The sequence below is a fragment of the Dermacentor silvarum genome, chromosome 9 (assembly GCF_013339745.2).
Source record: "Dermacentor silvarum isolate Dsil-2018 chromosome 9, BIME_Dsil_1.4, whole genome shotgun sequence".
In the NCBI taxonomy this organism is placed as follows: domain Eukaryota; kingdom Metazoa; phylum Arthropoda; class Arachnida; order Ixodida; family Ixodidae; genus Dermacentor; species Dermacentor silvarum.
This window is the reverse complement of record NC_051162.1, coordinates 119,858,739-119,930,827: the sequence shown is the minus strand read 5'-3', so window position 1 is coordinate 119,930,827 and position 72,089 is coordinate 119,858,739. Positions and strand designations below refer to the sequence as shown.

General features: G+C 45.9%; 2 protein-coding genes across 4 annotated transcripts in view; one reads left to right on the top strand and one right to left on the bottom strand.

Annotated features, from left to right (window-relative positions):
- Window positions 1-3,690, bottom strand: part of LOC125939969 (uncharacterized) — a 4,761-nt gene extending 1,071 nt beyond the window's left edge. Inside the window, exon 1 of the mRNA XM_049655563.1 lies at window positions 1-3,690. This exon is cut by the window's left edge and continues 1,071 nt beyond it. Within this exon, the coding sequence (XP_049511520.1) occupies window positions 2,213-3,445 (1,233 nt within the window). The 5' untranslated portion in view covers window positions 3,446-3,690 and the 3' untranslated portion in view covers window positions 1-2,212.
- A 12,978-nt stretch (window positions 3,691-16,668) lies between these two features.
- On the top strand, window positions 16,669-60,136 carry LOC119464170 (alpha-(1,6)-fucosyltransferase). Of its 3 annotated transcripts, none has more exons than XM_037725024.2 (10): window positions 16,669-17,378; window positions 32,856-33,054; window positions 34,878-34,963; window positions 35,985-36,138; window positions 40,946-41,060; window positions 43,458-43,722; window positions 44,513-44,702; window positions 49,496-49,669; window positions 50,781-50,934; window positions 53,026-60,136. In XM_037725024.2, exons 2-10 carry the CDS (start codon window positions 32,864-32,866, stop codon window positions 53,392-53,394), a joined length of 1,698 nt encoding a protein of 565 aa, XP_037580952.1. In that variant the 5' UTR covers window positions 16,669-17,378; window positions 32,856-32,863; the 3' UTR covers window positions 53,395-60,136. The 3 variants fall into 3 exon arrangements, with proteins under 3 accessions (XP_037580952.1, XP_049512495.1, XP_049512496.1); XM_049656538.1 differs by lacking the exon at window positions 16,669-17,378 and adding an exon at window positions 29,211-31,248; XM_049656539.1 differs by lacking the exon at window positions 16,669-17,378 and adding an exon at window positions 31,871-32,535.
- The last annotated feature ends 11,953 nt before the right edge of the window (window positions 60,137-72,089 follow it).

Genomic DNA, 72,089 nt, shown 5'->3' with positions numbered 1-72,089 from the left:
GGTATATTGTTCTCCTTAAAAATTAGTGTTCACAAACCATTTTGTCAAATATAGTTAATTTCTGACTTGGGACACTAAAAAATTACATTAAATCAACCTAAACAGTTATCATTGTAGAAACCTTTAATTTTTTGTTTGGTGCTAGGATACGAGTTAGCTCTGAGGAAGTCATGACTGAAGCAGCCACACTTGCAACCGACACACTGTACAAACATTGAGACAACTGCCTAAATTCTTTGTCACATCCTCAAATATAACCCTATACATGTAAATGAATGCTAGTGCTTTACTTAAACTTATGGAGCCCTTGTGCTTAAACTTACTGATCCCAAATCATTCTGTATCCAGCAAGATAACTGCATATAGTTAGAATGCAGAAGGAAATGTGCATAATCTATGGCTACATCTTTTTTTTATCTTTCTGGCAGTGTTTCCTTTTGCACTTCCACTATAAATGAATACCATTTGCCCAGCATTCCACCATGCTGAAATATGTGTCAGTGGTCCAAGACAAGGAAAATGTAGCAAGCTCGTCTGAAAAAGCTCACCTCTTTCATTATGTGATTTTATATGAACCGTCATGGTACAGCTCCAAAAGACATTCTCCTCTCAAAAGAATGCCCATTTAAAAAAGACAAGGAATGTCATAGACTGGTCTTAAAACGACTTTTTGCTACAACTCAGTAATTTGGATTCAGCTATCGCAGTGTTGCTGTGAAGAATGGCATTCTCAACTCCATGGAATGTCCATTTATGGCCCGAGCCACAGCAATGTTGCCGTTAGACTGAAAGAAAAGTATTGAGATGGTTCTGCTGCGCAAAAAGAAAGAATCCTTTGAACAACAACATACCACTTACACGTCAAGTAAAAAAAACTTTTCATGCTGCTTTGAGCTCTTTTCTTTAGTTTCGTGATTTTACTTCAACAGTCTTGGAAACTTCTTGAAATATCTCAGTAAAATGTCCCTGCATGGTATGAAAGCACTCTCATTGCCTCCACTCTACAATTTCAGTTCAGCATTCATCATACTGCTCTATGAAATAGCCTCCATGTAACAAATTGTTCACTTATGGCCTAAGTCATAACTCGTGCATGCTGGACCGGCATAATTTTCGTTGCTTTTTAAAGTGACACAGCCGCACTCCACAAAACTGATTTCTCATTAGAATGGAATGTTTGTTAATATCGATGGTTTGTGAAGTGTCAGTTGTGAGCTAGATGGGATGAACTAGCTTTTGCTTTGTAATTTCAGTTGCACTTACATAGCCTTGGTGCAAAAAACAGCATTCTCCGTGCAATGGAGTGTCTGTTATTGGTTTAAATCATGGTGGAAATGCCACATGCTGGATTAAAAGAAACTACCACTGAATTGCCATTGCATGTCGGCATTCTCGACTGTTGGTAGCAAGTAGAAAATCAATAGAAACATTGTTGTTCCTACAGGATTACATCCACAAACGTCTTTTTACAGTGTAGCCTTTCTCAGGTGGGCAAGTTATACTAGTTAGGAAGTGAACTTTGCTAGCTGTGGTAGTTTGGCATTCAAGATGCACAAATGGTAAGACAGGATCTTCATCGTTTTCATTTAAATAAATTATCCAAACAATTTACTTATGAAAGCACAGACAGCTACAATAAAGGAACTATTTTTCCTTGAATGGCAATCAAACTCTGTAACTTCATTTTTATGCTCATCACAGTTGTTCAATGTAGTGAATGGTGACTTTATAAGGAGTTAATGCTGGTCACCGCTCATTGTGGTAACAGTGACCATAACAGAAGATCAATTTAATCAAATTGTGCTGTAGAAAGGGCTTTGCTTGGGGCAGCCTGACAGCCTTTGGGTTAAAGAAAGACTGTAGCAACTTGTAACAACAAAGAAGTTTCCAAAGTGACATCACATTCATGGATCCGGATATCATAAGAACAGAACTTCATAGCGATGACCCATGTTGGTAGACTCAGGACTAGCAAGACTTGTACCAGGGCGAGTTGATTCATTACAGCAAAAAAAAAAAAAAAAAAGAAGTCACGGGAAATAAACACATTTTGCAAGACATGCATCTGTGCAGTCATGTCATTATCTTTCACTGTCATCACTTGCTCTGTTTTACACTGCTAAATGTGAGATCCAGTGTTTAAGAGAAATACAAACGAAAGAGCAGGTCTCTCATACTTGGTCAACCAAGCACATTGCAGCTGGAACCTGTCTCAGTCATTGCTTTCTTCATGTTGGCCACCAGATGAAAGAGACATACTTAGCCGCAGTTGCAGGGTACCGTAGCTCCAGTACTGGCATCCCGCTAGTGCACTAACATGAAGTGGACCACCAACAGTAAAAGGAGGGTTCTCCGTGCGACCAGGCATCTGGAAAGAAGGCTCGCTTGCCATCATGGATGTGTTGAGGAAGAAGCGGACCTCCTTGGTCGAATCTTGCGGATGAATAACCGAGAGCGTCAGAGACTTGCGAAAGGGCCATTGCAGCGCCGAGTTGTTGGCAGCTGGACAGAGCTGGACCTTGAACCTCAGCACGAGGTCCTCCTTGTCTTTGTCGCTGGAGGATGTTGTCGGAGACACCAGCTTGCGCTCGCAGCGGACCCCGAGCCTCAAGGAGTAGCCGCAGACGTTCGACAGCGCGCTGTACACCTCCTCCGCGTACTCCGGAACCTGTCTGGCGAAGTAGCGAACCCTGCTGACCACGACGGCTAGCCCCTGTGGTCTCCACGTTGCCGAGAGGGATAGCAGACCGACGGAACGCAGGAGGCTGACTGCTGCGGTAATTAACTCAGACTTGGAGACGCCGGTGGCTTCCCTGCCGTGAATATGCTCGACGAGCGAGTTCAGTTTGGTCTCGAGGCTATACTGGAAGTCGGCGACCTCGGTGAGAGAGAGTCCGGGAAGCTTTTCGGAGTCGCCGGCCGGCTTCAAGACGCCAGACGCCTCAGCCGCCGTCACTCCGCCGCCTTCTTGAGATTGCAGGCCGTCGTCACGGTTAGCGCAAACATTTCGGTGATCGCGCATGCTGGACCTCGGTACTTCGGAGAGACAGCGATCGCAGGAGACGGTGTGGAATCGACACTTGTGGTAGTAGTGAGCCGGGAGATCACTTAGCGTCACCACGAAAGGACAGCCGTGCTTTGCGTTCCAGCACTTGACCCGCATGCTTTCCAGTTCCTGCGGCTGTGTGGAGAGCCACTTGACCTCACCTTCGGCATAGGCTGCGTCGTCGATCGGGCAGCGCTGGCCGCTTTCGAGCGACGCCATGTAGCACTGCTCGCAAAGCACATGCGAGCAGCCCAACTGCGCCGTTCCCCTCGGCAACACCAGACACGACGCGCAGATTTTGTCGACGTCGACGGACTCTTCGAACTCAGTTGGCCTCCAGTCGTACTCGCACGAAAAGCCACTTAAAGTGTAGCGCGCTGGGCGCTGACCCGTAGCCATTATGACTCACGAAGCCCGAGTTTCGATCCAAATTGGTAGTGTTGACAGCGGCGAACGAAACGAACGGTTGGCCTAGATGCGCAGGAATGGGCGTGGATGGGCTCCCTTCACGAGAGCGAGTGCCGATTGACGCCGGTTCAGGTCGATGACACGAATGACACGATGTAAACACTGTCTAGAGTGACACAGATGCTTACGCGACGGGACGAGACGGCAGCTTTCGACGTGTTCTAGAAAAAAACTGGATTCGGATCCAGTCGGCTTGCCATCGTCTTCTCTCACTGTCGCGCTTGTATTTCTCTTCAATTGAATCCTCATTAATGGCTTTGCAACCTACACAAGTTATTACACAAAATACGTTTTAAATATTAAAATAACTCAATATTATAAAGAGCGATCAATGTTAACTGGCCAAAGGCTAATGCTAGATGCGCGTCTGCTGAGAAATTGGGTTACGACGAACCGCATTAAATTCACAAACATTGCTGCCTGTTCAGCAGCTTTCGCGTGAAAGCGGTGTAGTACGTTGCTCAGTTGAATATTTCAGTCTACTGGACGAGGTGTCCCAGTATCTCTTACAGATAAAAACATTTTCGTGTCGTATACTTTCATCATAGCAGTGATAAAAAAATTTGTTTCAATTAGCTCGGTTATTCATTAAGAATATGACTGTTTCAAACAAACAAAAAAAAAGGAAATATTCCGTACGCAAAACGCTGTGCAAAATGATGGTCTTAAGACGCATATCTACTTGAATAAAGGAAATCGCACTAGACGATCGGTGCGAGTTGATAGCAGAGATTGGATGTCGCTATGAAGGTATGTGCATAAGTAGAGCTTGGTTATTCCTTTCCTGTGCGAGCAGATATATAACGTGCACGCTCATGATCTTGTTTAACAAGCCTTGTAGAGCTGGGAACAGATAGTTAACAAAGTACTCAGTTTTCTCGCCTCTTCGAGTACTACGTGAACTGGCGTCTGGTCGGCGTCTTACGCTGCCTAGCAGGCTTTTACGGAACCCTGACATTACCGGTTACGGTTGCATACACTAGGTGTCGCTATGGTCCTACGCGCTTCAAAGAAGCGTTGGTTTCGTCTCTTTTTTTCTTTACTATTTCTTTATTCTTTTCGCGTAGTACAGTTTGTTTTGCGAGGAAGCCGTGTGCCCTGTGTACGTACTGGTACCTACTCGGATTTGATTAATCAAATACCTGTGCAATGTCCTTACAGTTCCTAATGTTCTTCCGTGCCACGAAACAGAAGCAGGGAAAAAAAGATGCAGGTTCTCCCGTAATATAGAGTAGATCTAAGCATGAAATGACTACCATATGGCGTCTTTTGGTGCCTGTGGTGTCGCCGCGTTCAACCGCTTTCCTCCTTCCAACAGTGCAGCGCGCTCAGCGTCTGTCGCTACTATTTCTTCGTGTCGCGGGCCGATCACGGCTCACGGACCGCTGGCGTTCAAGAGAGCACATACAACCTCTATATCTGCCTTTTGAACGTCGCTATTGGAAATGACAAATAAAACTTGAGCGTACTAGAGGTTGCAGCTTGAGTGATATTGTGAACAAACATTAGGAAGAAATCGCAAGCAATATTTTTGTAAGTTGTTTGAGAAGTATCTAGTGTATGTAATGCGGTCCTGTACAGAGAGTTGGGGGCCAGAGACCGCATTTTCCTAACTTTTGACTGGTTGCCCGGATGATCTCGTTTTGTTCTCGCACCGATGCACGGATGTTCTCGTTTGAGTGCCCGGATAAAGGCTCTGGCTTTTGGCTCAAGGTCACTTGAAGGTCGCCGACAACGGGAGCTAAAAGCATTTCATTCTTAAAAGTGCTACTTTCCTTCGACTCGTTACTCACTGTCAACGTCTAACATGTGATGCCTCGCCAGCTGCACGCTCATTTCTGTCAAATACTTCTTTTAGGCATTTTAGACATAATATTACCGGCAGTCCTACTGCCGGTAATATATATATATATATATATATATATATATATATATATATATATATATATAAGAGAAGCACAACTTCGCGGTTATCTTAGGTTCATTTACCCAACAGTTTCGGTCGGTGGACCGACCTTTTTCGCTTGGCCAATTGACAAATCCAGTTACTACTATATATATATATATATATATATATATATATATATATATATATATATATGTTTCCATGTAGCCTTATGTTTACAACATCATCTCGCAGCTTCTCAAATATTGTTCTCGAACTCTTTGGCCCCACTGATAGTCCTTGGACCATTAAAAACCATGCATCATCATCGGAATACCTGTCAATTAAACGCTTAATCTGTGAAACGAATGGGAAAGATGGTCCATATGAGGTTCGCAGGAACGAAGTTAAATGTCTGATTGCGGAATCATGGCGTTGCCTGCGTATTTGACTTGACGTTGCATGCGTATTTATAATTGCCGTAAATTTTTGTAAATATAATAAGCGCTTAAAGCAGTTGAGAAAGGTCTAAGCATTGCTTATCCGAAAGTTACGGGTTGCAAGCAGCCGGCAGTAAAAGGAACGCCAAATTGTATACAGAATAGGGAGCTTTTCATTTTCCGCACCCACAGTTACGGGATGGAAGCTGCCGTGCTTACAAAGGAACGCAAATGAAGAGAGTACAAGAGAACGCATAGGTCTTACAGCGGAGTATGGATTTTTGCATGCGCGAAGCAGCTCGGATAAAAAAAAATGCACTTGCAAAAAAAAATTAAAAAAAAAAACGCGAGCAGGGTCATGCAGCGCGGTTTACGCTATACGACACTTAGTTGCGCTATGTCTGATTTACGCTATACGACACTTAGTTGCGCTATGTCTAAAACTCCCTAATCTCCTTTCATCAGTCACAAGAATATTACTGTTTCTCCATTTGCGAAATCTCGCGCTTGTTCTACTACAATGTATATTTTTTAGGCTACTACTACAAAACTCGCCGTAACCGTAAACACGTGCAAACGGAGAACAAGTAGCTCCCGTTGCTGGAGAAACTCGATCGTCGTTCCTCATGTAACTTCAATGGCGAGTGATCTTAATTTCGTCAATGTGATACGTACACTGTGACAAACAAAGTAGATGCACTCGATTTCCTTGTCATTAGCTTGCTTCTTTTTTTCGTAAGTGATGGCCCAAGCCTTTTAAATCATGAAAAAATACCGTAAAGCATCGCAGCGCCCTAAATAATTTACTACAGTGCTCGTTTTTACGAACCAGGTGCGGTTTCGGTATGTATCTACTGGGTGGATGTGTTAAGCAATGCCTCTGAGATCGGTAGCGCATGCACTCGTCAATCACGGAGGCCATGTATCAAGAAACATTAGCTCGCATTGTTTCTGCAAAGGCTGTGGTTGCCACACGTGAACAAAGCCAGAAAGCACGCGCGCACTACGTTTGTCTATATTTTATGAGCAACATCATCCTACATTGCTTTGATGAAATAAAAATTTTATTTCACATGACACCGATGCCTCCTCATAAAGACTTCACTGCGAGTCTGCGCACCTTAATAAAATGTGCTACAATTCTTTGGCCAATTTTGCTTCTTTTGTGTTACATACGTTGAAAAGCAGTAATTAAAGCAATAACTTGGTGAAAGACCAGCTCGGAAGATTACACTTATGGCAGTGTGACAACACCAGAGAACCAACGTGGTTTGAAAAACAAGCTACTAATCAGTAAATCATGCATACAAAGTTGAGTCATGAACAAAATTTACGCTAGAAATGCGCAAACTATACTCCGTTTAAGACATATATAGCATTTAATGCCGTGGAGTGATGAGTACAAACTTTACTGAAAATAAATAATTAAAAGAAGGCACGGCTAGCAAGACTTCTTGCAGTAGCTGCGTTCACACCAAGAAATAGTTCAGCACTTCTTACCAGCAATTATGGGGAATTGTTTTTTATTAAGGATCAAAAATGAAAGAAAGCATGTGTTCAACCTTAATAATGAACAAACTGCGTAAATGACTGTTAATACGTTGTTTTATATTATTTTGGTTTTAACAGCAGAGCCGATTGAGGGCGAGGTTGAACCGTGCCGAGCGTTGATCAGTAGTGAGAGCAGAGCGAGGAGGTGCAGAGAGAGAGAGAGAGAGAGAGAGAAAGACAGACAGAGAGCGAGAGAAATAAAGAAATTAATAAAACAAAATGAACTTTCTTGGCGAGGCGGGATGCGAACCCGCGGACCCATGGTCCGAAGGCGATGGTCATAACCACTGCGCTATTTTTTTCTTTATTTCCAGACATTCGGCAAACACATTAATACAAACTACTGCATCAGCTGACAATATTCACTTTCCCACCCCTCATCTTTTAGCTTGCGGTTGAGATTACAAAACTTTCATTTTGACAAGAGCATCCATCAAGATCAGTCGTCCATCGCCACAACCTAATTTCAGAAACACTTCCCGAAGTTTACTCAGATTTTCAGTAAAGTAAGAGTTTACTGTTCCCGTATTAATACCACAATTCCTTACAGCCATGCGGTTTCTCCAGATGCTGTGAAGGCCGAGGAGAAAGAACATGTCATAAGGTATACTGTCTTGCCCTGTAGTTAAGTAACTAATACCATGTGGCGTTAACGGTAATTCCTTTTTAATAGTTCTTTGCATAATATCCCAAAAGAAGACCGCACTCCAAGAATCTAGAAACACGTGTTCTATGGATTCTGGTTTCTTGCAAAGTAAACGTTTGCAGAACATGCATTTATGGGAACCATATGGTTGCATCTTACCATAGCAACACATCTTGCTATGGGCGAGAGAAAGAGAAAATGAGAGAGAGCGAGAGACAGAGAGAGAAAGAAAGAGAGACATGGAGAGAATGAAATTAAAAAATATATAAACTTTCTTGGTCAGGCGGGATTTCAACCCCGGTACTCACGGTTCGAAAGAGAGCGTCATACCCACTACGCTATACACACACGGTTGCAAAGCTCCGCTGTTTCATCAGATTTCACAAGCGGGGAACTGGCGTAATTTTTTTTTCTTTTCCTTTCCGTTCTTTTTATTTGTAGTGCCTCGTGCAACCTCAGGAGCAAGCTCGCGCTGGGCTCTCGTGAGCATGTGCGACTTGGAAACCCGACCACCAAACGCGCAGAGTTGTACACATTCATTGCAGAACTTCTTGCGTACCTTCCTCACTGTTGCATGGTAAGTATAAACAGAGTATAGATATGTCGCGTGATAATAAGAGCAGATTTACATATATTTGCGGTGGACAATTTTTATTTTTATTTCTAAATGAACTATCTAACAAATTAAACTATTAAACATGTAACGGTTGTGCTTCATGATTGCTGCAGGACGTCGGCAAATTTCGCTCAGTGTCATGCCTTGACGCTAAGGCCGATGACCCCAGTTCCGGCCTTTCAAGACCAGCTTTAGTGTCACATTAAAATATCTCTTGTTTTTCTATCTTGTACTTACAAAGTGTCAGCCGTCTACGTGTGAGAAGCACGTGGTAGAGGCTCTACAACTTTGGAAGTACATTTCAGTACTCCTTTAGTTATGACCTGAGCAGGTACTCACACGTGAAGGTGTATTACCGCTATGCAGGCACACCTACTAATTGGCGCGTGCACTACAATAAAAACGACTCATTTGACCAGCGGAGTTTATTCTATGCAGAACCTGCAGGTGGATCTAGTCGTCCCAGCGAATGTGAGTACTGTGTTTGCAAGCAGTACATAACTGAAAAAGGTTTAAAGTTCGAAACGCCCGAATGCCTACTAGATGTGATGGCTTGTACGTTAGCCTGATTTCGAGATTGCCCGTATGAAAATAAGATTACGTCTGCGACAGTTCTTATTATTTTATTTGTTTTATGTGGTATAAGCGTTGACGTCTATCATCGTCACACACTTCTCGAAGGAATGTGACCCTGAAAGCGTTAAGGAATATGTAGTGCTCCGCTGTGGACCGAAAATAGCCCAATATTACGCTTTATAATAGATGTCCTGAAAATGAAGAGCTAGGAAGAGCTAGGATTAGGAAGACCGGATTTGCTACCTCCCGACAGAGTATTCTTCCGGATAAATCATACTTATGCCTTAATACCCTATTCATCCAGAGTTGCTGTCTTTAAACATTCTTTCTTAGTAAAAACAACTGCTGATTGGAATAAACTGAACTCAGAGGCGTTTCCAACTGCTAATTCTGTTGATTCGCTTGAAAGAAATTCGCAAGTGTTGTTTCACTGAGGTATGAATGTAAATGCATATTGTACTTTCTTAACTGTTTGTAACTACGAATAATTATTTGTGTGCTTGCCATTTTTTTAGTTTTATCTCCGCTCTGTAACAGCCTGGAAAAGGCTCATGGTATGGACAAAAAAAAAGATATTCGGAAACTAAAAACGTGCCCAGTTTCACCATCGCATTTATTCCTGGGGTAGCATGAAGAAACTGTTAGGGAAAATATGAATCTAAGTCATCTATACTTTATGCATGCTTGGGAGTCATCCGCGCGACACAGAATTGTCGACCATTATCGTTTCCTTATTCAACGTCGCACTCGTACGTGTACGTATATATCTGTCGCTCAATAATGGTGGTATCTTATAATGGGACATTACTGCCACTAGCCATGTTACGCAGTATATCTGGAGCAAATAGGGCTTTTCAAAAACTCTCAAACATTAAGTTACAGCAGCCACACGACCTGGGATTTTAAGCGTAATGTTTGCCCAAACAGATACGTATTGTAACGCGTGATACATAACGCATGCATGTTGTAACGTATGAAATTTCAGGTACTAGATTAAGACGGCGCAATTTTGACAGATCATATGTATTATGCAAGGTAGAACGTGACCGTTATTCCTGGAATACCTGTTGTAGGACTGTAAATTTGAGTATGTGCCTAAAAACTTGAGTTATCGCCTTTGGGCATCAACGTTCGAATAGTCGAATTGTGCAGTCAATCGTTGATACCATGCGGCGATGCCTTAAGCCTTGATTGATCTCATTTCTTCGTTCATATCGTGTTGTCTAGTTTGATCCATTTTGCCGATAACTCTGTATGAGCTTCTGCGCACCGTAAATCGTGGTGCTATGGCGTTGGTTCAATTGATCCGGCAACACCCGACTGCATTACACTGCTCAAGTGCTCACACATAAAATGCTTAATAATAGGTGCAAGCTTGACTGCCACGGCCTCCAACTTTGTAACGAACAGGCACAAAGAAACATTGCTTGAATACGATAGCTAAAATTGTGCAAGAAACTTAAATCAAATTCTGAAGTTTTACGTACACAAACCAAAATTTGCAAGCTCGTCATGATGTGTTGAGTCATCTTGACGATGACTCAATATTGGCCACCAAGAGTGAGCAAGAAGACACAGGAATGACCTAATTGTGCACTCTAGCTGTAAAGCTAAAATTTGAAAAGTTCTAGCAAAAATTTTGACTGCACAATCTGAGCTTTGCCCAACTACCTTTAACAGGAAACACATTTGCTGCAGAAAAATTTGTTATAACTTATTTATAATTCTCCTTAATAACATCGATGCAACTACTGCGACATCTTGTGAAATGAAAAACTGTCATGCATCCTAGTTCATGCACGAAGAAGTCTACAAAAGGTGACCCCTAGCAATTTCTCATAAAGGAAGCTTCAAATATGAAGAAAAATATTGCCCTGGTCCTTGGTGATCGAACGGAAGATCAACGGAAGACTTCCCCCCTTTTGCGGACTTCCACGGAACTCATTTTACAGCAATAACTTTTAAACATTCAATATGTGTCTGCACCCGTAAAAGCTATAGCTTCCACTTCTTTTGCCCGTTTTGTACTAACCGTTTGCTGTAGTGAAAAAAAGGATGAAGCTACGCTATTCGAATTTCAACAAAGCGTTTTGAAAGCGAGTATATCAATTTCGTAGTAATGTACTTAACGATTCTCCTCTAAGAGTATATCTGACTTGTAACGTGAAAGTAACTTATAACAAGTAACCTTTTTGTGTTATTGTTATTCTACTTAAAATGCAAAAATTATTACTCTGCTCAGTTGTATTCCTGCGGGGATCTAATAACTTACTTCTTGCAGTGCTTTTCATATTCCTGGCCGTTTGGTATGCACGCGCGCTTCCCGAAATGTTTGCAGGAATTGCTTACAGAGGGGAAACAAAGAAAACACGATGTGAAAGTGCGCCCCACTGATCGAGGATGTGAATGAATGAATAAACCTTATTGTATGAAGAGACTCCGTGTGGTTAATCTCCTGTAGAGCCCCACTGGCCGCGGCGGCTCGCCAGGCCTGGTCCAGGGTCACCAGTTGGCTTCCCAGTGCCAGCTCGGAAAGCCATGCCTCCCAAGACTACGTTGTGAGTGTGATGAGCGCTCACCAGCCTGGATAGTGCCTGGGCTGGGCGCTCTGTACACTGGTAAGTAATCTATATCAGTGTGGCTGGTGTGGTTGTTGCACCAGGGGAATACCCTGGTTGTGTATACCTCTGGAAAGATCGCGTGCAGTGTCGATATGTGCGGGTATGTGTTGGTTTGAAGGCGGTGCCACTCCCTGGCTTGTTGGCTGCTTAGCTCGGGATGTGGAGGAGCGCACTTCCGTCTGGTCAGGCGTTGGTCCTCCAAAACCTGCCTGCTCGTGATGAGTTCTTCGTGAGGGGCCTCAAAGAGGGTTCTGCGGCTCGGCCAGCAAGTCCGCGTCCTCGTTGCCTTCCAGGCCCGTGTGCCCTGGGCACCAGACGACCCCATGGTCCCCAGTCAGTGTGGGTGATGCAATACAGCCTCATTTGTGTGTGCTAAAAGAAGTCACAGTGATAGCGACTTCCTTAATATGTGGAAAAACTTCAGCAAAATATGTAATAAAACTGCACTTAGTAGCTGCGCAACACAGACTCCATTTTGTTCTATATCACACTTCTTCTTTATTCTCTTCAAGTTGTATGGTTTTTTTCTCACAACTGTTTTGTCGAACAGATAAAATGGAATTTCGAACTTGGTTGTCGCCGGTGGATATCCTCCCAAGCAGACCACTTCGGGGTAGAGTTGAGGTATTACACTGTCTTTCTTCAGCATCCGTAGGTGTCTTCTTTTTGTTCAGACTCTGTTTGGTCAGCCTCTTGATCAACAGACACCGTATCGTCCCAATAAATATTCAGTCTCAACAACTTCATGTCCGGACGATATAGGAGGAAGTCGTACTCCACAGAATCTAAAACTAATGCGACCACCATTAAAGTGCCAGCAAGTGCAAACCTGAATAATTAAAAGGATGATAGTGAATAAATCCTTTGAAAAGGGCTCCGTTGCCGGCCTCGCCACGTTGTTATTCTGTAAAATGCTCCCGAGGATCGTTGTTGGGTTCTTCTGCCAGCGTCTGACACTTCTGCTTCGTCGCCGTTTCACGGTGAAGCCACAGGAAGTTCGTTTGCACGTTGTTAAAGACTTATTGTTAAAGACTGCAGGACGAAGGCCTCTCCCTGCGATCTCCAATTACCCCTGTCTTGCGCTAGCTGATTCCAACTTGCGCCTGAAAATTTCTCAACTTCGTCACCCCACCTAGTTTCCTGCCGTCCTCGACTGCGCTTCCACTCTCCTGGTAGCCATTCTGTAACTCTAATGGTCCACCGGTTATCCTTCCGATGCATTGCATGGCCTGCCAACTCAATTTTTTTATCTCCACACGGCTCTGACCTTTATGCGCCGTCCATTCGCCGCTCAGTTTCCGTCGACGCGATAGACCGCACGTACCTTCGCCCGCTGCTTGCTGCCAGCGTTTTGACAGTCGTTGTCTGCAGTCATTCAGTGTGATCTATTCATGTTTGTTTGTGCGCGCTCACACCACGCTTGTTCAATCAGTTAGTAATAGTCGGGCCACATTTTCCAACGCACGCTACACATGCAATGCTGCCCGGGTCGGCTGTGCAGCGCTACAGGTGTGTCCCTTCGCACGCGCTGCCCACGGGAAGCGCTTCTCATCAACACCACCGTTTCACACGCGCCTTCTCGTGGTCATCGAGTCTCTCTTCATATCGGTCTACTTGCGCCGCAGCACACCTGCTTACTTAATCAGCTCATGTTTACTACAATTCATATTGCTACCAAAGCCACTCACCTTACTTCGTATGACATTGCTGTGTTGCTATCGCTTCGCCCTTAGGGCGAAACTGTGACATTTTCCCCTCTTAATGTCAACTAGCCCACATGCCCACATCATGCATATTCAAGGGCAAATTTCTGAGTATTAGAAGACGATTGCAAGGCTTCGAAGACAGCAGGTGAAGACCCCAACACAGTCGAAGCGCTTAATTGGCTGAGATGCCAAAATCCTAATGAGGGACTCACTGAATTACACATCAGAGATGATGTTGGTGCGTGCCCAATTGATGATGTAGCCATTTTATTTTGGCACGCTACCATTCACGTAATTTTGCTACCTTAATTCACCCTCCTTCGTAGAAGTACAAGAAAGAGCATCATTTATTTCTTGTATAACAATCCCATTCCGAGTAAATTAATTACTGGCTTGTCTGCGTAGTTTTTTTTTTCATTATATGAATATTTGTAACACGTCTTATGTGTGTTGTTATGCTTGTGTGAAGTTTATTGCCATCACGCCATCAATTTCCGACTATTGTCCATTAAATGTATTCCGCAGTTTCTTCCCGTTTTCATGTGTCTGCCATTTTTCTCACAATCTTGCTGCAAAAAAATTTTGTCTACTATTATCGTGTTCTTGGCTGTCCAGCAAGCTGATTGATAATGAAGGACCATGACACATTTATCTACGATACTGCTTTTGGTGTGAGTTATTAGAAGTACGATATCACGAACAATAAAGTTATACTTCACCATTAACAGTTGGCATGATTGTTTTGCTAAGTTACAACTTGAAACATAACGAATATGAATTTGAATAAAACTAACATAAAGTGAAAAACCCTTGTGCGCTCGTCGTCGCAACATATAACCAGCGGCACAAGCGCCTGCATAAAATAACTCGATGTGTGCAAGGTTACTCATCACAAAAAATAACAATAAAAGAAAATAAAATGAAATAATGGTTGCCGAGATTCGGCGGCGTGCGGCGGCGATCTTGGAGGCTGGTGCTTTTCGCCGATTCCGCTAGGCGCGCTGAGAGCCAAAGTCAGCCGCAGGGGCCTACGGGAGTGTCCACTCCTTACGTTTACTATGTTACTCGATACAAGTACTACCGACTGTCAAACGGAACGAGCAAGCGACTCAATTTTGATACGTGCAAGGCTAAGAACCTACTGCAAGTCAGAAACATTTTATGCTTCTCTTTATAGTAAAACATCAACTTAAATTAACAAAGCCCGCGTCACGCCCGTATCAGCGCGTATTTACTGCCCTCTTATTGGTCAGCGCGAAAACAACCGAGGACACAGAGGTAGAAGTACACAGGACGAGCGCTGTAATGTCCTCCTACCTCTGTGTCCTTGGTTTTCGCGCTGACCAATAAGTATGCATCCTTTCCAACTCGCGCATCTTTCTGCTTTATTGCTGCCCTCATACCGGCAACGCAGGGGAGACGTCTCTCAATGTCGTCGCCCGCGTGGGATACGACTCGTAGGCGACGAGGGAACGCGACAGCCATCTCCATCGCGTCGCTGTCGCACGCTAGAAGACCACTTGCTCTGGACAAGGCACTGGTGGCAGAGCTTATCCACATCGACAAACTTTGAGAAAGTTGGACTGTGCATAACTTCCCGTATCCTCCAGCGGTGCTGTAGTGGGATCTCTTTCCTCCACTGCACCGAGAGTTGAGCACCGCGCCGCCAGTCGACTGAATAAGACACTATGCTTCTCAAGAATTGCCGTGCAGTGTCAGCAAAACGCAGTGACCATTTTCGTCGAGGGGTGGCGCTGTCGCCTATTCTCTTGAGTCGACGGTGGGTGCCAGCGAAGGAACGTTCTGGGTAAATGGCGAAGTCGATGGGCTCCTAGACAACAAAAACTTTGACCCCCCCCCCCCCCCCCTTTCCTTTTCCAAGGCCCCATCCTCATATCGGGGCTTATCGAGAAGGGCAAACGGACGTCGTCTTAGTCTCGCGTGGCGGTGGGATCCAGCGATCATAGATAAGCAAAAAGTTGTGCCCCATATTGCGGTATCTTCGTATTTATCACCGACGTCCCTGTGCGCACGAGCGATACTATTCTACCTGAAGGCACACCTGAGGAGCTTGAAAGAGACGTACATGAGAAAGTCACTTGCGCAATGTGCACCGAAGGTCTACGGATAGTTGTCGCGTTCTCTATTTGCCTATAGTTCTCTGATCATGACCGAAAAGTTATCAAACCTTTACGAAACAGATTAGCCATTTGGATTCTATAACATTACCTCATGAAGAAAGAAAGTATAGCCACAGCAAAATGGTTAAATAAAAGAAATAAAGAAAAAGCCAATGAAACCAGTTTTTTTTTTTCCATTTTCCGCTGTGTGAATAGTGTTGTTCCGTCGGATGAAATTTCCTGAAACACTGTCCCTTACGCCCTTTGCCTGCCGAACAGCTAACACTCGTGTTTGTGAGTTTTATTTGCTTAATGCTTCAGGTCACTTTTATCTAATCATTTGACAATCAAATGTAGAAAACAGATGCGAAAATTGCCAGCATTTCCAATATCATCAGAAATAAATGAATTGCGTGAGCAATGCTACCTCTACACGAGCTCTGTACTAGGTCTTTTGTTTCATTATTCTTTTTTCGTATGTTAGTGAGAACGCAGCTAGCCACATCTGATATGAATTGCTGGTTTGATTTATATATATAAAAAAAAACTAAGACAGAAAATAGTAAAAAAGACAGAGCCGCGTCGCACCGTTTCACAACTTTTTACGCAGCCGCTTCCTTTCAGCTTTAGACGTCCTTCAGACAGCGGCTGCACATGTTCGCGGCGAGAGCAATGACTGCGCAGAACTGCGCCACCGCGCTCTCTTACAAAAAATAAATACTTAAAAAAACCTTCATGTCACTCAGTGCCTCCACCATACCTTCGAAGAACGGGCCGGCGCCATTGTCCAATAATAAAAATCTAAACTGGTTTCTCGTCACGTGCCTACCTCCTCTCCTCTGCATTCACCATTCCCATCGCTCTTCTAGTGGCGCGCCAACGTCCTCTCCTTCACTTCTGTCCCCTCTTTCTGGTCACGTGATCACCACTGGTCCGCGCTTGGGTCCGCTACGCCCCCCTCCCACCCGCCCCTTCTCGCTGTTCGCCGGGAAGCCGCTTTGCTTGTTTTGCCCCCAACCTCCCGCTCCCGTGGTCTCTCCACTTCTACGACCGCCACTCCCGCAACGTTCATGGCGCTCGTATGCCCTACGGCCGCGATGTCGCGCGGGACGTGAATGAAAGCTGCCCAATGTTCCTGGCCTCGTGCGGTGCCACTTAAGAAGACGGGTGCGCGGCCATGTTGCCAGCGAAACGACCGCTGGAAGCGCTTTGTCGTCTGCTTTCAACCTAACGCGGAAGCCCTGCGTCGCCTCCGCTGCGGTGTGTCGTCTGTTGGCGGACCGACGAAGCTCGGCATCCTCCCGCGTCTTCAGCCTTGGTGCCCCACCACTGCGCATGGCAGATAAGTGTTTCTGCTGAAAAAAAAAACAGGTGCGCCACGCCGTCCGCATATGACTACGTGCCGACGTTTCTTCGTGCCGTGATCGTTAACTTTTCCTGTCGTCTGCTTCGGTCGCGTCGTCTGGAGCAGTGGTGACGTCGTCTGCCACCGTTGGGTTTCCATGTGATCCTCAACCATATCCGTTATGCCATTCTTGTTTATAATGCAACGCTAGCGCGCAGTTTTCACGGTTCGCTGAAGAGGGCCCCGATTGATGTTACGCCCCACGTGCGCGACAAACCTACAGAATCTGCGCAAGAAAAACAACTAAGACATATCCAGGAAACGGAAGCTTCACGGACGAGGTACTGTGCTCAGTGAGGTGAGTCGACGTTACGGAATATCGTTAGCGATGTAACTGTTGTTCTAAGGGACCAAGAACGCATGTTTCACCTGTGTGCATGCAGTGATATTGTTATGGGACTGCCGGACTGGTTCTACTTTCATTCATCTGCGCAGCCCACCGCGCATTGTCATTGTTTGTAATCCATGGCAACATTACAAGCAATTCGGCGCGAAGTCTAGAGATAATACAGAGTTCACGTAAACTTTGGCTTCGATGAGTTGTACAAGTGTTGCATATAGTTCCAAGGCGTAATTTCGAAGGATAAACGTCAAAGCAGGACTTGCGCACCGTGGACACGCGTAAAAGTTTCCGTTGCAAGGACATCACCGGCTGTAGCGTAAAAGATAAGACTGCTTATCTGGCTAAACAGCCGAAAAACACTGAATGACCGACTACAAGCAAGAATTGCAGTATGTAATGTGGGCTTCCGTCACGAAACCGAAAACAAAGCTTTAAATTACCCTTTTTGTTTCTGCAATGCTTTAAAGACTTCTCGTTATCACACTTCTGATAAACTGCGATACTTTGCTTAGCCGACAGTGATGAGTAAATCAGACTTTAACACCTTTGCGCTCTATTTTCGAGAACCGTTATTTAATGACGTAATCATGAGACGCTAGTCCCAACAACGGTACATGCACGCGGCAGCTGTGTCGGCGACTATATACGTTTACGAGGGACTGCTGCTACTCTCAATCAGCAACGCAAACAGTAAAAAAAAAAAAAACAAAAAATACGGAGTGGCTAGACATTCGGAAGGAAGTACACATGCGCAAGTATCAGTCAGAACGATCCAGGCAGTTTCCAGGTGCTGATCCTTTTTTAGCCGGCAAGACAACCATGCAATCACGGGCAAATAAAGGGCGCTGCTGCGCACAGGGGGGTTTCTAAGAAGTCATCGTGTACACAGGGGGACGGCACAGCTATGTTGATGGCTGCTTGCAAAAACCCCACAGCAATTGTCCACGTGCACAAGCCAAGGTGGCCTTTGTTTTCTATATCACAGGAGCGCAACTGACGCTCTCATCGATAAAACGAAAGTTTTTTCCGAGCAATCATAATCGCAAAATACGGTACCCAAAATCTAATGCAAGTACAGTAAAAATCTTAGTATCGAAATTAACCTAAAACAAAATGAGTAGTCACATGCATTTAAACACGACGGAACGACACGGTTACAGCGCTGTTTCCAATACATATAACAGAAGTAGGGGGCCATAAAATATGGTCAGCGGGAAATAGGACCATGGGACGGTGGCGAACCAGCTCCGCTGCTTATGGTATCCTTGTTGAGCTTCGAGGGTTTTACAACTTTGGGCTTGCTTCTAATATTCGAAGCCAAGTACTAAACAGTTCCTTTTCGAGTGCGAATGGTTAGTGTGTAGTTTTCGGTTCCTATTGAAAACTTGGAATATTCGCCCATCCCTTATAATCCAACACAATCTGCAGCGACGCCGTCACAACGTCTTGACATTTCTTGCCCAGGCGCGTGAAATCCTTTCGTACGATCCAGCAAACCCGCCAGCTCTTCTGTCAGTCTCACTTACAGTGAGTGACAGCTGTCGTACATTCTCAACAGTGATTGAACGCGGGATGTCTCGGGCTGCGGGTCTTGTCGTCGTCAGCCCTGCAACTCACGGAGACTTGTCGTAACGTTGACTAGGCATTTCTTGTTCGACCACCATTGGTCAGTTGAGTTCTTCACCTTCTTGTAAACCTGTCTTGGTTTGAAATTCTCAGCAATGAGTAGGCTATCTTTTATTCTAACAGTCGCGTATAGTTCGGTCGCCTGAATCTTAATGCGGGCGTGCTTTTCTTTTCCTTATCGCAGTCGTGTTGCTCTAGTGGAAAGCGTCGAAATGCCGCTGTATCCTAAACAAAGGGTGAAATTTTGTGTGTTGGGGGCAGTAATTATGTCGAGCGTACTATTTATGTTTGCATTGCTGTGTTTTCACGTGAATGCTACCGCTGGGTTCGTTATGTTATCGATTCAGCGCTCATATCGGGGCGACATCATGCCAAGTATTGTTTGCTTTTATGTGTATTTTGTTCAGCCTGTTTGTTTTGTACGCAAAATTGTCACCTTTCTAGGAAGTGGGCAGCGCAAGAATGCAGTTTCCTATTGTTTCTTTGTTGTGTCGTGCCAAACAGTGTATTTTTTTTTTACAATGAGCCTGGTTGCGGCCTGAAACACTCAATCTTTAGTGAAATGTCGGTAAATTCTGGTAATGACTTGATCGGAATTTTGTCTTTTTGTTTTAATGGTTCCTAGAAGTCTTCTTTATTGTTTCTGAAGCCATTGCTTTAAATTGACGCCGGTGGTTAGAATGAAAACGATTAGAATGAGGAAAGTGAAAAACAGCTCCGACTTTTGATAGCGGCATCATTTTCCATGATTTCAGTTTGCCTGCAAAAATCGTTATGGTGTACTGATACAGTACCCCTTACAAAGCCAACTTTTATTCATCCGGACGGCTCACTAATAAGCTATGCGGTGTGTATTTTGAAGAAGCGACAAATGAAGACGCAAATATATATTCCTCTTTGGATAAAATAGGGGTGAAGCATTGAACTTAGTTTGGCTGTAACGAGTTCCTACGCTAGAACTCCTTACACCGAGTGACGGAGCGAGAGAAGTGCAGAAGTAGTGCAGAAGCAGTGCGAATATTCCCTCGACACATTCCTTCTTAGATCTATCCTCATGAGTGCTGTGAGTCTTGGTGCGTTAAAAAATGTCACAGTTTCGCCCTAAGGGCGAAGCAATGAATGCGATAGCAACACAGCAATGTCATACGAAGTAAGGTGAGCGGCTTTGGTAGCAACAACACGCAGAACTGTTGTCGACGCCATCGGCGTTTTGCCCGCGTTAGCTCAAAATGCGTGCGGCGTTGGTGACTGTTGCTGGAGCCTCTGATATAAATAGGCACTTGGCGCCGCAGTTAAACGTCGCCTCCCTTCCCTCCCCCTCCCCCACGGCCTCTCGCGCGTCCGAAGAAGGCGCGTTTGCTCTACATATATGGTGATTGTAAAGGAGAAAAGAGACGCCTACTTCTGCAGCCCTTAAGCGAGCACGGCGCAGAACGCGCGTTTGTTCTCCGCCGTGCGTTCACTCCCCGTGAAAGACGCGCCCCTCGCGCCCTTTCACTCGCACATACAGCGTTCGGCGCGCGGCGACGATTTCATCTCCAAATGACGTCATACGGAACAAAAAGTATTTTGACGCACCAGATCAAGAAGTTTTGCCTGACACAATGACGATATGACATAGAAAATTGTGTTCCGAGGGAAAAAAATAATTTAAGCATCCCTATGATAATGGCAGACCGAATACTGTCCTTAAACAGAATTTTAAGAGTTCTGTTCTAATGCGTTTTAGGATCGGATACAGCTTACCGCAGGTTACAGCGAAAGCACAGCATGGCCACAAGGCAAACATCGCTGTTGCGGGTACCAACCTTTGAAGCAATGACCGCTTTCTTCATATGTGAGCATTGACCGGTAAGCTTAGAAATGGTACGTGCAACTAGCTTGGAAAATAGTCGACTGGGCGTTAACTCTCGGCATCAGCAAGTATTTCATGTACCGGCCCCACTTCTGTGTTTGTAACTGTTTTACATGAGGCGTATTGTTTCAGGTGGCAGTATTACGCTACGCGGTAGACATCAAATAGTAGATGTTCTGATATTCCTGTAGAGGGTTCTCGGAACTATGGAGGACCACATTATGTAAACTTGACAAAACTGGTTAACAATTGAGCATTTCTAAACCGTTCTGCTGTGGTACGTATGCTTTTCATAATTCCGGAGATAAGATAAATGTGCTGAAACTAAGTATTAGATGGACGCCAATGAGCGCCTGAACGGCTATGCCTACATGCAGGAAAGATGCGCGTGAAACGCACTGTACAGTTTAGCAAGAATAACGAAACTAGCGGATAGACGCACACGAACATGCAAAGAAGACACAAAGTAGAGACAGACGAGAGCTCATCTTCTTTCTGTTTTTGGTTTGCGTCTCTGCTGCGTTGCTTTAAGTTACCATTGTCAGATAGCTTCGTTTGTTGCCAAGTTTTTATTCCGTTGTAATTGTAGTCATTGAAGAAGTGTTCGCTCAGTGCCACAACAGCCTATTTCTGCCTGCTGCTTCCTTTTCAAGGTAGGGGCTGCTCATGGTCTCTACAACGAATATAATTGATGCTTGGGAGTGGTCTGGTTGGTAATCCATGAGTATAGTTGAAGGGTGAAATTAAATTGACTCAGGGGAGAGGAAACCAGACGCAGACAAGCGCTAAATTCCAACTATTTTTATTTATAGAAACAACACGTACATTATACACCGTGGATCCATGAAAAAAAATAAGCGAGGAATGAAAAGCAAAAAGAAACAACGAGAACTGTGCACGGCTCTGCACTTCTGAGCAGCACCTAAAAATCCCACAACGCGGCACTTTCGTAAACACGAACCCTGCGCTTTTTGTTTTTTTGTAGCGTTAGCTACACTGGCCTAGCCAAGCCCGTTTCGCGCGGCACATCAAGAGCCGTGCTGCGCATGCGCAAGTATCAGTGATGTCACACGGCTTGCGCACCGGAGCCACCGGAGCCGGCACCTCTCGCGCACTCCGCCGCCGCCGCGCGCGACTCACCGCCGCTGGTCTGCGCATTCCAGAGGAGTGACGTCGTAGCCGTGGTAGACGCACTGGCGCCGGCGCGCGCTCGCTGTGCAGTCGCCGTCTGACACTGCGCTGGAGCCGCTGCGCTTCTGACTGGCGTTTGTGTCTGTCATTGGAGCAGCAGTAAGCATGACAATCAAGCTAATCCTTGACAATCTAGACAACCAGGAAAGCTAAGAATAATCAGCTAAACCTTTGCTAACGCTACGTATATCCTGGCATAGCCAAGCTAAGCCACTGCAACATTTTTTTTCTGCTTCGACGATAACTTATATGCACTGGCTTGGGGACCTATGCATTACCGAACTTTCTTGGCATCCGCACGCCAGGCCGCCAACCCGACTGCCAGGTGAGCATCAGACAAGCCCAGTGATAAACACCGGAGCCGCACGTTTCAGCTTCACTCATTAACCGTCTCTACGGAGTGCTTGGATGGTGATTTTTTAAATTTATGTAAATATACATAATCATCATCATCAGCCTACATTTATGTCCACTGCAGGACGAAGGCCTCTCCCTGCGATCTCCAATTACCCCTGTCTTGCGCTTGTGTATTCCAACTTGCGCCTGCGAATTTCCTAACCTCATCATCCCACCTGACTTTCTGCCGTCCTCGACTGCACTTCCCTTCTCTTGGTATCCATTCTGTAACCCTAATGGTCCACCGGTTATCCATCCTACGCATTACATGGCCTGCCCAGCTCCATTTCTTCCGCTTAATGTCAACTAGAATATCGTCTACCCCTGTTTGTTCTCTGATTCACACCGCTCTCTTCCTGTCTCTTAACGTTACTCCTAAGATTTTTCGTTCCATTGCTCTTTGTGCGGTCCTTAACTTGTTCTCGAGCTTCTTTGTTAACCTCCAAGTTTCTGCCCCGTATGGTAGCACCGGTAGAATGCAATGATTGTACACTTTTCTTTTCAACGACAGTGGTAAGCTCCCAGTCAGGATTTGGCAATGCCTGCCGTATGCACTCCAACCCAATTTTATTCTTCTGTAAATTTCTTTCTCATGATTAGGGTCCCCTGTGAGTAATTGACCTAGATAAACATACTCCTTTACAGAGTCTAGAGGCTGACTGGCGATCATGAATTCTTGTTCCCTTGCCAGGCTATTGAACATTATCTTTGTCTTCTGCATATTCATCTTCAACCCAATTCTTGCACTTTCTCGATGAAGGTCCTCAATCATTTGTTGTAATTCCTCTCCATTGTTGCTCAATAGGACAATGTCATCTGCAAACCGAAGGTTGCTGAGATATTCGCCATCGATCCTCACTCCTAATCCTTCCCAGTCTAAGAGCTTGAATACTTCTTCTAAGCATGCAGTGAATAGCATTGGGGAGATTGTGTCTCCTTGCCTGACCCCTTTCTTGATAGGTATCTTTCTACTTTTCTTGTGGAGAACCAAGGTAGCTGTGGAATCCTTGTAGATATTTGCCAAGATATTCACGTATGCCTCCTCCACTCCTTGATTACGCAATGCCTCTATGACTGCTCATATCTCTACTGAATCGAATGCCTTTTCATAATCTATGAAAGCCATATAGAGAGGTTGATTGTACTCCGCAGATTTCTCGATTACCTGATTGATGGCATGGATATGGTCCATCGTAGAATATCCCTTCCTGAAGCCAGCCTGTTCTCTTGGTTGACTGAAGTCAAGTGTTGTCCTGATTCTATTGGAAATTATCTTGGTGAATATTTTATACAATACTGAAAGCAATCTAATGGGTCTGTAATTCTTCAATTCTTTACCGTCTCCCTTCTTATGGATAAGTATAATGTTGGCGTTCTTCCAGCTCTCTGGTACACTTGAAGTTGTGAGGCATTGCGTATAAAGGGCCGCAAGCTTTTCAAGCATGATATCTCCTCCATCTTTGATTAAATCTACTGTTATTCCATCTTCTCCAGGCGCTTTCCCCCTGGTCATGTCTTTCAAGGCCCTTCTAACTTCATCGCTAGTTATAGAAGGAGCTTCTGTATCCGGTTCATCACTATTTCGAATGGAAGAAGCTTGGCTGTTTTGGCTACTGTACAGGTCAGTATAGAATTCTTCTGCTGCTTTTACTATGTCATCGAAATTGCTGATGATATTACCATGCTTATCTTTCAGTGCATACATCTTGCCTTGTCCTATGCCTAGTTTTCTTCTTACTGATTTCATGCTGCGTCCATATTTTATGGCTTCCTCAATTTTTCCCACGTTATAATTTCGAATATCCCTTACTTTCTTCTTGTTCAGTTTTGACAGTTCAGCGAATTCTATCTCATCTCTTGAGTTGGACACTTTCATGTTTTGTCGTTTCTTTATTAGGTCCTTTGTTTCTTGGGAGAGCTTCCCTACAGGTTGCTTTGGTGCCTTACCTCCCACTTCAATTGCTGCTTCTGAGATCAGCCTAGTTACGGTTTCATTCATTAACTCTATGTTATCTTCATCTTCCTGTTCTAAAGCTGCATATTTGTTTGCGAGCACCAGCCTGAATTGGTCTGCTTTTACCCTTACTGCCTGTAGGTTGGCCTGTTTCCTCTTGACTAATTTCACTCTCTCTCTCTTCAAATTGAGAGAAATCCTAGACCTCACTAACCTATGGTCACTGCACTTAACCTTACCTAACACTTCTACATCTTGCACTATGCTTGGATCGGCAGAGAGTATGAAATCTATTTCATTCCTTGTTTCTCCATTAGGGCTTTTCCAGGTCCACTTCCTGTTGCTGCGCTTCCTGAAGAAGGTATTCATTATTCGGAGCCTATTCATTTCCGCGAATTCTACTAACATCTCTCCTCTTGCATTCCTAGAATCGATGCCGTAGTTGCCAATGGCTTGCTCCCCAACTTGCTTTTTCCCCACTTTTGCATTGAAGTCGCCCATGACTAAAGTATACTGAGTTTGCACCTTTCTCATTGCTAGTTCAACATCTTCATAAAACTGTTCTATTTCTTCATCATCGTGACTAGAGGTTGGTGCATAGGCTTGTACTACCTTCATTTTGTACCTCCTATTCAGCTTTATTACGACGACTGCTACCCTTTCATTAATGCTGTAGAATTCATCAATGTTGCCCGCTACGTTGTTATGCACTAGAAATCCTACCTCGGATTCTTTCTTATCTGGAAGACCTCTGTAGCATAGGACGTGGCCGTTAGTCAGTACTGTGTAAGCCTCACCAGTTCTTCTAACCTCACTAAGGCCAATAATATCCCAGGAAATGCCTGATAATTCTTCAAATAGTCCTGCTAAGCTAGCCTCACTCGAGAGGGTGCGCGTGTTGAACGTTGCCAGGTTCAGTTTCCATACTATACATATACATATACATATAAATATACATATACAACCTTATATATCATGGTGACCAGTGGCCGCAGGGGCACATACCCAGTGTACTTAAAAATAATTTACACCCTTTTGGGCATATGGCTGTGAGTTATAGACAGAATTACACCAATAATAACTTTAAGAAGGTGTATTATTTTACGTGTAGCACATATTGACCCACATTTTTACACGGCACTATATCTCCGAGATATGCCCACGAAGCAGACTAGGTACTGAGCATACCCGACACGGAAAAGAGGGGCTAACTCGCCAAGGAACCCTTTGTCTATAAAACGAAAGTGATAACAAATGACGCACCATCTTAGTCGTGCACGTGTTCTGCTTCACACCGGTCATTCGCAGCCGCGCAGATAAACCTAGTAAGGAGGGTGTCCTCCTGAAGTGAACAGCGTAGCAACCGACGCTCTCACGGGGGTGCTGTTCTGAACCTAGTCAAAATTCCTCTATATCGTCGGATTTGCCATCTGATCAACTCTGTCTGGCCCAGAGGGCTGCTTCGGCCTCTCTGATTGCCTCAAAATGCCACCATTACATAATTTGACAATGCCCAGCTTAGCACTCCTAGAGTGTGCATTGCGAGCGTGCGCGTGCATTGCGAGCCTTGCGGAGGAGCCGAAGCCGTTGCAGATGCGGTCTCGTCACCGGGAGGCATAGTGACAAGCTCGATCTACCGACTACTTCGGAGTTCCGTGGCGAGGACGGGAATCTCAATCCTCCACCAGAATGTTACGTGTGGAAAGACACACACACGAAAGAGGCTATTTACACTATATTTACACCGGAACCAAACAGCCAGGCCGACACTTGCCCGCGCGCCGAAAGCCCAGACAAAGTTCATATATAGTCTTTCTCGCGGCGGCTCGTCTCGAGCATCTCTAGATGATATCGTATCAATATCATCCATCTCACCTCTTTTGGCCGTTATAAGCCGCTGGCATGCCGTGCGCTGGAAGCTCGCGAGATATTAATTTCAAAAATCCGCGAGGCTGTACATTTTATGAATATACACGACGCTGTTGCTAATAAACGTCCGAGCGTATGCCCACCATGTTCAGGCAGGTTGAAGAAGTTTATCGCGCCCTTCAGACACCTACAAAGAAACAAGGCCATTGCCGAAGAAACGGCTGTATGCCGAGCTTGAAGATAAAGCTGATAAGAGCTCGGAACGCAGCCGCTCTATGGTACGCAAATAGAGCGTGGCCATGGCAGTAACCTCCCCGCAGCGTTTGCGCCACAGGCCGTACAGACGCCAACAAACGAGAAGCCCGCCCCACGAACAATGGTCAGAAGAAAAGAAACGGTCTATTGAAAGTCCACGGGTACCGGCACGCGCGACCCTCCAGAAGACCCGACCAACGACACATTGCCTCAAATCAAGCTGATGTGTCTCCTGGAATGGGCAGCTCGGTCATGCTGCTGACTGATTCATTCCAAGGCCCCCGATATAGTGTGGAGCATACGCCACGAGATGGCGCCACATGAAGTCGCGAAAAAGAGAAACAGCTAGAAGAGACGCCATTAAAGAAGTATAATGACACATATTTTCTATAATCACTGTATAAGTATCGCAGTTTCGCCATAAGTACGAAGTATGAATGCGATCGCAGCATATTAGAATATTACACGAAGTGTAAGGCTCGTAGCTGTAGTGGCAGTATGAACTGAAGTAAACGTGAGCTAAGTAAAAACGAGGTCTTGTGCTATGGGCCCTTTGTTTGAATCCTACCATCGGACGATTTCATTTGCGTTGATTAATTAAAGCCAACGTCTTTCTGTGCGACCTTACCACCACCTTTCCGTTTCGGGTATGTTTCAAAACAAACATCTTTCTTGGGTTAATACCAAAGGTCGTGCACAGCCGCGCCAATAGAATTGCATCATTTTCAGTTTTTTTTTTTTTTTTTTGAGCTCCGTTACTGTTTCGCACTTTTAATATTTCAGTCAGAAAATTTGAGATAAAAGGCGTGCGCTGTTGTTTTGTTTCAAGACATATTTGTTTGTGGACTGCCATTCTCAAAATTATGAAGAATATTTTGTGAAGAATGTAAGACCTGGTATAGAGCAACTTTAGTGACAGAATGGTGTGGCAATATAACCCGCATATACAACATGTCATATACCATGGCATGATATGTAGCACACATATACCTAAATAAATATATTCGGAAACTCACGGCGACGCCGATGGCACAAATTCGCTTGGAGTGCCCATATAATTGCTCTCGAAATAAAACGAGTTTTCGGAGTAGCGCAAAGGCGCTAATGCCGTCGTTGTGACAGCGTTGAGAAATCACGTTGAGAAACACTTGAACAGCGTTTAAGATTGTGGTGTGGTTTGTCGCCATATTTTTCTCGCGACGTTTGCAATAGTATAATCATCGTTCCAACAAGCCCGGCCTATCACTACTTTTAAATTGTTTTCGTAATTTAATCAGTGCGTGTGGCTCGAAGTTGGCGAAGCTCACAATGTGCCACGTGAATGATCAATAGGATTATGTGGCGTTGCTGCATGGCAGAAGTAACTTGGCGAGTAGTTTCGACTATATACGGGTCTCGCTGTCAAAGCATTGCTATATTGTGTGTTGGTGGCTCTTTCACTGACGTTATAAATACTAATAGCCTGACAAATAACGCGCTAGTGGAAAGTTAATAAACGCGTTAATTTTCCATTATGTGAAAATTAGCTTATAAACACGGGAAGACATGACTGCTGCATGTGCCTCTGAAACCAGTCTTGACAGAGCATGCACTAATGATAAATTACAATTGGTTGCCGAAGCTTCACTACTGAACGAGTGCAATGTCGCTATTTTCATTTTCAGCCTCTGCAGTGGTCGCATTACAATGCGGGCCAACCTTATGGAATAAAGTCATGCGCTGCATGGTATGTCACAGCATGCCTACTAACCTATGAGCTTTATATAGCGTGAATATCCCGCTGACACAATACATCGCGTTGTGCAAGGGAGGGATCGAGGAGGGCACAGCATGCATTTCCCTACATTGTTGCATCGTATAAACACTTTAGTAACGATTATTTAACTTTAGACGCTTCACAGATACAGCAGTAAACTTGGAACAGCAGAAACTGACATTGTTTTTAGATCACTGAGTTTTATCAGCGCTTTTAATGCTACCGATTTTGCCTGCTTCAGGAGCTGTAACGGAATAATATTGCTGGAAGCAAGCACCCTTCTGGGATAGAGCATTTAGCGCATTGCAATGCTTTTTTGTAAACTTGCACCGGCCCGTTTTTCAACATTTTTAAAACGTATTCAAGAACTAAACCTATTTTTTTGTAAAACTTAATTCAGCGTTCCTAAAGTTGTAGAATGAGCCCAGATTTGTAAACTTTACGAAAAATTCGGGCGGAGTTGCTAGGTGTGTCACAGGAAGCATAACTAAGGCTTATTCGGTACTCAGTCGCAAGGTCATTGTTTCTCCCTAGTTATCGCAAATGTCGACTACGCTACGCCAATGTATACGCCAATGCTACGCCAATGCTACGTCAATGGCGGGCGGGTGGCTGGCGACGGTCGGGTCGCCCGTCGCCAGAACCACCCGCCATTGACTCAGCGGCTGTGCTGTTTGGGTTGCCAAGCACGAGGTCACGGGATAAATCCTGGCCACGGTCGCCGCATTTCCATGGGGGCCAAATGCAAGAATGTCCGTGTGTCGTGCAGTGGGTGAGTGTTAAAAATCCCCAGGTGGTCATAATTTCCGGCCTCCCCCCCCCCCCCCCCCCCCTCCTTGCGGTGGGCCTCGTAATCATGTCGTACGTTTGGCAGGTGTATAACACCGGAATTTGAAGAACTTTTCCACGTCACTTTGTTCATGCGATTTGGCGCATGCAGGGTTCCTCATTAACGAGATTTCTTTTAAAGTGTTCAGTGGATTGCTTTGCAAGATAGGCTGTCGCTCCGCACTCGCTTTTCGCAGCCGGTCGTGCAGCTTTTAACAGCCGAGCTGTTTAAGCTCTTCATTGCGCGGCGTAGCGTAGACCAGAAATGTGGGCCGATCCTGGAGGCAGTGCAGAAAGGGTCCGATCGCAATGGCACATGCCCCTGTGAACTAGCGAAGCTGTTCAAGCTCGATGATGGTCCGTCGAGGGTACGCCGCAAAACCTCCGCCTGGCGATGACGTCACCATGCGTCGCCTAGCAACGCTTCGCCCCAGCTGCACCAACCGCGCCGAGCCTCGCCACAGCTGCGTGAGCCGTGACGTCATCGCGCGCCCCGCATCGTTTCGCCTTAGTTTTGCCGACCCATGACGTCATCGCGCCGTGAGGAGTGGTTGCCGCGGCTGTGCAGAGGTGGCGCTAAGCCGTGACATCATTGCGCTGACTCAGCGGATATATAGCTCCGCGTCGCCGCCGCGGCCACACAAAAGGCCCGCCGTCTCCGCGCCGAGTACATCACCGCGAAGATGGGGCGGCCGAAAAAGAGCGTCACTCCCGAAGAAGAGGAAGCGCGGAGAGAAAGCCGCCGCGCCGCTACTCGAAAGCGCGTGAGACGACTTCGGTCCAATCCCGAGTATCGCGCCACCGAAGCGGCGGTGAAACGTCGGCGCTTCGCAGAAGATCCTGAGTTATGAGCCGGCGAAACCGATAAAAAGCGTTTGAGCGTCCAGAAGCGTCCAGATACTTTCATGACCAGTGTTCGTTGCTTCTTGGGCTGTCGATAATTCCGGGGTGATCTTGCGCAAAACGTTGCCGAGTCTCGAAGCATAACCTCACAAAATCTTGGCCGAACCGAGATAAAGCTAGTTTGTGTGATCGCTGTCTGCCCAGTCTTCGCACCACTAGTGTGAAGCTGCCCTTAATTTTTTCTTGATATTGTCGGCATTCCCAAATAGTTGCGAATCGAAGCGCGCCTTTCCGAGATTTCGCCAAGTGCGCACCACGGCAACTTTTGCCTGCAGCCCGTCTAAAGTGGGTTGCGCAAATAACCCCTCAATATTCAGGCTAAACCTATACCTAAGGAGGCAGGAAACGGCCACAACAACATTACCTCTCCCAAGTGGGAGTTTCAAAACGGGGACGTAGCTCTTTTGCCCAATTCAATGAAGCCTCATGGTGCCTAAATTTCCCCCCCGCGATGCAAAAAAAAAAAGTCTGTTTTCTAGTCTCAATCATGTTACCCCAGCTGCTTGCGCAGCCACCATTCATGAAGACAGGGAGGGCTAAACAATGCGAGTTGCAGCCATTGTTCGAGTAAGCTCGCCAACAAACAGTGTTCGCATACCCGCAGCATGCCCTGCAGCGTCTGTCGGCCGGCGCTTGGACGCCCTATGCCGCATACAAACCACGTGATCGGCGTTAGTAATTGAGAAGGCAGGCTGTGCAGGGGAAAAAAGATGCGATACTCTGAACTTTGTTTTACTTGGACGATGCTAGTATAAATACGCCGAAGTAAAAAGACTTCTTAGAGGTTGATTTTGCTTGCATGAATTAAAACATTCGAATTGCAGTTAGACAAAATTGTACGCGGGGTTGGATCCAAAATTACTCTCGCACCGTTCTCTTCCCCGAATGAGACTATAGTAAAAGAAAAAGAAAAACATCATGCGGGCAATCAACAGAATACAATCGAACAAATTCAGAATTCGCAGGTGAGCTGTCTCAGATCCCCTGGCAGTCTGTAAAACAGTCGGTATTGCAGAGATGGCGACTTCAATTTCTGCACATGAGTGAATGCAGCCGCACGAGTTTCTTATAGCGTTCACCCTCGTTGGAAGCACCATGCGCAAAGCGTTGTTTTCTGAGTCAGACATGGCGGCACGCGGACGCGCTTTTGCTGCACGACCAGAGATGACGTCGAAGTCAGGATTTCTTTCTCGTAAGCATCGGGTTTGGATTTGTGAGCTCAACTTAAGATGTCGCGAATTGGTGACATGCTATAAGACGTTAACTTGATATCAAAGTTAGTCTCGAAACGCCGGACAGGGTGTCACCTACATAATGGTGGCGTCATGACACGGAACAAGATCCGGTCACGTCTTGTAGCCATTAAGGCAATGTAAATAATAATTCTCATGGACAAAAAGCATATGCTAATTTAGTTAGTATGCCTATGTTTGCAAGTTTATACGGCCGATAAAACTACTACCCTAACTTTGTATAAATTTGCTTCGTATTATTTGCTCACTTGTATTAATTTGCCCCCTAATTTGCTATCGCAATCGACGCTATGCCTTTCGGGCGAAACTGCGACATTTTGTTTTATAAGGGCTTCTAATAAGAAATCTAAACAAGTTTCATTTTAACATAAAATTAAATGCCGAATTACCAATTTTATTAGAATTTTCTGCAGAATTCACCTATAAACCTTCTCCAAACCATCCTGAGGTCGCCTGTTCTTTCCAGCTAAGACAGGCATTAGCGCCTACCGAACATGGTCTCCATGGTCGCCACCGCATCTCTTCTTGCTGCCGGAGATTTGAATAGCGATGAATTTGTGCGGGTGCCTCATTCACCATTGTTTTCTGCAACTAAGTGATCTCTGGCATAGAGAGTGTGGGGAAAGGACACAATATTTTTTTTTAATATATTTTTTTTACGTGTACTCCGAGACATGTGGACTCAGTAGAAGTGCCTACCGAAGTGAAGAAGACGAGCTGAGGGCAGGTGGCACGGGAGCTGGAAGAAAAAAGAACAAAAAACGACGAAAAAGAAGTGCTACGTGGCGAACGTGCGGAGGAGCTCGAGCGGCGAAGCCACGGTGGCAGCAGATCGGGTGCGACGCTCGGGAAGAAGAGCTCGGGCCGTGGTTCCTGCTGCGTCCGAGTGACCAAGGCGTGCCTACCCGGGCCAGATGCGGAGGCCTGTTCCGGGACCAAGGACGAGACCTGCTGAGCGGCTCCTGCCAGGGCGCAGTTGCTGAGGGCTGTTCTTGGTCGAGGCCTACCGAGGTGCTGTCCGCGTGGGCCGACCCTGGGTCGCGGTCCTCGTGAGTTGCGGACGGACAACGCAGTGGTGTCCTCAACTTAGCCAGGCGCCGCACACGGTAGCGCAGCCGTGTGCCGGCGGCGGTTCCAGCAGCAGCAACCGTGCCACCTCTGCCTCGGCTCGCCTCGGCGACCGTACCGCGGCAACGACAAGCGAGTCGATCGTCACGACCGAAACCGTGAGATGGTTTTTTCGGAACTCTTGACGCGCCGAACGGTGGTGTAGGACTGAGCGTCACGTACATCGGTGTGCGCGTGAAAATCCGCTGTGACATTGTTTTGTTTTCTTTTCATTTCCTTTCCTTGCCCATCGTGTGTTTGAAAGAAAAACATTTTTTTTTGCCTACTAGCGTTTCTTGTGCGTTTTTCTCGTCTCAAGACACACAAACAAGTGACGAACGTCCATAATCATCACAGAGAGATAGCACAACATGTTACATTAGATGTGATCTTTACATTCAACGCCCTGTTTAAGTGCGCACCATATGTCGCGTTGTAGGAGAAGTCATGTTGCCCCTCAAGAATCGACTGTCGGCCAGGGCCATCAACGCCGTGCTCCTGGTGATGTGCCTGTCCCTGGGCCTGGTCATCATCACCGGGTTCTCGTGCCGCAGCTTCCGGTACGAGGTGCGGATCTCCGAGACGAAGGATTCCCCGCTGATAGCCTTTGGGCTGTTGAGCGTCTCGTCGCACAGAGAGTGAGTGGGCAATGCTAATCCTCAACTGTCTTGGCGAACGACGTTTCACTCATTTTTTTTTTATGCGAGACTATTAGGAGTGTCAAAGAGGTGAAAAGTGTGTGCGTGGTGTGGGAAACCTGTCACGGGGTAGTGGTGTACATATATAAAATCAAAACCCCTTTCTTAAAGAAAGATGGTTGAACGCGAAACTTTCGCCCATGCAAACGGAATCAATGTCCAAAGCCAACGACCACGCAACGAACCCAAGAAATACTGAGCGATCCGATGCGATGCATATCTGATTTGACTGCTTGTTTAGGATTGTATATTTTGAACGTTGAAGTTGAATGAAGACACTTTTCGTTAGGTTGCACAGCCTTTACTTTAGACCATGTAGCTGTCGATTACACGCAGGCACTCACACTTTCACGGACTGCATGCCGTTGCCGATACACGGGATCGGCCTTACGGGCACGATCGCGCTCGCGCTTACGTTCGCGTACGGCAGCCTCTTCTTCTGCCGTGCGCTGCACCTGCGGCCTACCCATGGTGACGGCCGGGAATACATTTGCATGCGTAGATTGTTCTATTGTGTGCGCAGATGCGCATATATATATATATATATATATATATATATAGTTCTATTGTGTAAGTTGGCTTTCCTGCAGTGCGTTTTCGGCGCTCACGAACGAATCAGTGAGACATAGAAAGCTTCGCTTGCAATGCAATGTGGTGAACGCGGTTCAAATCATGGATCCCGGACCTCAAAGAAGTGCGACATAATGCTAACTCATTCCTCTTGCATTTACAGCAAGTTCGCCCCTGACTTTGTTGTCCTTAATTGAAATGAGCGTATTGAAGGATTGTAAGTAAGCGTAGACCGATGACGGCCACTCTTATCGCTTAGGGATACAGAATGCACTTATAGTTACATCTAGGTTGTTTCTATTTGATTTTAACGTTGCAATCGCATTCGGTAAACGCAGCTCACAAGAGTGTCCACGTGTCTGCGAAAATACATTATCTTAAGTTGTGGGCCTTTAACGGCAAGCTGTGATCATTTCATTATTGTATGTCTGTCTGTGTAATCACCTGCATTGAGCAGTAATTCCGGAGAAATCTTGAACATGATGTAAGAGAAAGCTATACATTCCTTCGCTCCCCGCCCCCGCTGCATAAGAATTACAACCTTCTACGAAATCTTCAAGCAGAAGTGAAAGTAATCGTAGCAGCCATTATTATAAGTGATTTTTTAAATGAAAACAAAATCTCTTATGACACATAGTGCATTTCCGTAGCATCAGATAGATTAGTCGGAGGCTTACATTACTTTCACGGCAAATCGTAGTCTGGTAGTAGCCAATTAACAAAGTCTCACTAACATTTTGATCACACAATTTAATGCACACGTCTCGATAGCTCAATTGCAACGTAGCAAAAATAGTCACGTCCATTTCGAAAAAACTGTGTGCTCGGCCTTAGTGTCTGGAAATACATTCTCAAAACCTGTGACGAAATGTATAAATGCTCGAGTTAACACTTATCAGAACTGCAATTTTTCCACAGTGCTGATCAATCTGAACTGGAACGGTTGCGGAAGTGGCGGGAACTTAAATCAGTGGCTATGAAGTCAGTGACGTCAACGTGGCGTCACGGGCGCTGCGGGGTCTTGGCACGAAATCCGAAAAATGTTGCACCGTCATTTCCGGTTGCATTAAGCCGTATGTTTCGCCACAGAAACCTACAAAGTTTAGAAGGATTATTTTATGTGTCTAGACTGACTTTATAATCGTTTTTTATTGGTGGATATTGTCTTATACAGAGTTGCCTTTACATTTCAGTTCGACGGAAGCGCCCCCTGTACCGAGAACCCAGGCAAACCCATCCTCCGCAGCCGCGAAGACTTTCGACCCTACAATGTTGATTGGTGAGGATGTTTTACGCTTCTCGAGTTTTGATTCTTTTCGACATATGGCTTTGTTCTAATTATGCACTACGCGTTCGAAAGCTGCCCAGGCGTTGCACCAGGTGTTGCACCGTTGAGATCAGTGTAGCGTCCTAGACTACGTTAGCGCCCTTTCTGCTTGTGCTTCGACGGCGTGGCGCTCGCTGTGCATGTTGGCAGCATCCATACGGTTGCGCCTAACCCGCGTTCCCGAGATGAAACGTCACTGTAACTTTATTCTTCTCTGCGTCCTTGTACTGGTTCCGCTACACTGAAATAACCTTCAAGATGACGTAACAACAAGGGCAAATTTGAACACTGATCGACTTTATATGCGAGCCTCAGATAGATAATTGTACGAGTTGGTATGCATCCAAGGCTGCAACAGCGAGACTAAATAAATGCACTAAATACGTGGACAGAATACAAGAATGGAGTGCAAGGAAACATAGTCCTAGTCATTTTATTTTGTTGTGCTGCCGTATCCATGCATGTATTATAAGCTTAAAGCACTAAATATTCGTATTTTTTTCAAAGCGTAGACATGTGTCTCTACGGTCAAAGACAGTATGCTCGCATAAAGGTATAGTCTCAGCTAAGTAATCGGCGTGGACCGGTTTTCATATATTTCGTTTCTTAAAGAGAACAGTCGTGCAGCGTAAGAAGATTTCCAGCTCGTTTTTCGTGACCAGTGCCCCTCGGTGCCCTAGGTTATGACTTCGGCATAACGCTACATACCGTTTTGATATGTCAGTTGTCATTTGCCTGCCTTAAACCACTTGAGATTTACGTTGACCGCATACACATTACCACTCACGAGAGACTGGTAGGCTGGTATAGCGCAATCTGGTAGGCTGACATGAAATAAAGCCTAAAAATATATAAAAACAACCAGCTCTATATTACTTCCTGGTGTGAAGGCGTCGGAAGTAGCGTAATCGCGTATCTACATGCTGTGTTTCAAGCGTGTTCGAAACACTACAGCAATGCTCACTCCCAACAGGCAATGATGATGTACACGTCGAGCGACTTGCCAGGTTGGAGGCCACGATCGCAGGGATGCGCGACTTCTTGGTGCGTCATCTGTCGTCATCCCCCGGTCGTGGAAACGACAACCGAGCAGCTGCGACTCTCATCAAGGCACGGGAGTACCTCAGGTGTGCTTGGACGCGGGCATTTTCCCACTACACACTCTAAACATTTTTACACCTATATGGGCGTATAAAGGGTGTTCGGTTGTTGCATGGCCAACACCCTCACGTTTAAGGGGTAATACCAACCTGTTGGTGGAAACCAATGTTGGCATCTAGTTTGCCGACTTTTTATACCTAGTAAAAATGATGACAGCTGTGACAGGGCGACATAAAAAGTGCATTAAATGAAGTTTTGTATCAATCCCTGTGAAATTCTCCTGTCGGATATTTCTGTGTGCCCAAGGCTGTCGGGATGATTACAGAGTTTTCAGCTACGTCTTTTGTCATCGCACGTCTAGTTAGAGCTGCGTTGTCGTCCTCTGTGAATTTTTCCAAGACCCTTGCGATAAGGGTGTTATCCGTGTGACAAGTAAACACCCTTAAGGGTGTAAACATTTTTACAGTGCTATAGTGACGCACGTGCTCGTGATTTCTTTTTGGTGTACACAATTAAGGGGAACTTTGCCCCAAGTTGAACTTGCAGTTCTCTTGGGCATGCCAGTTAAAGCTTTTAGTAAATTAACAAATTGCTCCGCAGAACCGGACGCGCACCCACCGTACAAGGCCTTGGCCAAGCGGAAATTTCTGTGGGCAATTGAGACAGGAGTAACTGGTATAGCTGTCGAAAGCCGGGTGACTGGGGTATTATGGGATATCAATCTGGGACATCGGCAGGGCGCGATAAAAGTCACAATAAGACATATAGCGTCATCAACAGATCTCCGAAAGTGATATATCTTCCATGATCCCGTTGTCGCTCGGCTTACGTTTAAAACGTGGTCTGCAGCGTGCATAGTATGCCTCAATATGATGATTCTGGTCAGGTTGCGCTAGCGTTCACCAGCCAACTCTCCCGAATTTCGCATTGATTACGAACTCGCGCTCTTCTACCATTTTAAGAATGGTGCGCCGAGTTTTACAAAAATAAATTGTGTTCGTGCAACCGTTCTCAATGTGTTCAATGATGGGGCGGCTCAAGAGTCCGAAAGAAAAAAAAAACGCCTAAAGAAATAGTGAAAGTGCCAGTTAAATTTTTTTTCGAGCAAGCTTATCTGTGTCTTTCTGGTCCTAATATGGCAACGCTAGGGGAAATTTACCACGGGGATCTTGCTTCGAGCACGTTTATTTACGCAAGTTACCGAAGGTAGAAAATCAGCTGCAGCAAAGTCGGTGAGAAAGTCAAGACAACAATAAAAAAACAAGGCGTTAACTTCTTTTTTTTTTTGCAGTCGTTGCTGTTACTTCTTTGCTGTTACTTGTGTGCTACGTCTAAAGGTCATTGACCCAAGTGAAGTACATGTGTGCCACATAAGCTGTGTGCTCAAAGCAAACGTTTAACACAATGCGTGCCATTCCCCGACGAAATAAGCGCACGATGGTAACATGCCTTGACCGGAACTCTGCCGATCCGCAGTCTCACTAGGTCCAATCTGTCTACAAACAAAGGTGCAGATTGCTCTAATTATCAGTGTTACTCTGAACATGGTCGAATCCTGTCGTAGTGAGAAATTCTGTAATCACGGCATTTTGAGAAATTGATAGACGCTGTTGCAGCCCCCTGATTAAATCAGAGCGGTCAATATGGGTAATTTGTCATTATGGTTGAATATGAGAATGTCCAGAATGACACCCTATGTGTCCAATAATTTACAATATTAAACAAGTATACTAACATGACTTTCGCGTCATTTCATTTTATGGGTTAAGTGAAGCCACTTGACCTCGATACCCCGGAAAAATTACACGCAAGCCTGGAAAGGCCCCACCCGATTTATTACAACAGAATTTCTATGCGCAATTTTGGTTACGTTTCGCACTTCTACTTTCCCTACGAAATCGAGTCAGTGACGTTTACTTCCTAAGTACGCCGCCGCAGATGCTATAGCCTGTCCATGTCCAACGGCGCAAGCCGCATTATGACCCGCTCACCTCGCCGTCGCGTCGCCTCAAGTTGCCAGAATGGCCACTCTTCGGTCAAGGACTGTTGTACTGTTGTAAGGAAGAAGACCAGCGCCCCTCCCAGAGGCTCGCTTCGCCTACGGGTGGCCTCTAGTAGACATTCGATCTCGGAGTCAGCGCAACGAGTTGGCAAATCTTAGTTCACCGGTGCGCCTCCGCCAATAAACATATTCGCAATATACATAAATATAGCTGGAGTAGGCTCCCGTCATGACGAACACGGTTAAACTGAATATTTCAGTACGTGTACATGTTTGGTTGATAGCAAAAATAAATTTACGAGCAACCAATCCCGGTTGCTATCCAATAATGCGTTTAGCATGCTTTGGGAGGTGGGTATTTGTAGCACTATGTGCAACGCTCCCGTCACCACCGTGCCTTAACCAAAAGCGGGAGCCAACTTGTACTAGTAACGCCACTTCCTCAAGGACCATTTCGCAACAGCGTCCAGCGTTCGTGACCGCCTGTGGTCACGACCAGAGGAGCAGCGTCTAAACCACGGCGTAAGAAATATGCTTTCTCACGCCGTGGTCTGAACTGAGAATGCCTACGTCCTGGTCCAGACGCGCAGCGTTTCAGTGAGAGCATCTCAATACGTTAGCTGTTACGAAGGAAAAATGCGACCATGCTCCCCTAACCACATTCTGGTACAAACCGTGTGGTTTTTGCCGCTAGTGTGTTAGACTGCACTACGTTCGGAATCAGTCGGCGAAAATGGTTGGACTGTCGCACGAAAACGCGGTTAGTTCCGAAACAATCCTAGACGCATAAAAAAATTTCGCTTGATGCTAACTGGAAATTCGGTTAAGCTTGAACTTCGGCAGCCGCCCGCTAACGCATGCTTCCCGGTGGAGTATTATACATGCTTTTGTGCTCTGCCACCTTTCATACTCGGCAGCCATGCATAATTGGCATGTTGCAGAGAGGAACAAGTTAAATTCCCTCATCAGAAAGGTCTTCAAGCTTGCCCTCGGCTTACCTGTGAGCACTCACACCGAATACCTGTTAAAGCTCGGAGTGCACAACACGCTCGAAGAAATAATAGAGGCGCAAGAGCGTTCACAGCTGCTCAGGCTATCCGGCACCCCGGCGGGCCGCAAGATACTCGATGAGATGGACCTCTACCCTGTCGACCATTGCCCCGACGCCGTGCGCATTCCCAGCGACATCAGATCTCAACTACACATCGCGCCCATTCCCCGCAATATGCACCTCGCACACAACGTCGGCAGACGTCGGGCCAGGGGTAGAGCTCTACTCGAACATGTACGTAACAACCACATTGAGGCAAGCTTCGTGGATGCCGCGGCCTATGTCCAACAAGAGGCGTTCGCCGTCTCCATCGTCGACCCTAATTCCAAGATCACTTGCTGCGCTACAGTACGCACTTCGAAGCCATTTGTAGCCGAACAGGTTGCAATCGCGCTGGCTGTGCTCGATGGTCGCAGAGAGGTAATATATAGCGATTCTAAGGCGGCCATTAAGGCCTACCAATCCGGGATGGTCTCCCCTCAGGCCCTTCGCATTCTCCAAAGCTTGAAAAGTATCTCTCCGCATTCTCTCATTTGGTTTCCCGCTCACTTGGGGTCGATTGAGGGCTCTCCCTCTAACCCTAACGAGAGCGCGCACGAGGCCGCGCGAGGACTCACTGACCGCGCCGCCTCCGCAGTCCCCCTACCCCGCAGGGAACCATTGATGACGTATAATGAAATCACTAAGCATTATTATCTGTCAAGACGGGTATTCCCCCTCCCGCACCCTGCCTTATGCAGGGCGCGGGCGGTGACCCTTCGACTTTTACAAGCTCGTGCGTATCCTAACCTTGCGGTTCTTCACGCTATATACCCTGAAAGGTATCCCAGTGCGGACTGCCCTGCCTGTGGACTAACGGCAACATTTAACCATGTGTTGTGGGAGTGTGAAGCCATCGGCTCCGCCTTCAGCGAGGATAGGTGGGCTGCGCTTTTGGGCAGCTCCGAACTCAACGACCAAACCCTGGCCGTCCAGAGTGCCCGCGATCGGGCCGTCAAGCTCGGCTTGCCGGTCCCTACGTGGGACTAGCCGGGTGGCGCGGGGTGTCCCCTGCGTCTTCTCTGGACCTCAATAAAGTTATTTCACTCACTCACTCACTCCCGGTGGAGTTAGGGCCCTACTGTATGTTTTACTTTATTCTTTGAGATTTATCATCTCGCTCTTCCTTTCCTCCTTCCTCCCCTCCTTCCTATCTTTCCTTCTATGTTTAGCTCGTCCTTTCCGAAAAGTAGGCAGGCGTTGTGCCCCTTCTGGTGGAAGTTTCAGCCTTGCTTCTCGCTTTCTCTTGCCTGTGTATGTTTACAAATAATAATAATAATAATAATAATAATAATAATAATAATAATAATAATAATAATAATAAAATAATAATAATAATAATAATAATAATAATAGTGCCTTGGAGAGGTAGTTTGGAAGAGGCGAGCCTGCGATCTGCACGACGAGTGAATGCATGGCGTTTCTCAAGACATAAACAGCTGTGCCAGTGTTGACGACGTGAAAATCTGCAAAGACTGGTACTAAAAAAAGCACCATACGCGTACATGACGAGATCCTTGAGGCATGTGGATGTGCTGAGAAATCGAGCTCAAAGACTAAAATTGTGCTATTTGCCACAGAGGATATTCAAACATTATTTGTGGCTGTGAAATACTGGTTATACTTCGAAGTATTATTTTCACCTAGATTTGTAAGCTTGTAAACATTTCTCTCACTGCTCATTTGACATGCAGGAACCTTGTGGTGTTGATACCTCTTTTATTGTAATTTCCTTTTGCAGGGTCATGGAGGCAGATGTAGCAGTTATCAGAGAGACAGACCAAGCTATCAGAAAAAGTGTGAAGAAAATGCAGAGACTGCGGGACTTCGTCCGGAAAGGAATTGAACGGCTTCAGGTGAGGCAAGCTATCAGGTGCTTGTTGTACTTCTCCGTGGTCACGCCTGTGAAGACCTATCGGACATCCTAAATCTATAATCCCCTTGACGATAATTAAATACAAAGAAATGTTATGAAGGCAGGATCTAAGAACTCATTTGAAAGTTGTGTTAGGTGTTTACGGATTAAAAAAAGCTGTGTACTTGAACAACTTCTGAATAACAACTCCTGGTGTTGGGCTGCTTAGCACGAGGTCGCGGGATCGAATCCCGGCCACGGCGGCCTCATTTCGATGGGGGCGAAATGCGAAAACACCCGTTTACTTAGATTTAGGTGCACGTTAAAGAACCCCAGGTGGTCCAAATTTTCGGAGTCTCCCACTACGGCGTGCCTCATAATCAGATCGTGGTTTTGGCACGTAAAACCTCATAATTTAATTATTTTTTAAATAACAACTCCCGTATTTTGAACAACTTCTTTATAAGGGGAGTACAAAATAGGCTAATGAAACACAGTTAACACTCGTTAATAAAACACTAGACTATTTAAAAAATTTTGAAAGTTGACAAAGAATTTCACCGAATGTCCAACAATGTAAACTCCACAAAGATCTATAACAATACCTAGTTAGTTACAATACCAAATACACATAATCAATGTTATCCTAAATAGTATTCGGTTTAAAAGTTAATTGCGCAATGTATTTGTGTTGGAGCAATATTGGTGAAATAATTAGGGCCTTGATTCTAATCTTGCTACCGCCAGTTAGATTATCAATTATTATTATATATCAGATGTAGCGAATATTATCCAAATTTTGTTGTTGCCAAGCAAAATTGTTTGTTTTCGATTATTGAAGCAAGAGCTCCCAGGAAAAAGAAAAAAACTTCTTGGACACGTTCGCTGTTGCAGTACGTCTTGAGGTCGAAATTGCGACGTCTCGACTTACCGGAAATTGGGGAGGGGGGTCAACACGTCACGTATGTCAGGTGCATTGTCACCCACCCGCTAAGTCCCACACCTTTGCAGCTTTATTGAACTCCATAGAGATGACCCCTAGTGCTTGCATGTAATCCAAAGCTACAAGAGGTTTTCAGCTGCGTTGTTATTTCAAGAATTTATCGCATTGAAACTGCAGGAACTTCTTGCATTGTGACATCTGCAGAGAAGCTAGGGAGAAATGCCAGAACCTAAGACACTGTGAATGTGTTAGCTCGGTTCCGGGCACCCTTTCACAGTAACCCCTTTACATTTTTACAGCGCCTGCTGGCAGGGGTTTTCTCCCGCAATTCGATGTCCGCCGGCGGCCGTCGCAAGAATTCCGAAGTATTTTCTGATAAGAATATAAGAAAAAAAATACAAATAATCACAATGTGCTGTGCGAGATGATTAAAAAGAAAGTAATAAATCCACAGTGCTCCGAGGGGTTTTAAACCCCGGTCAGCAGTTGGAGCTTTACATCGCACTGCCGATGCTACCCATTGGAAACACTTCGATCATAGAATATCAAAATCATGTCGCAATATCCGTCCACTATTTTGGCGACAAATAGGACATTCATGACTGCCGGACGTCCAATATCCAATATATCTCGCAAAGGACGTCTGAGCGACATAGCATCTGGACCTTTTTCAGCCTATACATGAATATTTGTCGGCCGAGAGGCTTTGCATTTCACATTTACTTGCGACGGGAATCATGCTTTTTGATATGTTCAAGAAACAAGTCGAGGCTATCATCTCATGCGCATGTGTATATTGTACTATGCGTATTTTTGGCGTAGTCTACTTTGAGAACTCCAGTTAGACCAGTATGGTACTTGAGTGCGTCGTAACACCTAGAATATTAAGGGATATATTGCATTTCCATGTGCTGGCATGTACGTGCCGGTGAAGTATCTGATCTTAATGTCTGGGCGTTCAAAGCGTCTTCTGCGAACGTAATACTAATTATAACAGAAAACTGAGCAAATGTCCGTGCAAAGTTCCCAGCATGTCCCCATTATGTCCCTCACGGAGATGTAAGGAACGTTCGCTGGACAAATTTAACAGTGGTGGGTGTCCAAAGAATATCCACTGGAGGTCTTCCCGGTCACTGGGCAATGCGTCTGTATATAGAATGCTGTTATGCCTTTAGCTCCTATGATTGACTGGCGCCACGCTGTAGCAGGTGAAACAACTTCGTTAAAGCCAGGTATCAAATGTCAAAGGCAGAATAGGAAAGAGCAGGAAGACGATATGGACTATACTCGGGATAGCAGATTGTTATTTTCAAGAAAGCAAATTTCTCGCGCACATCGCCGTAAACATACTGGAACCGACAACCGAAGAAACATTGCAACTGCGTATCATATTGCACGAGCTATGGCGTCACAGCACAGCATCTTGGGTGAAACTGCAATTCATCTACCTTGCAGAATCCGGCTGACTGCAAATCAGCACCCAAGCTGCAATGCCTCCTGGACAACCCATGGGGCTTTTCAGCCGGTGTGCATGACGTGCTGTGGTGCTTTGTGGCAGCCTTGCAAATGGGGCGCACATTGATTCTCAACAGTACGGCCTGGCACTACGCTCCCGGCGAAAATGGCTGGTCGCAGGTGTTCCAACCCGTTGCGGGTCGGTCCTGCAATGGTGCTGGCTCTGAGAACATGATCGTCACTGGCTACCCGGGATATGACTCCAGTGAGTGATTTGATCATCTGCTGTGCCATCAGTGACCAATAATTTCAGTTATGTGTCCTTTAGCGCGCGTGTGTGTTTGTGTGTGTGTGTTAACATTTGCTATTCCCGTGTATATAGGTCTATACTTTAACGGCTCCAAAGATTCGAAGAATTCGTGTTAAATGGGCTGCGAAAATGCGGAGTATATTGCTTAGGAGATGTTTTCTGAGTGTGGTCTGTTTATGCGAAAGTTGTTTTTACTAGTCGCCTACATCAAACTGATGTAGTGCTCAAGGAGGTCCCGAGAGGATCGTACACTGACATTTCTTGTATCTTAAACTCTCCTTACTTCAAGAATTTCAGAGATGTTCTGTTGAGAACCACTTATAATGTGCCACGAGTAAATGTCGCTCAGCTTTATCACATGTCGAAGGCTTTCCATTTAGCTTCCGAGCAAGCTTTCTATCTTTCTTAAATTTATTCTTAACGAGAAGGCGAACCCAGGATCCCGATTTTCGCTCGTCGCAACCATACGAAGTCAACAGATAATGAAGCCAAGGAACGCATGGGGCAAATTATTTGTAGTTTCTAATTTAAGAGTGGAATGATAAGCTAAAGGGAAATGAAAGATGACGAAAGAACATCTTGCCGCCTGTCGGAGCTCAACCTACAACCTACGCATGGCGCGCTGAATCTCTGCGATGTTTTGTCATTGCTTTCCCTGTAGACTTATTGTGTCGCTTGGCAATCTCTCATTTCCACTCCCTGCCTTTCCTTCTACACTCTTTCCTTCCTTCCTTCTCATTTCCAGGCGTTAAGGAGCGTAGCAAAATTCTTGACCTGCCAGCGTCTATAGTGAAGGATTTGGCGGCAAACCATCGGGAACCCTATGCCTGGTGGTATGGCGAGATTATGGCTTACGTTCTGCGGCTGCAGGATTCGTCACGACAGCTAGTAGAAGACTTCAAGAAGAATAATGGTTACAAGCATCCTATTGTAGCGTGAGTTCTTGGTGCATTCTTATAACCGCTCTAACACACTGAGTGTGCTTAAAAAAGACACAACAGTCTGCTAATCGTGGTCTCCAGACTAAGGTAGCGTGTACTGCCCAAGTGTTAAACTTGCCAGTGCAATTGGCATGCAAAATGAACCTGAAGTTGAAGCAGAACATTCTTTCTGGCCAAGACTTGTCGACTTCTTCAGCCGACAAATGGCTTGAACAACACGTGAATGATCGTTTGCTCAACTAAGCTTTAGTCCTTATGCAGGTAAGGTACTTTCACCTGGGAAGCTACATTCAACGTATCTACCATTGAGCATCAAGTAACAATACAAAGAAGCTTGCGGCAGCAAATTTCTTGCTGATTTCCTGAGTTAGGGCAGTGGCTTCCGTTCTCTGGCTACATCTGGCAGGGACCAAATGCACAAATGCTGAAGGACAAAAATTACCGCCGTTGCTGTGGCGGTGCTCTGCTAAGCCCAAGTGCGCGGGCTGCAAAACGCAAAAGCGCGCATTGTCCGTGCATTGGGTTCACGTTAAATAACGCCAGATGATCGTAACTTAATCCGTAGTCCCTCTACTACAGCGAGCCTCATAGCCGTTTCATTGTTTTGGCACGTGAAACCCCAGAATTTAATTTCATTTTGAGTTGAGAAATTGGCAATGAGTGGGGTGCTGTGCATGGTGCGTGCACTTATATTCTGTAATAACCTAAGGAAACGAACAAGCTCCACTTACAAAAAAGGCAGTGCGCCTGACCTTAACCTCTGTAAAAGAACCAAGCCAGCTGGGATCGGCTCACAGCTTAATGACTTGGCTCTGCTAATGTAAATGCTAGGCTAAGTGAAATCATTCGAAGTTGTAAGATTGAAAGTGTCAGCAATTTGAAACAGGTCTCAAGTCACCAGTTTGCCCGGCGTGTTTCTAACGGATTTAAAGACCATTCAAATCAAACAAAACCTGCATACATGCTTATGCGCTAGCACGTTATTAAAAGCCCGGGCACGGAACACTTCAGCATGCTTCGTAGAAGGCTTTCTGCATGCACCTATGCCTACATGAATTTACAGATGAATAGCTGCATGGGAAAAAGGTTAAGTGAGTAGGCAGATGCAGGGTTCGGTGTGTGGATAGATAAACGATCCGAAGGATTCGATGGATGAATGAATACATGTCTCCATTCATTCATCCATGCCTGCATTTATTCATGCATGCATTGACAGTCACGTACACTCGACCACAAAATATTGCGCGGGGCGCAAGCGCGTGGCGAAGCGGTCCTCCTCTCCTTCTAGCAGCGCACCCCTGGTGTTGAGACCGACGCTTGCGCGCATGCGCATCCTTCCATGGCTGCAAGCGTGCACGCTCCCGCGCTTGTTCCTTGCACGACGGCGATATCGGAGTGTAGCCGCGAGGTGCACCTTTTGCGATTGGCGCTGTGGCGACTTCGACAGCCCGCGCCCGGGACGCTGCGGCCGATTTTTGTCGAAAAACGAGAGCATATATATATCGCCCGGTCGCGAACGCAACAAGTCATTTTTTTTCTACGCTGCGCCTTTACGTGGCCGATTTTCGTTCTTTCTTTTTAAGAACGTGACGTTCTCCCTCAGAACAGCGTGGCCGAGAAATGAACCTAGTATACGTAAAGTCCCTATATAAGAAAAGTACCGCCATCTACTCTTTCCTCCGCCGTCTCCTCTCCTAAAGCGCTTGTTTTCTTGTTTACTTTTTGTTTGCGAAAGCAAGTCGACGGTGGCGCACCTAGAAAGTCCACGTTGAAGCTTTCAGGCCGGGCGCGTGCCGCCGCCGGCGACTGCGGCTGCGCAGAGGACTTTCAACATGGCTCTGAGGCGGAAAAAAATATAAAGAAGTGAAAGCGCCCGCTATCATCGTCCAATTGGAGATACAGGAGAGAGAGAAGCGGCGTTGATCAAAGGATGACGGTACTTTTCTTTTATAGGGACTTTAGGTAAACGGGCTGGCAAAGACTGCGATGGCCCGTATGCCTTTAGATGACAGGCGACACAACAAAGTGCTGATCCCTTCTTCGTTAATGCTGCTCGCTATGAGTCAGGATTAGTTCTGCGTAATAGTCTTGCCATGTCTTTAAATGTCACTGCAATATGAGGGCAAGGAGGGGCGTACAGACATACGAGGACACTACAAGGGGTGGAGGAGAGAAAAGCGAAGCTTGGTGACTGTATTTCTATAAGATATGAACGTAAATGCACTGCTGCTTCAGATGCTCATCTTCGTTCCAACCAAGTAGTGGTCGGTTTAAAATAGCGCCTCGTGTCCCGATAGAGCAACGGCAGGTCATCACGAGGCTTTCTCTGCAAGGAGTACCCCAACCAATTATTTGCAGCATAACAGGCGGGTCAAAGACCGCAGTGAGCCGAATTATTATTCAGGCCTTCCGTGACGAAGCCCGGCACACTGACGTGAAGCATTCTGGTCGTCCACGGGTCACAGCCATTGAATACGATATTCTAGTTGCCGCAGCCGCATTCGTGAATCCCTTCCTCACTGCCAGGCAAATTGCCGACGAACTGTCAATAAATGCTTCGACCGAAACTATACGTCGGCGCCTGAAGGAAGCTGGGTTGAAGAGTTGCGCAGCTGCCCAGAAGCCTCACCTTAAAGAGGACCAGTGGCGGCAACGATTAGATTTCGCACTGGCCCACGAACGCTGGACATGGGCAGAATGGTCGACTATCATCTTTTCTGATGAGTGCACTTTTTGCACGCGCCGGGACCAACAGCAGCGAGTGTGGTGGCCTATGAATTTCAGGTAAGCAGTGGTCTTGTTTTCAATTGACATAGTGGTGTGACTTATTATAATACGAGCACGAGAAGCATGAGCAAATATCTTTTTTATAGCTTAAATTCGCTGTGATGGTTAGTCGGCCGTCAAATGCGCGTGCTTTCTATAAGGATGCAAAGCGACGGTAAGATCCTGGTACTGCGTAAGCGCTTTTCCTAAAACCTTTTTTTTTCCGTTTTAATTATACCAAATTATATTTTTGTAGAATTTCTGAAGGTCTATTGCAACAACTACATTCGCAGACACCGCCCAGGCTACATGAAAAGCGTGCTGTCCAGCGGTCGCTGTTCGGCGTCTGTGTGGGGCGCCATTACCAGCCGCGGCCTCGGCCTTCTCGTCCGCATCGACGGTAGTTTCACGGCGGCCTACTACACCAACTTGATCCAGTATACCTTGGTGCCTTACGTGTTGGATGGGCCTTTCCCGGACGGGCTGTACCTGTTCCAGCAAGAGAGGAGCCCCGTGCATATGGCACACAGTCACCACCGCGCTCGAAAACTTGGCCGTACCAACCTTACAGTGGCCACCAAATGACGCTGACATGAATCCCATCGAGAACGTATGGGGTCTCATCAAGTCGCGACTTTCCGAGCGTAAGCTCTCCAGAGCGACGGCCGACGCTCTTTGGGCGGCCATAAGTGAAGAATGGGAGCTGCTTCGCGCTCGGCGAGAAATAGTGGCCGCCCTCCACGACACTATGCCAAGAAGGGTGGCCGAAGTCATTTCTGTGAACGGAAACTTCACGCTTTACTAGCGCCATCACCTGTCAAAGAAAGCAGGGATGTCTCATTGCCTGATCAACTGCACTACATTCCTAAATATTTTCTTAAATATTGTGGTCAAATATTGGCCTAACTTTACCTTCCTTCTCTTAGCCATCGTAAGGTTGTTGCTGTTGCCTCAAAACATGGCTCGTACCTAAATGCGAAGCATTTTGTTGATGTCTTTCTTTTTCTTCTATAGACCATGTCATGCTGCAAGATTGCGCTATTCTCATGAACCTAATCGGAATTTGGATCGGTCACTAAACCTCCGAAACGCCATACGCTGAGGGCTGCTGAAGAGCATGGAGTTTAACTTTCCAATCTGCACAGGACTGTAAAGAAAGCCGCAACGATTGACTCCGGAATAATTTTGATGGCCCGGGGCTTCTTAAGCGTAAGGGTTGATTTTTTTTTCAATTTTCCCTATTGAGATATGGCCGCTGCTGCCATGATTAACCCCGCTGCCTCGTGCGCGGAAGACGAACGCAATTACAGCTTACACTGCTCGCCCATCCAACCACAAAATAATTTCGATGTTCTTTTAAATCAGGCTGTTACAGTGTCCAAGGCACGCTACCTCTCCCCACCCACCTCTTTTTCCGCCTCCCTTTCTACAGCATGGACTTTTTTTTATTTTCAGGTTGTATAACGGAAATAAAGAGTTCATTTTCGTCTTGCCTGTCTCCTTCTATAGAGCGCCTTTTCTGCCACGCTCTCCTGCGGGAGAACGCCCCGTTCGTAAAAAGAAAAAGGACAAAGATTGGCCACGAAAACGCTCAGCGCAGAAACAAGAACTGCGTTGTTGCGTTCGCGACCGGGAGATATGCATCCGCGCTCGTAACGCGACAAAAGGCGGCCGCAGCTACGCACGCCAGCTCATTGTTCACATAGTTATGCCCGTCGAAGCCGCCACCTCGCGACTACACTCGGATATCGCCGGCGCGCAAAGAGCAAGCGAGGGAAGATGCACGCTTGCAGTCACGGAGGGACGCGCATGCGCGCAAGCGTAGGTCTCGACACCAGGGGTGCGCCGCTAGAAGGAGAGGAGGACCGTTTCACCACGCGCTCGCGCCCCCCTGCAATACTTTGTGGCCGAGTGTACCTAGCATGCTTGCATGGTCGACTGGTAGATTTTGGTGTGACCTCTTTGTAGGTCTCAGAATTAACAATATCTTGTAACGATAGTCCTCTGTTGCTGCTTTGCAGGATGCATATTCGGCGCACGGACAAGAAGCGGGAAGCTGCTTTCCATCTCGTGGAAGAGTACATGCAACACGCCGAAGAGTTCTACAGCGCCCTCGCGCTCAAGGGAGTGGCTGCCCAGAAGCGTGTATTCGTCGCTACTGATGACCCTTCGGTCATTAGTGCAATAAAATCGAAGTAAGACAACTTTTAGTAATTGAGAAAGTCGTCAAAAGGGACAGTCTTGCACTGGGTAGTTAGGTGTGTGAAACATGAACACTGATGTTCTCCTCTTTCATCCACAAGTGACAAAATTGCTGGGGATTGCCGTGTTTCAGATGTGTGAATATGGAGCATGGTGCTATAAATAACCTAGTGACTTCAATAGATCGCATTTAATTGTCAAACTCCTCACCGTGATTTACATTAGTCCAGGGTGTCCTCGCTTAAGTTAAACAAGCTGTGAAAAAAAAAAACTGATACAATATACAGTTATGGGACTAACGGTGTTCGCTCGTGAGTTCTCACTTGCCACCAGGATAATTACTTTGTAGTAATTACCCAGCTAATTAGATAACTGTAATTAAATCAGTTTTAACCGCGAAGCTGCTCTAAGTCGAGCCTTCGCCGTCTCTCTGTCCGGCGGTGTCACGAAGGTCACGGGACCAGAAGAGGATAAAAAGGCATAATATAGAAGTAATTTTCATTGACCTGCAAAACGGTGGCATTGTTGTCATATGAACTTGTGTAAGGTGTTTCACTAAGAAAAAATGTCTCAATGTAGCAGTAGAAGCTGCTACCTGATATCATTACATGAATGTTTTAGTCGCCTTCGGGATGTGCTCCGCTTCTATTCAAAATGTATCTCGATGAGGAAGCTATCTGTAGCGTTCCTTCACGTGTTGTGTGTATGCTATCCTATGTTGTCTCACTGTCGGAATACGTTTTTGAAATACTGATGTTGCAGACGTTTCGCAGTGACCGCAAAGAAGCTTGAATTTCAAAAACACCTGGTAAATTCAGAAACGACTATTACTGCCCCTCTTCTTTTACCTAGAAACATATCAACTAACTTTGCAAACCCTTTTTGTAATTCATTTGTTTTCTTGATGTTCAGTGATGTTCTCGACAGTAAATCACTGAATTGCTTAAAGGTACAACCCGTTATTTTAAATCTGTGGTTAATTTTGTTTGAACACACCGCTTTTGAACATTCCTACTTTTACCGCAGCTGCGACTAATGTTGATTTCTAAATCACCTCAGCTGAATTGATACACTATTTGCACATTCCTACTTTCAACAATGCAGGTTTCCAAGCTACCTGGTTATCTCCAATCAGCGTTCTGCAAGTGAGGCCTTCGACATGAAAACTCGAACTAAAAGCTCGGCACTAAGTGGGATGCTCATCGACATTCACCTTCTCGCTGAGTCGGACTACATAGTGTGCGCCTTCTCTTCTGGTGTGAGTGGACTGGTTTGCTGTTTCTGTTCGCGACTAATCGATTTCAATAAACATGTGACCCTGCTCGGCGGACTCGGCCCCGTGTGCTTTGTTTCCGGTAGCTTTTAATTGATGCGCACTGGTACGGGTCCTTCGCAAACCGGTTTTCTCGCGATTTGCTTGTGCAGCTTCAGTCGCTTATTGCAATGTGTACATCCCAGACGACGCAAAGTGTCCCACGGTGGTCCTGAAAAGATCCACATGTTCCACATACAAATGACATCCGGTGGATTTTCCACAAACGTCCCAGTCAGCAAGGCCACCACTGTGATATAATGTGTAGTTCGGCACGCATTTTATATGAATTACATCGCCCTTTTCTTCTGAACAAGCACTCAGATAAAGGATTGTTAATGGCTTTTAACATGGCTGCATACATGCCATGGTGGCGTCGTGGCATTGGCGCTGCTATGGTGGGGGCTTGTGATGATGTTGATGGTGGTGGAGGGCATGGGATCAAATCCCGGCCTCGGCGGCCGCATTTAAATGTGGGCGAAATGCAAAAAATGCCCGTGTACCGTGCATTGGTTGCACGTTAAAGAGCCCCAGGTGGTCGAAATTAATTCGGAGTCCCCCGCTGTGGCGTGCCTCATAATCACATCCTGGTTTTGGCAGGTGAAACCCCAGAATTTAGATTTTCTTTAACATGGCTGCGTGTCTTATACATAATACTTCGACAGCGATCGCGTTAAATAAAGGTATCGTGGTTAAGATGGATAGCCAAGCTATTTAAAGCGGTGCAATACTTCATATTGGCCGACAGTAGCCTCCACTCGACAACAAGGTTCACCCCTATCGCAACGAAATCAACCGAAGGTTGTTATGGCGAGGCACGTATTGCTTACGAAACCTATCCGTTCAATATAAATTCGAATTTAAACCATGAAAGAGTCCTTGACAGCACCAATTGCAGTGTCTAGGGTATAGTCAGGGCACTAGAGCACTGCTTATGCCACATTGCAGAGGAAAACTACAGTACTTTGTCCAGCACGATGTCCCAAACCTCCGTAATTTAAGTATAAACTGGGAACTCTTCGCTTCATGAGTGTATAAAGCTCCGCCTCATGTAACCGCCACGCAAGGTCACCACAAGTCTCGAATAAGGTCACTTAATTTTGACCCCATTCAGTCAATGCAGTTGCACAAAATGCGTATATTTACAAATATTTAAAAGTAAGGCGAGTAGCAAAGGCGTAACAACAGCCAGCCAAAATGGTTTAGTCTTCTTCTGTCCCGCTGCATAACCTCCCGGGCGAACACACTCGCACCATCCGGTCAGGTCAGAGTGCAGCATCAGCGGACGGGTTATACGGCTTTAACCGAGCAACGTGAACGATATCAGCCTGGACCGGCGCAGATGGTAACCCTTTCCTTAACCCTTTCCTTCGCATAAGCAGATGGTGCCCTTTCCTTCGGTAGGTTTAGTCACCTTCCCTCGCCCAAGTACCACTTACGAAAGGCTTACAACCGACCACAAAACGTCTGAAAGAGTCAAAGAAAGATATTCTCTTTAAAACAACGACGTACTGACTTTGAGAGCAAACACTTAAACATCTAAATTTAAACTCATTCTAATAAAATACTTTACAGATGTGCACTTCAGCACATGCCGAATTACATGTCTGAGAAACAAGTGAGAATCACACTAGATTTAGGCGAACGGTCCTAAGTGATGTTTTCAACAGTGTTTCTTTTTCTTTTGCTCCGGTTCCGTGCGCATGATTGTGCAGACAACTCCTGAAAAGTTAAAGTTCGCAAGAAATCAAAGCATGCATAAAAAATATACTTGATTCTAGTGATAAGATCAACCAGCACATCTGGGCCGGTAATTTGTAGCGATGCCTTTCTGATGCTAATGCTTTTTCGCGCTTTTCGCGCTTGCTCAGTAGTCAGAGCGACGGTCCGCTCAAGTTAACGGGATCAGCCGGCCGTGAGCGGTGGATAAGACTAGTATAGAACAAAGCATAACGCATCGCTACCAAATACCGGCCGGCTCATGCTTTCCCATTCCTTCTCCTCTGGTGCTACAAACATCCTTCTTCGTTCATGCAGTTCTGCCGTGTCGCCTACGAGCTGATGCAAGCCCGGCATGCCGAAGCCGGTGCTGACGCAAGCGGAAAGGCTGTGTCGGTGGACGTTGAGTACTTCTACGCGTACGTGCCTTTCCCACCTCGCCGAACGTTGTACCACAATGAACGTGTTTTTGGCAATGAGCTGCAGTGGAAGGCTCCAGGCGCCCTAGTGGAGAGACCCGATACGGAGGCATCACTGCATGAGGCACTCGAAAAGAAGTATGCGGATGGTTTCAACACGGGCCGTCTTGTAGGCTCCAAAGTGGACGGCAACTCGATGGTATTTCCACGTTTCAAGACGGTGCCGACATATTCCGTAGCACCGTACGCTTCTTTCAACCACACCTGACAGTAGTCGTACATGTGTAAATGAGAACGGGAAGTGTGCAGAGTGATGACAGCAACACGGCTCTTCTCCTTTGAGATTGAGCTGCGTTAGGTTTGTTTTCTCTGTTGAGTGCTACGTTTAGCTAAAATACATTGCCATGATTCAACATGATGTGGATGAACTCCGCAATATGCCGTGGCACTTGTACTGACGCCAGGAAGGAAGTTTGGGCCGATTTTGTGGAGTAAAATGTTTAGGAGTTGAACGTAACCATACTGCTGCTAGGGTGGACTAGAGCATGCTGATGTTGAGGATTCTGCAGTATGTTGACAGTGAATGTATAGATTTGATGCCTAAAGATGCCACCTAAGTGCTATTGTTCAGTGGCGGTATAGGAGTGCTTTCTGTGATACCCGAGGGGAGTTTGACACTGGAATGGGTGTGAAGCGTTTTGCAACGCTTATTGTCTGTCATGAAGAGATGCCTGTAAGTACCAGCTTTGCAGTGCCGCGAGCGTTGGTGCATCAGATCAGTTTCGTCGTGAGGCGAAGTTCAGTTAGCTGCGAAGGAACGCTGTAGAGCAGCATGTGATGCTTTCGCATCAGCGTGTTTGGTCTTATTGAAGCTTTTTAAAGTGTGGTTGCTGCGAGTGAATGGGCCAGTGAGATATTATGGAGGCGAGGTATGTTACTTTCGCCGAGGTATCACTGCATATACTACAGCTCCGTTGAGTGGGAGAATTGTCTGTTCTTTTTATATGTGCAAGTGCTGGTTGTAGAATTTTGGAAAGACATAGAATTTGCAACACTATGGATGGGAATGCCTGATTTGCTTTCTAAACCATTAAATTCTGTTATTTTATTTGATATGAAACAAAGATGCATTTACCAAATGCTGCTTACTTAGTAGCTTGACGAGGTTATTTCCGTCGATGCGAAGGCAACCACCCGTGTACAAGGAATTTCTACAGGCAGGGTTGTTTGATTTATGTTCATAGAGCATTTTATACATTTCAAGATGGATGCAGGACCTAAAGACGCATGGTACTTGGCGGGCGCTCCTGTACCTGCAATGCACACTTGCACTTTGCATAACATGATTCGCACTAAGTTCATAGCGCAGCACTATAATTTTCTTTTTTTGTTAGAAAACCTGTACCAAACAAAATTGGTTCATACACCGCATTATAACAATCCTACCAAACAATAACTAATCGCTACAAAATAAGTTTTAGTGTATTATACACAATGACAAATTGCCACGTACAGTATTAAAAAGGAATACACCTAAAAAGGGACAGAATTACTGTAGCTTATGAATTATATGCAGAATTTCTTCATGTTCAAACAAAGCGAACAAGGGCAAACAAAATTTTAAGCGGTCTATCTTTATTACATATATGCTACCAGTGCACTTGTAGCGAAGCCTTCGCGATAAGCAAAACAAGATCATTTATACTAGATTTCTTGCAGTGAAATGAAAAGGTTCAAGGAAACACATCCTTCAACACTCTAAAGTGCTTAGCATGCACTAGGAAGGGATACTCGCGCTCTTTCAGTGAGCGTCATTCGAATAAACAGGTGTCCGCATTCATAGTAATGCCCTCGTGGCAAGGAGTATTTTCGCATATACAGGCAGTAACAAGTGAGAAGTAGCTTGCTGTATATAATGTTCCCCGAGTATATAACATACTCGGGGAACATACATCCAGGCCGTCGAAGTATATGCTCTACGTAAACAGTGAAAAAGTATGAAGTGAACTTGCAACCTGAGGCCATACTGATACTGAGAGCAAATACACTGGCGTCTATAACTGTCGAATCATTTTTCCAAAATACTTAACTTGCATTTTTGAAACATTGCACCACAATTGCAACGAGAAGTGTTTCAATGTGTTTGTGGTGCAGTTTAAATATCGTTATTTGTGTCAGTGCTCTACTTTTGATGCACTATGTTGGCATGCAGAAGTCGATTTTTTGTATCTGCATGAAACTGGCCTTCATGCTTACATTTAAATTAATCCTAAAGTTATGCTACGTGACAATCCAAGCGAATAAAAAGAACTAAACACACAAAGCCTGAAAGGGTTATAGCTTTGAAGGAAACAAATCTATGCGATCTGTATAAAAACAACTGTTAGCATAAGTAACCTTGAGACAAGTTTTTCTCAACTTTCTCCATTACAATCTAAGCCGCGGTGGGAGGATGACAGACCAGTATGTCACAGCATGTCAGTTCTTTCTTGTGATGAAGTGCCGGCGTGAAGCACAGTTGTGTATCTTGATGGCAGGAAAGAAGCAAACTGCGTAAACTCTGCATGCTCCTTAACACACTGCAAACTCAAGCCTCCAGCAGTTGTGTCTGAGGCTAAGGAAAGGGAATTTTTCCGGCTGCTAATAATGCCTCGTAGCTTTTGAAATTCTTAATGCCCTGTAAAGCAAAATTTACCCATTTGTTCGTGGTTAGCTATGTACCGTATTTGCCGCAGTCTAATGCGCTCTTTTTTTTTACGTATAGGCAAAAGTATGACATGTATCTTAGAATAGAGTCTGAAGCAAAAACTACAATAAATTGTTTCAACCATCGCCCTGCCCTCCCGCCCTATTATTCTAAAATCCCACCTTTAAATTTTTGTGTTCTTTGCCGTACTGCGGCTTCCGAAAGTTATTGTTAGCACCCGGAGAAACTCATAATTAGAGACCACCTATAAGCAATCTTTAAATCGCACTTCTAGAGACCTCCGAGATTCACATTCTTTTTTTGAGTAAAAACACTTTGTTATTTATATCTATTAAAATCAGAACCTGGTTAGAAAACCATTCAAAGTGCTCATTTTAAAAATGTACTTGACCAATTTTATATATATTTTTTTCAATATGAAATATGGGGGCGCATGTTACAACGGAGGCAATTAAATTCTCCATTGCTGGACATGAAAAAGATGTGTGTTACAATCAAGGGCGCATTAGAATGGAGTAATGATGTGACTGCTAGAAAATTCTTGAGCTAATTCTAAGTGGAACTTCCAGAAACCACACCTTTAAGTGGCGTTTACTGTAAGAATTGCGAGATAGTGGGAATGTCTCAAGGTTAATAAGTGCACGTTATGAGTGAAAGTGGTTGCTCGTTTTATTAAAAGCTCCTCCGGCAATGAGTGGTAAATCTGTGGTTAGCAGAGATAGCTGGGAAATACAAATGTTTGGTTCAGTAGTTTATTAACATGGAACACTTGAAGGTGAGTTAACCTGTAACCTGTTATGGAGTGATTATAAGCCATACAACAGTGTTACTTCTGGCCTGCCATTGTTTTAATTAATATGGCCCTTGTCATAATTAACGAGTAGGCTTTCGCACGCCACATTCGCAACCTGGAAACAATATCCTGATGTGTACTCTGCCTGCTGCCGGATTTCATTATGTACTATTTAAAGGCAGGTGTCCTTGCATTCATCCGCATAACGTCAGCATTTGAGTGGTAGATGTGTTGGAAGTTACTGAATGAGAACTCGATCGAACTCTAGGAAATACAGACATATTATGAAAGAAGTGCACATCACTATCTGTATTTATGCTGCGAATATTATATTGGGAAGAAAGTATACTAGTGGGACTTCGCTTATGCCTATATACATTGTATAGAACATGTGTTGTACACTTGTGCCTTTATTTGTGCCTTTTCATTCATTGTGTGCTGTGAAATGGTGTCATTGTATTCTTCCTGGCAAAATAGTTGTGCTGTTTGTAGAATGATTTTCAAAAGATTCTTTTTAGTGCGGCCTAAATATATACGCAGGTTATGAATTCTAGTCAGTGGTATGTTATCCTATAGACAGAGTGCTCTTATTATGTTTAGTTTATTCTAGATTGTCATTCAGCTGGAGGCTCTTCTGATGCCATATCAGCTATATTTTCCCAATAAGATGCGTGACAGTCGTAGGAACTTAGAAAGTTTAGTCTTGGAGCGTTTCGATGTATACAGTATGGGTGTTCGCAAAATGCAAAACATTGTGACATTTTGCTTTGGTATTATTTCGTTGAAAGTTTACACATGGAAATAGTAGATAAACTTATTTATTGTAAAAAATGGTAAGTTGATTGACAAACAGCTATTATGAGGATGACCTGCAATGTGAAATAGTTAATCAACTGGGAGCATTTTCATTTTGACGTTCATACATATGCATGTGTCATTTATATACTCCAGGCCACAGCAAGTTGCACGGCAATGGCTGCGTTGCATTCACAAGATCTCGCGTGACAGTTGTGTTCTTCTTTTCTATATGTGGTTCTAATAATTCTGATTGTATCACAAGGACTGGGTGATATACGAGGTCGGTGAGAAAAGTATCCGACCTTTAGCCGAAGAAAAAACACTGGCATAGCTGGAGCGTTGGAAACCTTATCACCCTCAAAGTAGTCTCCTTGGGACTCCACACACTTATCCCAGCGGTGCTGCCATTGTTGGAAGCATTCAGAGAAAACCTCTTTCGGAATGAAGTTTAGCTCAGCTGTCGTTGCAGCCATAATGTTCTCTCTTGTCTGAAATCGCGCTCCTTTCAATGGCCTCTTGATTTTGGGAAACAGCCAGAAGTCGCAGGGGGCCATATCAGGAGAGTAAGGAGCCTGTTGAACTACAGGAGTCTTGTTTTTCGCCAAAGAAGTTTGAATCAAGTGCGAGGAATGTGCAGGAGCATTGTCGTGATGGATGCACCAATTACCGACGAGAGCACTGCACCCTACCTCACTCAAACGCTGCGTCCCAGCGACAGACGCTATCGGCAGGTGGGAAAAAATTCACGCATGCGCACGAAGGTTCAAGGTCGGCTAATGCAAGCGCGCTTGTTTCATATCCATGAGGTGTTCGCAAAAAAATAAGCTCGGTTACTTTTCTAACAGACCTCGTATGGTTTGCACTATCCAGAAACCTAACGAAGTAACCGATAATAACAAGTGACTGAACAAACTTAAATGATATATTACGCCACCATCGTATATTTCACGCAGAAGGAACCATGACTTGAAACTTTACGAACTTCCTTTTAAAGGTGATGCCTTGCGATACTCATTTTCTTTTGTCAAACAACGAAGGACTGGAACTCTCTTCCGTCAAATATTGTAGGTATTGAATCCAATGATGAATTTTACCGCGCCTTGTGTGTTTCAATTGAAAAACAATTTTTGACGCAATATAACACCCCCTGCTGTAATGCCTGCGAAGGCGATGCAGGTGCTTAATAAATAAAATAAATAAATAAATGTAGGCAAGCATTGTTTGTGGGTAGTGAAAATATATTTCGTCACGCTGGATGTTCGTTCTAAGAACACTAGGGAGAATATATCGCTTTTCAGCATACACATGTGAAGGCCACATGTCTGCTTTGTCATGGCTTCAAGCCATGCCTTTAAGGTACTATTTATGAAACTCGTTTTTCTTTCTAAGGTACATTATTCTCATAAAGTGAGCCAGTGCTGTGACATTTAATGCTCCTGGAATAATTTTTGTTCGGAAGAATTGAGATCAACTTGTCAAGCTCCTACTATAACTTGTCAAAATGTTGAATTTCACTATTGGTGAAAGACTGCTCCTTTGCAGATTGTTATTGCTGCTGCTATTGAAGACTGCTGCTTTCTGAAGGTTGTTAGCTAAATAAGGCAGCACCTGTCCTCTTTGTGACTTGATGGATACTTGTAACGCAGAGTTATATCAAAATGTCAAATTAATTTCTCATTTTGTAACCTGCAACCAAAATATTCAAATCAGTGTATTACATCCTACCAAACAGCCTCACCTCTGAGTCCCCAACACAAGTGTCAGTTACAGGTCAGACATTCAGGGGAGGCCCCTAGCTGCTACAAAGAATCCTTCATCTATTCTCCATTCCTCTGGGGTCAATATCTTTCTATAGTAACCACAGATACATATGAAAAGGAGGGGAGCCATTGGTGCAGCAAGAACGAGTGTGCCAAAGTTGGACAACACGTGCAAGTAGCGATGGCTTATAGGAAGCTCACAGCACAAGCACATCTGCACAATGCAGGAGCAGTCAGAAAAAGAAGCGGAATTAGAATTATGCCAGACATCGCTCAAAAAATTTCTTCTACCGTCCTCCAGGCTGCGAATCACAGGGCGTATATTGAATTACAGGCAAACCATGAGCGACCAATTTGTTGATCTCTATACATCTCCGCGTGCATCTCCGCCTCTACATCTCAGTCGATAGAATAAGTAAATAAGAGCCGTCTCTATTGTGCATGTATACACATTCTCTTTGAAGTACATTTGTTTTTAGTTTCACACTGTATTACATAACTTTGTGTGTAGCATCGGGCGTTAGATTCCCACATAACCTTCGACTGAAGCAGCATGTGCTCAGGGTTCAAGACAGGGAGTACGTAGTGCCTGTCTTGCACAAATGTTTTCCACTTTGTGCACCGTCTCATATTAATATCAATTGTACATATTTTCTTCGAGACATCATGCGATGTCGCTTGTTGCAAAGTTGTTATTGTGTTTCGACGAGTAGTGTAGCGAAGATGACGTTATTTTGTTTGAGCTTCGGCTGTTTGGCAAGGTGGCTAATTCTTTGTCACAGAATGCAGTGACGCTCATTGTATCTGCTGTGCTGTTGAGATGTTTTTATTTACTTTCATTACAACCACCAGCCTAGACTACAGTAACACGTCAGGTGTGATATCTGCTGTGAAGTGCTCTTCCAGGCATTGTGTGCCACTGCTTTCGCAATAAAATGTTTGTGTTTGAACTGATTTTTTTAAAGTGTAACATTTGCAACTGCACAGAGGAAAGGATGTAGAAGTGTTAGGTAAGGTAAAGTGCAGTGACCATAGGTTAGTGAGGTCTAGGATTTCTCTCAATTTGAAGAGAGAAAGAGTGGAATTAGTCGAGAGGAAACAAGCCAACCTAGAGTCAGTAAGGGTAAAAGCAGACCAATTCAGGCTGGTGCTCGCAAACAAATATGCAGCTTTAGAAAAGGAAGATGAAGACAACATAGAGGTAATTAATGAAACCGTAACTAGGTTGATCACAGAAGCAGCAATTGAAGTGGGAGGTAAGGCACCGAGGCAATCAGTAGGTAAGCTCTCCCAGGAAACAAAGGACCTAATAAAGAAACGACAAAACATGAAAATGTCCAACTCAAGAGATGAGATAGAATTCGCTGAACTGTCAAAACTGATCACCAAGAAGAAAGTAAGCGATATCCGAAATTATAACGTGGGAAACATTGAGGAAGCCGCAAAATATGGACGCAGCATTAAATCAGAAGAAAGCTTGGCATAGGACAAGGCAAGATGTATGCACTAAAAGATAAGCATGGAAATATCATCAGCAATTTCGATGACATAGTAAAAGCAGCGGAAGAATCCTGTACTGGCCTGTACAGTTCCCGATACAGCCAAGCTACTTTCATTCGAAATAGTGATGAACCGGATACAGAGGCTCCTTCTATAACTAGCGATGAAGTTAGAAGGGCCTTGAAAGACATGACCAGGGGGAAAGCTGCTGGAGAAGATGGAATAACAGTAAATTTAATCAAAGATGGAGGAGATATCATGCTTGAAAAGCTTGCGGCCCTTTATACACAATGCCTCACAACTTCAAGTGTACCAAAGAGCTGGAAGAACGCCAACATTATACTAATCCATAAGAAGGGAGACGTTAAAGAACTGAAGAATTATAGACCCATTAGCTTGCTTTCAGTATTGTATGAAATATTCACCAAGATAATTTCCAATAGAATCAGGACTACACTTGACTTCAGTCAACCAAGAGAACAGGCTGGCTTCAGGAAAGGATATTCTACTATGGATGATATCCATGTCATCAATCAGGTAATCGAGAAATCTGCGGAGTACAATCAACCTCTCTATATGGCGTTCATAGATTATGAAAAGGCATTTGATTCAGTAGAGATACCTGCAGTCATAGAGGCATTGCATAATCAAGAAGTACAGGAGGCATACGTGAATATCTTAGCAAACATCTACAAGGATTCCACAGCTATCTTGATTCATCACAAGAAAAGTAGAAAGTTACCTATCAGGAAAGGGGTCAGGCAAGGAGACACAATTTCTCCAATGCTATTCACTGCATGCTTAGAAGGAGTATTCAAGCTCTTAGACTGGGAAGGCTTAGGAGTGAGGATCAACGGCGAATATCTCAGCAACCTTCGGTTTGCAGATGGCATTGTCCTATTCAGCAACAATGGCGACTAATTACAGCAAATGATTGAGGACCTTAATCGAGAAAGTGTAAGAATTGGGTTGAAGATGAATATGCAGAAGACAAAGGTAATGTTCAATAGCCTTGCAAGGCGACAAGAATTCAGGATCGCCAGTCAGCCTCTAGAGTCTGTAAAGGAGTACGCTTATCTAGACCAATACTCACAGGGGACCCTGATCACGAGAAAGAAATTTACAGAAGAATAAAATTGGGTTGGAGTGCATACGTCAGGCATTGCCAAATCCTGACTGGGAACTTACCACTAACCCGCCGTGGTTGCTCAGTGGCTATGGTGTTGGGCTGCTGAGCACGAGGTCGCGGGATCGAATCCCGGCCACGGCGGCCGCATTTCGGTGGGGGCGAAATGCGAAAACACCCGTGCACTTAGATTTAGGTGCACGTTAAAGAACCCCAGGTGGTCCAAATTTCCGGAGTCCTCCACTACGGCGTGCCTCATAATCATATCGTGGTTTTGGCACGTAAAACCCCATAATTTAATTTTTTTGAACTTACCACTGTCGCTGAAAAGAAAAGTGTACAATCATTGCATTCTACCGGTGCTAACATATGGGGCAGAAACTTGTAGGTTAACAAAGAAGCTCGAGAACAAGTTAAGGACCGCACAAAGAGCGATGGAACGAAAAATCTTACGAGTAACGTTAAGAGACAGGAAGAGAGCGGTGTGGATCAGAGAACAAACGGGGATAGACGATATTCTAGTTGACATTAAGCGCAAGAAATGGAGCTGGGCAGGCCATGTAATGCGTAGGATGGATAACCGGTGGACCATTAGGGTTACAGAATGGATACCAAGAGAAGGGAAGCGCAGTCGTGGTCGGCAGAAAACCAGATGGGATGATTAAGTTGGGAAATTTGCTTGCGCAAGTTGGAATACGCTAGCGCAAGACAGGGGTAATTGGAGATCGCAAGGAGAGGCCTTCGTCCTGCAGTGGACATAAAATATAGGCTGATGACGATAATGATGATGATGATGAGAGGAAATATGTGGAATCACAGGACATTATGGAGCTCCTGCAAAGCCACAGCGAAATCCCTGACGTTTCAAATACGTCGCGCCGTCCGCAATCTTTGAAAAACGGCTGCAGACGCAACGGCGGGACGACGTTAGCCTTTGTGCGCGCAATCTCGCCTCCTTCCCCAGGGCGCGCACGACGCCCTGATGTCTGCATGGGTTCGCCTGTGCTCTCTTCTTTCCGCTCGCCGAGGGGGACGCCTGCAGTGTCTCTGTGAGCGTATGTGCGCGTCAGTGCCTTTCCGGCCCTTCCCTCTGCTGCGCCAGTGGCAGCTGGAAAAATTTGGAGGACGCTTAAGCTTCGCCTTTAAGAGTGGAACGAGATAGCATTCAAAGATCCCTGGCTGCATATCAGGCTTTCCGGCAATGTAGCTTTCTTTTAAGTGCGAAGCACTTTAGGGGCCCGGGCTGTCGGCGTCGCGTGTGATCTATCGTGATCACCCTCAAAAGAACATGGCTTGCACCGACGTCACATCCGGTCGCCGTGAGATGCCTGTCGGCCATGCTGACGCACCGCTGCCGGGCCACTGCTTGCTTAATGCCGCCTCTGTCAGCTCGCATCGTGTTGGTTCGCGACAACTCGCAGCTTCAATATGGTTTTCTGCTCAGTCGTTGAGTGCTCCAACCGTAGCGACAGCTCCAGGCGAAAGAAGAAGCCTACTAACACGAACTTCTTCTGAATTCCGAGGATCGTCGTAGACAGGTGCGAGCTCTCTAAGACGCTCCGCACAAATCGGCGCATGTTGCGGCTGGCTCACATTGTTCGAGCATCTGATCGGACCCCCTGAACCTCAATTTACGTGTGTGCGGAGCGCACTTCATGACAGGTAAGAGGCTTGTGCCGTGAAATAAATGTAAAAGAACAGCCTTTGTTTATCTTCATTACTGTATTTTTACAGTGGAAATCAAACTAATCGGGGCGGAATTTGAACCTCGTAGCGTTTGCTGACATGCTCGGTAAATTTTGGTGCGCGGGCGTCCTTGAAGTTTGCCCGTCATCTAAAAACGGTCCCACCACGACCAGATGCACGATTTGTTTTTCACTCCGCGTAAATAACAACAATGGCAGGCGATTTTTCGAGAAACGTGCCCGAAAAGGTTCGTGAGCTCACCTCTCCGAGGAGAAGCACCTTTTCGTCTCGTAGACGCATTGCAGACAGGCTTCTCACCCACCCGCTGGTGAAATAGTTGTGTGCTTCCATTGATTTGAAAGCTTTCATTTCTTCCAACGTCACAAAGCTGGAGGACTAAACAAGATAGTTTACGATATCCCCGTGGGTCACTTCAGGGAACACATTCATGTCGGTCGGCGTGTCTACGCCCGGTCGCAGCGTGTACGGGTACATACCGTCGCACATTTGCACTTTTTCTTCATAGCGTAACCGCGCCGATCCCACAAGTTCAGAGTAATAGCCTGCACTGAATGGCTCACTCCTCTGGAGAGGAGACATCGTTCCCGAAAGGATAAGAAAACAATCCACAGCGTATCGGGAGCGGTCAGGCGTCACAGGCGAGGCACTTGACGGTACGGACCGCACGGACGGACAGCTGCAAAATGAAGACAGGCTTCATTTCGACGTCCATGCTGGCGAATGGGTCGCCAGCATGGACGTCGGCGCTTGATTGGGCCGGAAGTGACGTCACGTGCAAGTCATGTATACAAGTGCAGAATTGATCAAAAGCGGTTCAAAATAAACTCACACGATTCAGACTAGTTTAAAAACTGGAATAATCAAGCATTAAGCGCATTTCTTAGCAGAAACTCGTTAAAATTGGTTCCGAAATTCGAGACTGATACCAGCGATGCGCAAGAGAGGGCGCCACCACCCTGCCGGTCCCGTGAAGAAGACGCGAACAGGTGGTGCGCAAACTTTGCCTGTGGTGTTCTCGCGGGAGACACCGGCGCGCACTTCCCCAGGATTCACGTTTGGAGCTGCATTAGCGCTGGACTTGAACTACACAAGCGCAGGATTTGAGCAGAATTGGAGCCACATTAAAGCGCTGGATTTGAGCAGGATTTAAGCTGGGTTGGAACTGCATTTGATTTGGGGCGCAGAATGATCTTGAAGTCGTTCCGAGGTAGCGGCTACAGCAGGCGACGCGGCCGGCGCGTCACCATATGAATTGTAGAAATGCTTGAAAAGGGGTTTGTTGCCACTGATAAAGAGGTTTGTGTTTGAGTTTCCTCGTAATAGAATTACGTTTTCTCGTATAATCAAATTACAATCCGACGCTATCACGTCTGTAGGTTGTGGTTAAGTGGTACTTTACGATTCTTCTGACGCATTTTACTTTGAGAAATTCAACTAGTTTACTAACGCCTCTGCGCTTCGCGGAGGGCCTGCGTTGTCGGGGTGGTTCGGGATGATTTATGGGCCGCGGAAGCCGACGCAATACGCCTACGCCGCCACCGACGCCAACGCCGAATTTCCTGCGATACGGGGCCTTTACCGCTATCGCGTTAAAATCCGTTGAACTTCCATGTACCGAGCGATGGCCGCGAGCGTGGACAGCGCTCGCTTCCTCCTTTGGGGCGAGGGCGTATCGAAGCTGCTATAAAGGCGCCCCTGCCTTTATAACGGGCTTAGAGATGGACAAAACGGCTCACTTCCGTCCAATGAGCAGCTCGGAACGGCTCAATCAAATGAACCAGTTCAATTGAGCGGATCACCGGTTCGTTCACTTAAATCTGCAACCTGTCGTAGCCATATTCTCGTTATTTGGCTTCGAAAAAAAAAAAGAAACTAGCGTAGCCTGCACTGGATGCGCAATGCTAAAGAGACAGAGGAGCCAGGGGCGTAGCTAGGGGAGGGGCTGATGGGGCTTCAGCCTTCGCAAAATTTTTTCGTGCTGTCATGCACCGCTGACCAGAACAACAACCGGCGCCGGGAATCATTCTGGATTTTGTCTACAATGTCTTTTTCACGCTCGAAAAGACATTTCGGCACGAACGCGAACTCGGGCTGGATTTCGTGGCAACGCCCAAGCAGCTGGAGTCACATAACGCAACGAGTCCCATCCGAGCACAAACTCAAGGGCTTTTCGATAGCGAGCGGGCGCGTCGCGGCATCTCGAAGCGGCAGCGGAATCTACGGAGCGCATGGATTTCAATTCCGCAACTTTGTGGGTATAAAGTTCTAGACTTTTGACGCTAAATGTGCACTGGCATTTCTAAAGGCGTGCTTTAGTTTTTCAATTCTGATACTGTATGGGTTTAATGTTCTTATGAACTTTGGCTAACATGCGCTCATTGGAGCCCTCGTGTCCAAGCCGTTCCAGGAATGGAAGCACGCGCTCGCAATATTCAACATACACGAAAATACTAAATATCATCGTGACTGTCAGCTACCAGCTGATAACTTCCTCCAAACATTTTCAGGAAGCGCGCCCAATGTGATCGTTCAGCTGGGCCAGGGCAGGCAAAGTGAAATGCGAGAAAACAGCAGAAAGTTAGCGGCCTATCATTGAGACAGATTTTTCTTTTTTTGCGGGCGACAAGGTCTGGCGCTCCGGCGCCATAGGGACAGTGATCCTATGGAGTTAAGCAAAGCCCTCGCTGAAAATACTGCTATTTTCAAAGTGATTCTTCGCATGCGAGCTGATTCTGAAGATACATATATATCTGAAGAACCATTTAGAAGGTCGCTGCAACAATGCCTCGTATTTAGGCCCAAATGTACAAAACCAAATTATAGAAATTTGTGGTGAAAGTAAACGCTGCAGTCTTCTCCGTCGGATATTGCTGAAATCCAACAGCTTACTGCTTGTGCAAGGTACCTAAACAAGGATGCCAATGAAATCGAAGAAGTGTTTTTAGGTTTTAGCACCCGAATAAATGCCCTCTCTCGTTGCAACTGCAGGTTCTATGTAAATGTGTACAAACTACTGCAGATTCTAGTCACCCTTCCAGTGACCCCTACCAGCGCAGAGATAATATTCTCAAACATGAGATTACTAAAAAACTACTTGCGCTCTACAATGTCTGAGGAACGCATGGTTAGGCTGGCGCATCTATACGCCTACAGAGACGTCGGCATCAACGTGTCCGAAGTCATTGACCGCTTCGCTAAACTTCCCCGCACAGTGAATACGTCCTTTACAGTGGCGTAGCCAAGGGGGGGGGGGGGGGTTGGGGGGGTTCAAACCCCCCCCCCCCGAAATTTTTTGCACCCCCCCCCCCCCCCCCCCCACTAACCCACCCTTTGCTCTCGTCGCTTCGCGCTGACATATTTCAAGAAACCGGTGCTACTTTCACACTTTCATTCCTGGGCGCTTCCGTTTGGGTTGGTAATTTACAGCGAATCATGTCTGCATATGGAAAAAAACTGTCACGGTGTTTGTCAAGGCCTTGACACTCTGTGAGGTTTTGGGCGCGAATGTGGCGGCCGCATTCTGAAACAACAAATGCGCTACAAATGAAGCAACAAATGCGGCAGCCGCATTTTAGATGAAGGCGAAAATGCTCGAGGCCCGTTTGCTTAGATTTAGGTGCACGTTAAAGTCCCCAGGTGGTCGAAATTTCCGGTATACATTTCCGCCGCTTCCCTTCAGGTGCCGGCTAGGCCGCGTTCGCGTAGGAACTTGGTCTCGAAGCTGGCGGAAGCGGCAAAATCTTGCAAAAATCCGCCCGCCTAGGCGGCAAAACAGGCAGAAAAACAGGCGGCGAACCAAATTGGTCTCGGACCGATTTTTTCGCCATGGCGAAGCGGAAACGTGGCGGAAAGTCGTTCTGCTCGACCGGAAGCTACACTAGCATGTAAACTTCCGGTCGTAACATTGAACATGGCACCAAAAGTGTAGGCTGCAATGCTGATCGACGCGATCAAGAACCACCCCTTGCTCTACGACAAGAGAAGTACTAAAACGTACTGTCAGCAATACTCGCGATAGTATTCAACGCCGCGCGACAGGAGGCGCGGCAACGAAGCCAACGGAGTCGCGTGACCCAACTTCTCGCGCTTTTGCAAAGCCAGGCGAACCCACCACCGCCGTTTCCGAGGTTTTCTTGTCTTCCGTTTATTCATTGTCCATTTCTAGAAAACAAGTAGGTAGAAGTATAAAAGCCATTTCTTCTTCCACTTCCATGACAGACAATAGTTGGGCAGATTCCTCGTTTGCGCTCCATAATTCTCCTCGCACGTGCACGGTATGTTGCAGAAGTCGCGGGGTGCTTTTCTCGTCGCGACGATAGATTGGGAGCGTAGGTCTCACGTAGGACGCGCAGGCTTCGGCGAGCCTCAACACAAAGGGCCAGCCCGGGTTTTAGCTTTGGTGTTCCCGTTGCCACTTTCGTGTCCTGGAGGCGCCGAAAATAATACGAAATGATGAAATGTTATTACAACTTGTAAATAAAAGCTATTAAAGAAATATAATCACGCCTAGGCAGCAACCTGTGACACAGCGCTACCGCGCCCGTGTGAGAATTACAGAACGCCAACGAGGAATTTACCGAAGGTCGCAGATGACACGCGAAATTGCGCAAGATGATCACTTTTGATGACGGGTGGGTCAGTGAATGAACATACCGCTCGAAATAATGCGATAATGAGCGCCACCACGCCGACAAACGTACGCAGACCAGATGGATGTGGACGAAAGCGGCAGCGGCGGCCGCGGTGGTAGCAAAACAAATGTGAACTTGGAGATGCGCGGAAAAGATTTTCCGGCCGCTTTGGCCTTTCCGGCCGCTTTGACCTCTCCACCCGCTTGCCGCTTCCCAAGTGTGAACGTAGCCATAGTCTGCAGCGCAAAACGTCTCTCGTTTGCGATTAAGCCCCTACGGAAGGCTGGTAGTTACTGTTGTGTTGCTGAATCCCAAACCAGCAATTACGAAAGGCTGGTAGTTGCTGTTGTGTTGTGGAATCCCAAACCAGCAATGTACACACCAAAGGGTTGATGCCAGCAGTGAAATTCCACCGACTCGCAACAGAATGCACGAAACAGACAGCCGACAAGCATGGATTACATGTGCGCAGTACAGCGTAAGTAAACTCTTGTTGCAGGCGCTGACAGTTCTCGTCGGAGTTCACGCGTCCTGAGAAATTGATTATGTGCACTATGCACTGAACAAGACCGGAGTTCATTCCTGCATCACTAGTACACCAATCAGTCGAGATTCTGTGAGGTACAAGGCCGCTTCCTGTTTGCACCGGCCTACGTGAAGCAGAAATTACTCGCACGCACTACTTAAAATGCGTACACATGCCATAACTATGCAGTGCGGTGAAATATTCTGTACAATTCTGAATCTGTTGACGTAAAGGAAAATGACGGCTGCACGCTCGCACACAGCGGAAGACACAGCGGCCCATGCACTTGCCGCAGGAAATGCAAGGCGACGAAAGCTTCGTAAAAAAAAAGCATTACTCGTTTTTGCGCGTATTTCAGTTTTCTAGCGCAAAGACGCAGCGAACAAGCTATTGCTATGGGAGTAGGTATATAGCCTGCATGGTCGCACGTGCATTTTCACGTGTATAGCCGTCCTTGACTTGTGAAACGCACTTCGCCCCGACGAGGACGACGCCATCTACGCTTAACGGAGATTAACAATTAATGATGTCTTCTCCGATCGGGCGGGTCGTCTCAATGATGCGTTTTCGAACACTGGTCCATTCAGTGGCGCGATGAGAGACGGTTGCTCCAAACGCCCACTGTACCTGTCGTACTTACTGTATTTTACTGAGCTTACATTACTTTTTACTTAATTTCTTCACAAGCACACACTAGAGCACTGCACGGGCCGATTTTTTCAGCCCGGGCCTGGCCCGGGCCCGTTATTACGTTGGGTGGCCCGCCCGAGCCCGATCAAAACTTTTATGGCGAGACCCGGGCCCGGCCCGGGCCCGGAAATAATCTACGTTACCCGGCCGGCCCGGCCCGCCATCCCTTTACCTTAGGCCCGAGCCCGGCCCGAGCCCGGCCCGAGCCCGACTCTAAACCGGCCCGAACCCGGCCCGAGACCGAAAAATAATGTTTTTCAGAGTTGAGTCGCCCGAGAATAACTCACTGCACGTTACATGCACACCACCAGAAAGCCCGAGCCCGGCCCGGGCCCGGGTCAAAAAGCACAGGCCGTGCCCGAGCCCAGCCCGAGCCCGGGAAAAAACAGTTCTACCCGGCCCGGCCCGGCCCACGGGCCCGGGCTTTCGGGTAAGCACGAGTCCGTGCAGTGCTCTAGCACACACACACGCGAGGGGGGAGGGGGGTCCCATGTCTTTGATATACATACATAGAGGGTGCTTAAACTACCGATATTTATTATCGATCACGTCACGTAGAGGAAAGCAGACGCTTGCCCCACCCCCGGTCGGGCCGATGAACCCCCCCCCCCCCCGAAAAAAATTTCTGGCTACGCCCCTGGTCCTTTAGATAGCGAAGCAGCAAAAACCAATGAAAGTAAAAAGCTCGGTTCCTTCAGGTCCATAAACTCGTAATTATGAAAACGTATGACTGTTCATCAGCTTTTAAAATCGCAGACATTCTTGCCGTTTATTGTAATGGTTAGCATCATAATCAAAATTATCATGCGAATACGAAACTTACGAGGACACAATAACAAATTTTGACGACCTTGCTCATTGAAAGCTTGGCGCACGCGGCGTTTCCCAACAAACACTCGGATATTGGGTAGTTCAGCTTGCCGCATCATCTGTGGCTTTCGTTTGTCCTTTTCTTTCCTTTTTGGCTACTTACTTTTACTTCTTTTTTTTTTATCCGACGCAATACCCTTCTTTAATTTTGGGTGCAGAATGTTTGTTGCTGGTGTGCAGACAGTTAAATTACACATCTTCGTATTGATTTATGCATTCTTCTTCTATTATTCTACCCATATGGTGCTGTCGCGACCGCAGCTTGGCCCAAATACATATCACGCTTCTGCGATCATAGTTTTGTTCTTCACTGGATTGTCTGTCTTTCTATGTGTAAAGTTTACTATCTGGACTGCGCAACTTGTTTATTTGTCTTGTTTGACACATTATATACTCATACATTGACGTTTTCTTAGATACATAGATTTTGTGGAGACTTTTACGTGTATTTAAATATCTTGTTGCGAGGTTTTGTGTAAACAAACGGTGAACATTGTTTCCAGCGACAGGTTCTTGCCATTTATCAAGGTGTATCTTCGCCTTTGCATATTCCATTCTATCTTCGCAATGTACATTTTGCAGAACTCCTGCTTTTCATATGTACTCACTGTTGCGACTATAATTTCGGTGCAATTACTCACAATACACGACCGGTAACAGCTGCTCCTGCGCAATCCATTGCAATGAAGGACAGCGTCATTGAGGTTTCTCCTTGGCCGTTGCATATATCCAAAAATGTAAGCAAGATTCTTGAATCACAAAGATTTATCAAAATATTTATCCTGAACTTGATCTTTTCATGGCCTTTACGTTTTTCATATCAGCTGCACTGCTTTGCTGGTTTCGAACTGATATAGTTCTAAAGTTCGTGTGATAATTTCTTTATTTAAGACATGGACAAAAAAAAACGTGGAAACATTGTTATCAGTTATTTCTGCTACAGTGTTTGGGACATACGAATATATTTGTCTATGAAAAAAAAAGTGGCAGTTTCGCCCGAAAGGCGAAGCATCAATTGCGATAGCAAATTGGTAGAGAGCTATTCGGAGTAGGGATAGTAGAGTAGTTTTATCGGCCGCATAAAGTTGGACACATTCGCTTTCTAACTGAATTGACAAGCGTGGTGTCATAGCGCACAAGCAAACATGAATAGATCGCACTGAATGACCGCAGACAACGACTGTCAAAACGCTGGCAGCAAGCGCAGCCGCTGCAGCCAGCGGGCGAAGAAGCGTGCGGTCTATCGCTTCAACGGAAACTGAGCGGCATTTACAAAGGTCAGAGCCGTGTGGAGATAAGAGACGGTGCGGGCGACGGCCACCACAGCCAGTGCAAGCGTATTTGATGGCAGAGTAGAAGCTGCTCCCCCCCTCCCTCCCGCGCTTCCTCCCCGCTTTTTTTTTTTTTTTGCTTTCGCGTGGGAGATTGCGTTGCCAGTTCCCCTTGCGCTGGGTTGCAAGATAAGCATTTGGTGCCGTAGCACAGCGTCTCCCCGGCTCCCTCCCCCCCCCCCCCCCCCCGGCCTTTTGCGCGACAATCGCGTTTGCTTTCCGCCGTGCGTTGGCTCTCCGTGATAGCGCGCGTCCCCCGCGCGCTTTTACTCGCGCATACGGCGCGCGGCGACGATTTTATCGCCCTTGGAATCTATACGGAACCTCACGGCGACGGCGACGACGACGGCGACGCTGACGGCAGAAATCCCGTTGAAGTGTCCATATAATTGCTATCGCAATAAAAACATATTTTACTTGTCTTGACAGTGCGTAGCGTTCAATAATTCGTTTGCAGCATCTAATGTACACTGGCATTGACAATGAGAATACAGGTATTATTCATGTATTTGAACCCTCTAAAC

What these genes read in the sequence shown, in the direction of transcription:
- LOC119464170 (XM_049656538.1), top strand. Translation starts at nt 31,104, where the DNA reads ATGCAGCCGCACGAGTTTCTTATAGCGTTCACCCTCGTTGGAAGCACC. An exon ending in GAAGTCAGGATTTCTTTCTC is followed by an intron (nt 31,249 to 32,855) that starts GTAAGCATCGGG and finishes GTCGCGTTGTAG; the next exon opens with GAGAAGTCATGTTGCCCCTC. An exon ending in TGTGCGCCTTCTCTTCTGGT is followed by an intron (nt 50,935 to 53,025) that starts GTGAGTGGACTG and finishes TCGTTCATGCAG; the next exon opens with TTCTGCCGTGTCGCCTACGA.